The sequence below is a fragment of the Marmota monax genome, unplaced genomic scaffold (genome assembly GCF_021218885.2).
Source record: "Marmota monax isolate L192 unplaced genomic scaffold, Marmota_monax_Labrador192_F-V1.1 WCK01_AAM20220418_F8-fsc00160, whole genome shotgun sequence".
NCBI lineage: Eukaryota > Metazoa > Chordata > Mammalia > Rodentia > Sciuridae > Marmota > Marmota monax.
In genome coordinates this window covers 4,110,880-4,173,372 of record NW_026694183.1, presented here as the reverse complement: position 1 = coordinate 4,173,372, position 62,493 = coordinate 4,110,880, and the positions used below count along the sequence as shown (strand labels likewise).

The 62,493-nt window shown below is 41.7% G+C and overlaps 1 non-coding gene and 1 pseudogene across 1 annotated transcript; both read right to left on the bottom strand.

Annotated features, from left to right (window-relative positions):
• Positions 1–28,602: 28,602 nt before the first annotated feature.
• Positions 28,603–28,705, bottom strand: LOC124108007 (U6 spliceosomal RNA). The gene has a single exon (XR_006856584.1). It is a non-coding gene; the product is annotated as a U6 spliceosomal RNA (small nuclear RNA).
• A 5,604-nt stretch (positions 28,706–34,309) lies between these two features.
• Positions 34,310–45,462, bottom strand: LOC124107986 (sulfotransferase 2A1-like; annotated as a pseudogene).
• Between the last annotated feature and the right edge of the window lie 17,031 nt (positions 45,463–62,493).

Here is a 62,493-nt window from a genome sequence, read left to right as displayed (position 1 = left end):
GGCCTTCCTGATACCCTTTGAACTCAGGCCTTCCTGATACCCCAAACCATGTAGCACACTGTTCCCAACACCCCTTGTGTGCTGGCACTAAGCTGTCCCACCTTAGGAAACTCACCAGTCGCTGTGCAGTATCGCCACCTTCCTTGGAAGTCGTGATCAAGGGAGCACCAATCCAAGTCACTGTGGACCGCGGTGCAGCTGTGGTAGACGACGTCACTATAGATAAATGGAATGGCGCACTCATGCAGAATAATTTCTGGCAAGAGAACACGTGTGGAGTGCAGGACAGCCCCGGGGGAATGGACCTCAACATGCATCTGGTCATCTGCACTTGGCTGGCTCTCCCTTGCCCCGCCACCTGTTGGCCCCACTAAGTGCCTTTCCTGTGTGGTGAAAATCCGAGGGGACTGTCGAAGGAGACCTTCTTGTGCACAGAGCGGGTGCAGGGGGGCTGCTGGCTTTCTGAGGATGCCCGTCCTCCAGCGACCACACCGACTCCCTTGGCCTGACCCTGAGTCCTCCTGTCTCTGCTCTCCCCTCCCTCTCTCCTAGACAGGCGTGTCTCCTAGGCTGCCAGAGTGAGCCCCCGCACCTCCACACTCTCCGTTTCCCCCACCGGCTTCCTACCCCAGCATTCTGCCCTGACCGCAGCAGTGACTTGGCCTGCAGCTCCCAGCCCACCTGCGCTGCAGGGGAGCCAGCTTCCTCAGTGACACCTGCTGCTGACCTGCTGAGGCCCCGGTTCTAAGTGCAAGAAATTGCATGCAATGGTTGATGTTCTCACCAGATTAAGAACCTGAGGCGTATGTGGGCTGAAGGATAGGAAAACTATCTTGATTCAATCATACCAAAATGTGAGCTGTATCAAAACATCACATGCTTCTCCATGAACATATAAACGTGTTACTTGCCCACTGAAAGGAAAGTAAAAAGAAAGAGCCCCTCCCCCATTCAGTTGCTGGTGTCACTTTCAATGGAGAAGAGAACATTTTTCTGGAAGCTTAGGAGAATAGATTTGGATGGGCAACTGACGGGCATGTTCAACCATCTGACGTGGCTGTTCTGTCCTGGGACAGACTTTCCTGTGAGGAAAATGACACAGGAAATGGTGAGGTCACAGCAAAGGGCAAGCTACTTTTGGGAATCTAATGATGTTAAAAGGATGGAAATAATATCTGAGGTACTGAAAAATAGAGGTGGTCTCCCTACCTTTAATTGGAAGATTTAAATGAGAAATCAAATCTGAAACAGAAAAAAAAGGTAAAATTCAGACCACATAACATTCTCCTTTCCCAGAATAACAGCTATTTAATGCAGCCTGATGTTCCCGTATCTGACTGTTCTCCCGAGGTAGGAGCATCTCAATACCCCATCGGGGATGACTGTAAGCATTTCCAACTGGGGATCCTGCTTCTCCCCAGGGAAGCCCCTTCATGCAGTTATGAGCTGGGTGTCTCCAGAGTCCTCCTTTGTGTAGGTGAGAGCAAATGTGGCTCATCCAATGTCTTGATTTCTACCCCTTTGCTGGAACCCAGTAGTTCTGCCACAATAAATACCAGTCAGCGAGACACTCTCCAAAGAATGGGTGACATCAGTGAGGAACCAGGAGAGCACTGCCACACATGTGCCATGGGGACCGGCGGGCATATGTGAAGATCTGGAGCCAGGGGCGGGTATTAGAGACAGTCAGGGGACGGCTGCAGCACGCGGTCTGGAGCAGGGCTCCTCAGCTGGACTCACAGAGCGTGGTGCTGGTGCAGGGTGGGCACACAGCGGCACTGGCAGCGGTGCTGTCTGAAGCCTGTTTTCCTGTGCGCTGGTGTGCAGTGACCTTTGTGAAGTTCATGCTTCTGGCAGATGCTTTCATTATGGTTGGTGTTACCAGGCAACCTGCCTTCACAGCATCCGGGGGTTGCTCACTTATTGTATTTCTGATTTTGTTGGAATTCACACGAGTGACTTTATTTTGATCCTGACAGCAAAATGAATCTTCTTTTATTTTTCCCCATTTTTTTGACTCATGATAATGATAAAGAATACTGGGGTTCACTGTGCCCATACACGACTTCATCAAGGTCATTCCCCAGTCCCCTTGCTTTCCCATCCTCTGGCCCCCTGGTCTGATTCCTTTACTTTTGGGTCTCCCTCTCATTTTCATGAGATTCCCCCATTTTATTCCCTTCTTTCTCTCCAGCTTTTGCATATGAGAGGAACATGTGACCTGCCTGTCTGAGACAGGCTTATTTTACTTAACATAATTGTCTCCAGTATCTTCAATCTTCCTTCAATGACGTAATTTTGCTCACCTTCATGGCTGAATAAAACTCCATGGTGTATATAGACTACATTTTCTCTCTACATCATCTGTTGACACACGCCTGGGCTGCTTCTCTAACTTGGGTATGGTGAATCTTGGTGCTATAAACATAGCTCTGCATACCTTGCTGTAGCATGCTGACTTCAGTTCTTTTGGATAAATACCAAGGAATGGGATAGCTGTGTCATGTGGCCATTCTGTTACCTTTCACCCTGTCATCCCCCCTCAATCAAGCCCTGTAATTCTTCTGAAAGCTACAGATTCAGCTAGTGAATTCACAAGCACATGTGTTAACAAGTTTTTACTCTATATCCTACATGAAGAATAGCTTATTCCACATACTGGACTGTATTTTTGAACTTGCTTCTTTACCAACATATCTAGGCGAACTTTCCAGAACAATACTAAATTGTTTCCCTAGAAGATTTTAGTACTATATAGATGAGAATTTTGAGGCTCAATTAAAGGCAAAGAAATGTGTTCTGAGATCATCCAACCAGGAAGTACCAGGAGCTGGAACAAGGCTCTTCAGAGCTTCCCTTGTCACCAGCTGCCACCCAGCATTGAAAGGTAAAGTTTCTGTGGACAATTGATTTTGCTCTTGCTCTTGACTGTCCCCTCACCCCTCACCAGCCTCTCCCCATCACCTGCATCCAGGCCACACATGCAGACAGCCAGCAGCACCCAGACCACCAGGTGCCTCATCGCCTCTGATAGCCCTCAGAGGACATGCACCTGGGCGAGCCTCACCTCCGAGTTTATACTCTGCCTTTCTGCTCCTCCTCCTCTGGTCACTCTCACCCCTACCCTGCCACATTTTCTTCCTTGTCCTGAATCTCAGGGTGCTTAAAAATCAGGAACCACCAATGTTAGGATATTCTAGAGCTGCATCCTGAAAGCTGATCCCTGGAGCAGAACTGTCACCCTTGCAGAGTGGGGGTAGGGGTGGGGGTATTGGGGGGTTGGGAAGTGGGGTGTTGTTGTGTGTGTGTGTGTGTGTGTGTATTTGTGTGAATTGGGGGGGTGTAATAAATGCAAAACCTCAGTCCCTCAGTGCACCTGCTGAAACTGTGGTGGTGCAGGTACCTGCCTTGTAGCAAGCCCTCCGGGGGTCACTGTGGTATAGTGTGCCCAGCACTCTCATATCCACTTCACATGATTTTATCCCTTGACTATTACTTTTGAAATGAGAGGAGAGAATGATAGAATGGGAAAGGCGAGTGAAGTCCCCTGAGCAGGTAAAGGTCAGAGAGCCAAGCACGTGGTCTGTTGCCACTCAGCACAAGGAGAGGACCATCTTAATCTCAGTTTCTGGTGTGTGCTTGGTGGACTTTGGAATTCGTTCCCCATGTCACCATCTCTGGAGCCATATGAGACAACAGAATAGGGAAGACCATGAGACAGAAGTTGGAGTGTTGAAGAGGGGAGAAAGAAAAGGAGAGAGAGTTGGAAAGGTAAGTCCCCATATTGAGGTGGGCATCTTGAGTGCAGTTGCCTGGTGCGACTCAAGACCATTCAACATGAAGAACAGATAGTCTCTGAGGCCAAGCTTTCTGTCCATTCAAGGGGGGAGGCAGCTATCAGTCATTTTCCCACTGATACTGAGATCTTCTCAGACATTTTTCCAGTAATGCTTCATATCCCACCATGTTTAGAGCAGAAATGGAGAACTTTGATAAAGGCAAGGAAACTGGAGAACCCACGACTTCCAACCCTCAGGCTCTTACCATTTTGCTGAACTGATGATCTTTACAAGCCTTGAGGGTCTCAGTGGGTAAGGGGGATTCCCGTCAGTCATGAGTGAGCCCCAGTGGTGGGATCCATGCTCTGCACACATGGGCTCCTAAAAATCTCAGCATGATATCCTCCCATGTGAATTGCACCCCTATTTCCTCTGTGGAAAATGAGGCTCAGAATGGCAGCATCATTTGTGAGCCTAAGGGTCTATTCTGGAGGTGGAGAGCAAGGAGGCATGCAGAACTCCGAGTTCAGTCCCTGGTGTCCTCTACCACATGGTGAGCAAGGCCCTGCAGCCTGAGCATTCCTAGGAAGCCTGGTTTCTTTAGGGTCACGGGGACTATGCCTTCATCCAATTGAAAATATTGATTCAGTGTTTACTGTGGACCAAGTCAGTCTACATAAGTAGAAGACAAGGAATACCCATCCCAAAGACAGAAATCACTCAATTTCTTTTACTCACTAAATGAGTGACTTTGGAGTTATTTTTGCTGCCTGAGCCAAAAATATTTGGGCTAGAAAAATCCAGCTGAGAGCCCAGTGGATGATGCATGCTTTTCTTCTTTCAGTTAATTCCGAGTTACTATTTTCCATCACAAAACAATACGGGATCCAGAACAATTACAGTCCAAGATACACACATCCAGGGTCTTTGGGTGGAAGTGGTCTTTCAGTATCTCTCATTTCAAAGTAATACTTGTGGCAAGTAGTTGATCTCCTGTTATTTATTAAGTGAGATAGTCCATCTTTGACTTGTTTGCCTATTCTTCCTTCATTCCTGAATACTCTCTTAATGTTCTTAATTCTAGCCATGATGTCTCCCAAAGATAATGGGCAGTTATATCCTTGCATGTCCATGAGGTATGGAAGTTGTGATAAATATGTAAATGTTGGTTCTAGAGATTTGCCCATGCTGTACATTAGTGGCAGGTCCAGGACACTGTGAGCAGAGGCCAGGACACCCTACCTTCTGGATGCACTGGGGTAGACATAAGAGAGAACCCATTATTCCTTTAGTGCTCAACTTAACAGTTATCATGTACGAAAGTGCTTGGCCATCCATGAAAAACATGATTTTCAAAACCATAACTGGATTGTAGCCAACAGTCCTGGGTGGGAAAGATTGAAAGTAAAGTCCCAAGTTCATCAACCTGCCAAGTGACCGAGCAGCACTTGCAGTTCAAAGCTTCCACATGAAAGCACCGCTCATAGGCCAGTGAAAACTGCCATTGATTCTGACAGAGAGGAATCCTGCAGGGCTCACTAATTTTTTATCATCTGAGAAACTGAATAGACTTGCATTGGGTTTCCATTTAGAATACCAACTTGCAATGCCAGCTCTGGACATGCAGAACATGTGAGCATTATCATCAGATGGATTCTCCTTCAAATCCTTGACTTTGCCCTTTCTAGTGGGCACATTAGGTAATGGACTCCCTAACACAGGGGTTATTTGATATCTTTGCTCATAGGCTTATGGCAGAGGAAAAAACAGGTGTTTAACCTTCATGGGAGTTTGCGATTTTATTTTATTTTTTTCATTACTGGTGATTAATCCCAGGGTCTTGTACCTTGTACCGGCAGAATGTAACTACGAGAGTTACATTCTCAGCATTATTTGTATTTTTTTTTTTTTTGAGACAGTGTCTCATTACATTGCCCAGGCCTGCCTCAAACACTGGCCTTCCTATAGTACCTGAGATATAAAGCAGCCTGTGCTACCACCATCTGGCTAAGTTTTGTCACATATAAAAGTTGAATAATGTAGGTAAGACAGAATATTCTGGAAACTGTATTAGTTAGCTAAGGCTGCCAATACAAAATCCCCCTAGAGCTGAGCAGCCGACCAGGCAGCCTTCCTGTCAACCCACACACATACCAAACCCATCAGACCTCAGGCTATTTACATTTGGGCTCTGCCAGGAAGCACTGCTGAAAGACGGGGTGCAGAACTCCCTCCCTTCCAACCTTCCTCAGGTCTCTGGGAAGCCACATGACTGGCTCAGAAGGGCCCTTCTCATCACTCTAACCTGGCAACTCTGACAACTCCATCTCCCCGCCTTACCATGGTTTAATAGTCTACAGTAATTATCTCTGCCTGACTTGTTACTCCATATTCACATCCTCACCTACATTTATATACACATCTGTGAATGTGTGAGTTTATACCTTTCTCCTCAACTACACTGCATATTCTGGGATGGAGGGAACTTTGCTTCATATAACACTTTATCCCCAGTAAGGTAAAACATTGCTTGAAAAATAGCACAACTCAACCACCATTTGTTGACTGGAAGAAGACCAGGCCTTCCTTGTAGGTTTGGTATAAAGAATTTGAGATGTAATGTGGAGAGAGCATTTAGGCAAAAAAAAAAAAAAAAAAAGCAGCTACTGGGCTATCAAGAAGAATGATTGTTGCCCTCTTTGAGTTTAAGTGGAAAAGCTTTGTCCATGGGGTGCTGGCATAATTGTTGCCAATGTGTTCACGTTCATTGCAGGTGTGGGACATTATCAGTTGCTCATGGAGAAACATAAATAAAATATTGATACTTTGGGGCAGAGTAGGTTTAGTTGGATGACTCCTCAGGTCGGATACATCAGAATTTGATTCTCTTTTCTGCCACTGAACAAAATCATCATCCTAAGTCATTAGTAATGTTAGAAATGCTGTCCTTGTTGTAGAACTAATCATGATAATAAAGATTATTCAAAAGTGATTATTCTACCATATAAGAAAACACCCAAAGACCATAAGTTATGGAAAGGTAGAAATTCAGTTTATATAGAGAAATCAAGCCTTACAAAGTTAAGCAAACTTGCCAAGATGTTACAACTGGTCATATGTGAGGTGGGGATTCAAATCTCATGGCATCTGATTCCAGCATGCTCTAAGTCACCATATCATTTTCACCTCTTCAGACACTCCAATCATGAGGCCTTTATATCCACCCAGGTAGAACTGTATTATCCACATGGAGAGTGAAAGTGCTTGTCTGTCCCCTAGTGGATTTATCCAGAACAGCAAGTGAGAGCCTTCAATTCTCTCTGTTCATAATTCTCTCTGGAGAATTGATGGAAAGCTTGGCTTACATGTATTTTTATGAGTAATTTTATAACATTTCATTTACTCTTTACTGTCATTGAATTTCCTGAGACATGTGGTTCAGTCTGCTTTCTCTGGTAACTGAATGTTTATCAACTGATGAATGCGGAAAAAAGTGGGGTACAGAAAAAAAAAAGCATCTATTCAGTCATAATAAAGTATTCATTCTGTCATTGATGGACATATGGACAGACTTATGTCATAAGTCTAGTTAACATATGGCATTATAAGTGAATTAAACCAGGCACAAAGACCCATACCATATCTTTAACTCATAAGGAGAATCTAGAAAAGTCAATCTCAATGACAAGAGATCAGAACAGTGTTCACCCTCAGGAGGGTAGGGAAGAGTGGAAAGAGGCTGGCTTACAGAAATAATATGAGTTAGATAGGCAGAATAAGTTCTGGTGTTCTATGGTACAGTGTATTACTATCACTAACTGTAATGCATCATGTGTCTTGAATTAGAGGCAACTATTTTAAACAAATGTTTTGTCACTGTTCAAGCAATCTGGTTGCTTCAAATTACAAAGTTTCCCTTGGATATGAATCATCACTGACTATTTGGGGGTCATATTGCCACTTACACAGAATACCTTGTACATGTGTCAATTGAAGCCTTCCATTATTAGAATGTAGTTTTCTTGTTCAGTATCACTGGATCCTTCCCTTGAAACTATGATTATTCCTGTGTCTGATTTTTGCCTGTCTTCTTTATTTAACCCTTTTCTGAAATTATTTTTATCTCTTCAACATTGTTGTTTCATTTTTTTTCTCCATTAGCTTTGTATTCTTTCTTGCATTTGGTGATTGTGATTTTCGTGGTATTTTCTCTGGCTCTGCTTTTAATTTCATCTTCATTTATGTTTATTTTTCTTGGCTTCTAACTTTGGTTGTGTAGGCTTCTAACTCCTATTCTGCTGTTGGAAGGTCCAAAATTTGTGAGGTAATTAGGAATGTTTGTTGCTTTTCTCAAACCTGAGCTGCTAATTGTTAAGATAGGAGATGTGGACACACACACACACACACACACACACACACAGATGATGTGTGAACTGGTGTATCATCCCTTGTTTTAAGCAGCCATAATCACTGCATGATCTGTATTGTCAAGAAAAAAGTCTTTATATGTCTTTTTTAATTTATCTAAAATGACTTCCATGAGTGACACTTTGGGAAAACTGCATAAAAGAAGACATTCTGCATGGAGCCAGCTCTTACTTCTCAGAACTGGAAACCTGGATGGAACACATGGGGGGCAAAAGGAGCTTGGAATATCCTGGAAGGCTGCAATGAGAACCTCTGCTCACATCCTCAACAACACATGTGCAAGATCACCACAAAAGCACTCAAACTCCAGGGTCGTGGGCGACTAACAACTGAGAATGGTAGAAAGTTCTTAAAGAGGGAATGTCTTCACTAATTGACAGCAGAACTAGCTCTGATCCAAGTTCATTTACTTCTCACTTGAAATGTCAAGGTTTTGAGGCCAAGCTCTTGGGGCAAGGAGAAAGATTTATTTGGAAAGGTAGCAAACCTAAAGGATGGAGGCCATCCTAGGGAGCTCCATTATGCTAAATGGTTAGACAGAGAGGGAAAGAAGGAGCAGAGGGAGAATGGGCAGGAAAGAATCGATGACTGGAGACTTCTAGGTGCCACCCCCATGGCCCAGAACAGGACACTGTCTTAATTACTCTCATCTTGGTGTATTCAGCCTTCATGAGGAGGAGGTATATTACATAAGTTTAGTTCAAATTAATGTTGCAGAACAACTCTGGATGAACCATTTGATAAATGATTATTGTCTACATAGAGAGGTGATCAGAAATTGGACCAAAGGTTTCAGGTAGGAAAGGAGACAGTAACACTCTGAAGGGAAGAGATGGTAAAGTTTTCAATTCTGTTGGTCACCCATCAACAATTTGCAGGCCAAAGTAGATTTAGTGCTTTCAGCAACTGTATCAATGTACACAAGTTGCTTGTCACCCCCCGGTTATTTTGCTGCAGCTGAACTGCAGCATATGTCCAAAATGAAAGAGGACAAAACTAAGGAGGTAAAGAAGTTGAGAATGTCTATGTAAGTTGTAGAAGCTTTGTGGAAGGTAAATCTCAAAAAGGTTGTGTTTGTGGGCTGGGGTTGTGGCTCAGTGGTATAGCGCTTGCCTCACATGTGTGAGGCACTGGTTCAATTCTCAAACTACATAAAAATAAATGAATAAGGGAGATCCAACATGGCGGCGGACGCGGAGAGATCAAGTCTCTGACCTCTTCAGCTGTGTGGGCATAGGGAGTCGTAAATTATCTAAATGCTGTTTGCTCAGGATCACTAGGCAATGCTGAGCTGACGTGGATCTGGGGCGAACAGTCTGGGCCCCTCAGAACACACACACCGAGCCCGGATCGGCTACATTCAAGCTCCGTTTCGCCTGCTTCTCGTGACTCAGCACTAACGATCCCACTGAAATAACTGGTTGGCCCTTATGAACTTACAGAGGTAAAAGCCAACCGAGCCTTCATAGGCAGTGGCCACAGGATTGAAATGGGGCTTGGGAGAGACAGTCAGGACCCACCCGTTGCATTGGTCACCCGGGAAACGGAATGAACGGTCACCATTTGCATGGGACACCACCATGGCAGAGAAGTGATGTCACGGGCAGAGGAGATAACTTCATTGAAACCAGCGTGACAGGTGTGTAATCCCCTAGCCATCTCTCTCCACACAGTGGGGAAACCTTAAGGGCCCCTCCCAGCTCTCCTGTAAGGGCCCCTCCCAGCTCTCCTATGAGCGCGATAGCCAGACCAAGGGAATCAGGAGTGGCGCGGGACTCACGGCGCAGAACTCCCGGCTACCGCTCCCACCAGTGCTGACAACTGAGGTCTCCTGCACCAGCTACCAGGGGCGTGGCTACCGGAGGGCAAGCAAATTCGCTGGGGGTTCTCAGCCCCAAGCTCTACAAACTTAGGGTCTGAGGGAGGCAAACAGGGAGAGTGTGCCCAGGCGTTCATGAAAACAGGGCTCCCAGGAGCAGCAGACCTGGCGTGTAGCCAGTATTGTGGTGAGCATCACAGGTGAGCGGGGCCTGGCTTGAGGAAACACAAGAGAAGGCACTAGGCACTCAGGATTGGAGACCTGCCCAGTCTGGGAGGAAGAGCTGCTGCACAGTGATTGGTTCCCACCTACTGAGAGGAGAAGCTTGGCCCAGTGGGCACAGCTCCACCTACTGGAAGAGAAGTTAATCGAACTCTATGACTGCATTTATTATTATTATTATTATTATTATTATTATTATTTTGTTTTTTTTTCTTTTTCTTTCATTTTCATTTTTTTGTTGTTGTTTAAGTTTTTTAAAAAATGTTTTTAATTTTTAAAATTTTTTTTTATTTTATTGTTATTATTATTTTTTAAATTTAAATTTTCATTTTTTTATTATCATTATTATTTTTAAAAATTTTTTTTTCTTTCTTTATTTTCTATTTTTTTATTTTGTCTTTTCAATTTTCTTAATTCCCCCTTCCTTGAATTCTACCTGCCTACTCTCATTCTCTTTAGTGACTTCTTCCCTTCCCTTCTAATATCTTTCCTCCCAAGCATCAAATAAATTTATAAGAGTAAACAGTAACTCAGCAGTCAAACAGAACAAGAAGTAAAATGAGCAGCATAAAAAAGCAAGGAAGAAAAGGAGTACAAACAATGAAGGACAGCCTAAATATTCAGGAGGACCTGGAGTCATCAGAAAAATGGACATATAAAGAACTCAAGGAATACCTTAGACAGATGGAATGGAATCTTAAAGAGGATACGAGACAGCAAATCCAAACAGTGAAAGAACACATTGAAAATGAATTACATAAACAGATAAAAGAAGAAGTTAAGCATCTTTATCAGGAGATAGAGATTATAAAAAAAATCAAACAATAATTCTAGAAATGAAGGAAATGATAAACCAAATTAAAAACTCAATTGAGAGTATCACTAATAGAGTGGAGCAAGTAGAAGCCAGAACGTCAGATAATGAAGACAAAATATATCATCTTGAAAAGAGTCCAGCCAACTCAGAATGGCTGGTAAAAAAATCACGAGAAAAACATCCAAGAGATATGGGATAACATGAAAAAACCAAACTTACAAGTCATCGGGATAGAGGAAGGTACAGAGATTCAAACCAAGGGAATGAGTAACCTACTGAATGAAATAATTACAGAAAACTTTCCAGAAATAAAAAAGGAAACGGATATACAAATTGTAGATGCATACAGGACACTGAGTACACAAAATCACAGTAGACCAACACCAAAACACATTGTTATGAAGATATCCAATATACAGAACAAAGAGAAAATATTAAAAGCTACAAGAGAAAGGAGGCAGATTACATTCGGGGGTAAACCAATAAGGTTAACAACGGATTTTTCATCACAAACGCTGAAAGCGAGAAGATCCTGGAACAAAGTATTTCAAACACTGAAAGACAATGGATGCCAACCAAGAATTCTGTATCCAGCAAAATTAAGCTTCAGGTACGACAACGAAATAAAAATCTTTCATGATAAACAAAAGTTAAAAGAATTTGCAGCCAGAAAACCAGCATTGCAAAGCATCTTGAGCAAAACACTACACGAGGAAGAAATGAAAAACAATAACCAAAACCATCAGTGGGAAGTGCCTCTGTAAAGACAGAGGGCGGGGGGAAAGCTAATCATGGAGAAACAAACTAAATTAAAAAAAAAAGAAGATAAATAATCAAACATGGATGGAAGTACAAACCATATATCAATAGTAACTCTAAATGTTAATGGCTTAAACTCGCCAATAAAGCGACATAGGCTGGTAACATGGATTAAAAAAACAAATCCAACAATATGTTGCCTCCAGGAGACACATCTGATTGGAAAAGACATACACAGGCTGAAGGTGAAAGGCTGGGAAAAAAATATATCACGCACACGGTCCTTGTAAGCAAGCAGGGGTGGCCATCCTCATATCGAATAAAATCGACTTCAAGACTAAGTTAATCAAAAGGGATAAGGAAGGACATTATATACTGTTAAAAGGAACCATTCACCAACAAGACATAACAATTATCAATATTTATGCACCAAATAATGGTGCTGCGACGTTCATAAAACAAATTCTCCTCAAGTTCAAGAATCAAATAGACCACAACACAATAATTATGGGTGACTTCAACACACCTCTCTCACCATGGGACAGATCCTCCAAACAAAAGTTGAATAAAGAAACTATAGTACTCAATATCACAATCAACAACCTAGACTTAACTGACACATATAGAATATATCAACCATCATCAAGTGGATATACTTTTTTTCTCAGCAGCACATGGATCCTTCTCAAAAATAGACCATATATTATGCCATAGGGCAACCCTCAGTAAATATAAAGGGGTGGAGATAATACCATGCATTTTATCTGATCATAATGGAATGAAACTGGAAATCAATGATAAAAGAAGGAAGGAAAAATCCTACATCACATGGAAAATGAACAATATGTTACTGAATGATCAATGGGTTACAGAAGACATAAAGGAGGAAATCAAAAAATTCTTAGAGATAAATGAAAATACAGACACAACATATCGGAATCTATGGGACACAATGAAAGCAGTTTTAAGAGGGAAATTCATCACCTGGAGGTCATTCCTCAAAAAAAGGAAAAACCAACAAATAAATGAGCTCACACTTCATCTCAAAGCCCTAGAAAAGGAAAAGCAAAACAACAGCAAATGTAGCAGAAGGCAAGAAATAATTAAAATCAGAGCGGAAATCAACGAAATTGAAACAAAAGAAACTATTGAAAAAATTAACAAAACTAAAAGTTGGTTCTTTGAAAAAATAAATAAGATCAACAGACCCTTAGCCATACTAACAAAGAGAAGAAGAGAGAGAACTCAAATTACTAACATATGGGATGAAAAAGGCAATATCATAACAGATGCTACAGAAATATAGAAGACAATTAGAAATTATTTTGAAAACCTATATTACAATAAAATAGAAGATAGTGAAGACATCGATAAATTTCTTAAGTCATATGATTTGCCCAAACTGAGTCAGGAGGATACTCACAACTTAAACAGACCAATATCAATGGAGGAAATAGAAGAAGCCATCAAAAGACTACCAACCAAGAAAAGCCCAGGACTGGATGGGTATACAGAGGAGTTTTACAAAACCTTTAAAGAAGAATTAATACCAATACTTTTCAAGTTATTTCAGGAAATAAAAAAATAGGGAGCTCTGCCAAATTCATTCTATGAGGCCAACATCACCCTGATTCCGAAACCAGACAAAGACACCTCAAAGAAAGAAAACTACAGACCAATATCTCTGATGAACCTAAATGCAAAAATCCTCAATAAAACTCTGGCAAATCGGATACAAATGCACATCAAAAAAATTGTGCACCATGGTCAAGTAGGATTCATCCCTGGGATGCAAGGATGGTTCAATATACAGAAATCAATAAATGTTATTCACTACATCAATAGACTTAAAGATAAGAACCATATGATCATCTTGATAGATGCAGAAAAAGCATTCGACAAAGTACAGCATCCCTTTATGTTCAAAACATTAGAAAAACTAGGGATAACAGGAACTTACCTCGACATTGTAAAAGCTATCTATGCTAAGCCTCAGGCTAGCATCATTCTGAATGGAGAAAAATTGAAGGCATTCCCTCTAAAATCTGGAACAAGACAGGGATGCCCTCTATCACCACTTCTATTCAATATAGTTCTCGATACACTGGCCAGAGCAATTAGACGAAAGAAATTAAAGGCATAAAAATAGGAAAAGAAGAACTTAAATTATCACTATTTTCGGTTGACATGATTCTATACCTAGAAGACCCCAAAGAGTCTACAAAAAACTACTAGAACTAATAAATGAATTCAGCAAAGTGGCAGGATATAAAATCAACACGCATAAATCAAAGCCATTTCTGTATATTAGCGACAAAACTTCTGAAACGGAAATGAGGAAAAACACTCCATTCACAATATCCTCAAAAAAAAATAAAATACTTGGGACTCAACCTAACAAAAGAGGTGAAAGATTTATACAATGAAAACTACAGAACCCTAAAAAGAGAAGTAGAAGAAGATCTTAGAAGATGGAAAAATATAACCTGTTCATGGATAGGCAGAACTAACATCATCAAAATGGCGATATTACCCAAAGTTCTCTACAGGTTTAATGCAATGCCAATCAAAATCCCAATGGCATTTCTTGTAGAAATAGATAAAGCAATCATGAAATTCATATGGAAAAACAAAAGACCCAGAATAGCAAAAGCAATTCTAAGCAGGAAGTGTGATTCTGGAGGTATAGCGATACCAGATTTCAAACTGTACTACAGAGCAATAGTAACAAAAACAGCATGGTACTGGTACCAAAACAGGTGGGTGGACCAATGGTATAGAATAGAGGACACAGAGACAAATCCACAAAATTACAACTTTCTTATATTCGATAAAGGGGCTAAAAGCATGTAATGGAGGAAGGATAGCATCTTCAACAAATGGTGCTGGGAAAACTGGAAGTCCATATGCAACAAAATGAAGCTAAACCCCTTTCTCTCACCATGCACAAAAGTTAACTCAAAATGGATCAAGGACCTTGATATCAAATCAGAGACTCTGTGCCAGATAAAAGAAAAAGTTGGCTCTGATCTACATATTGTGGTGTTGGGCTCCAAATTCCTTAATAGGACGCCCATAGCCCAAGAGTTAATAACAAGAATAAACAAATGGGACTTACTTAAACTAAAAAGTTTTTTCTCAGCAAGAGAAACAATAAGAGAGGTAAATAGAGAGCCTACATCCTGGGAACAAATTTTTACCCCTCACACTTCAGATAGAGCCCTAATATCCAGAATATACAAAGAACTCAAAAAATTAAACAATAAGAAAACAAATAACCCAATCAACAAATGGGCCAAGGACCTGAACAGACACTTCTCAGAGGAGGACATACAATCAATCAACAAGTACATGAAAAAATGCTCACCATCTCTAGCAGTCAGAGAAATGCAAATCAAAACCACCCTAAGATACCATCTCACTCCAGTAAGATTGGCAGCCATTCTGAAGTCAAACAACAAGTGCTGGCGAGGATGTGGGGAAAAGGGTACTCTTGTACATTGCTGGTGGGACTGCAAATTGGTGCAGCCAATTTGGAAAGCAGTATGGAGATTCCTGGGAAAGCTGGGAATGGAACCACCATTTGACCCAGCTATTGCCCTTCTCGGACTATTCCCTGAAGACCTTAAAAGAGCATACTACAGGGATACTGCCACATCGATGTTCATAGCAGCACAATTCACAATTGCTAGACTGTGGAACCAACCCAGATGCCCTTCAATAGATGAATGGATAAAAAAAATGTGGCATTTATACACCATGGAGTATTATGCAGCACTAAAAAATGACAAAATCATGGAATTTGCAGGGAAATGGATGGCACTAGAGCAGATTATGCTTAGTGAAGCTAGCCAATCCCTAAAAAACAAATACCAAATGTCTTCTTTGATATAATGAGAGCAACTAAGAACAGAGCAGGGAGGAAGAGCAGGAAGAAAAGATTAACATTAAACAGAGACATGAGGTGGGAGGGAAAGGGAGAGAAAAGGGAAATTGCATGGTAATGGAGGGAGACCCTCATTGTTATACAAAATTACATATAAGAGGTTGTGAGGGGAATGGGAAAATAAACAAGGAGAGAAATGAATTACAGTAGATGGGGTAGAGAGAGAAGATGGGAGGGGAGGGGAGGGTGATAGTAGAGGATAGGAAAGGTAGCAGAATACAACAGTTACTAATAGGGCATTATGTAAAAATGTGGGTGTGTAACCAATGTGATTCTGCAATCTGTATTTGGGGTAAAATTGGGAGTTCATAACCAACTTGAATCCAATGTATGAAATATGATATGTCAAGAGCTTTGTAATGTTTTGAACAACCAAAAAAAATGAATAAAATAAAGGTCCATCAACAACTAAAAAAATCACAAAAAATTTGTGTTTTTGATTAAATTGCTATAATTAGCAGAGCTAGTCAAAATTATTTCAACTTTAATGTTACTGATATGAAGCCAAGTCTGAAACACTGATCTGCTTATAGATCAAGATAATTTTCTTATTGTTAGATTCTAAGTCTATAGATATTGGTTTTAATTATTACTTAAGAATATATTCATTAGTTTCATAAAAGGCATACCATATCTGGTGGCATATAGAAAACTTAATTTCAGATGAAGGATGTTATACTTAGAGGGAAAGGAGTGAGGGTATGAGGTTAAACTAACTTAGCACCTTTGGAGAACTCTAACCAATAGACTGGTAATTTATGGAAGAATATATAGACTGAACCTCCTATCTGTATTTAGGTAGTTACCCTATGTATAGATAGCAAAAGTTAGGAGATTGAAAGTGGGATAGAGAGAATACGAATGAAAAAAAAAAGAAAAAATAATAACAAGGAAGAAAAGAGAAATAAGAGAGAAGGAAAAGGAAAGTAAGATAGAAATAAAGAAAAAAATGGGGGGAAGCTGGGCTATATGCAATTCCTCTATATTATATTACTTTGGTAATTCGATTGTTCATGCACAGTTCTTGGTTTCACATATGTTGAAGTTGTGGAAGAGAGAGAAGAAAAGAGAGAAAGAAAGAGAAAAAAAGTCTCTCAGAACACTGTTTTCCTTGCTTCCAGTAGGTGGTGTTGTCTATTCCTAGCTTGAGCCTCTGTGTTCAGGGTGGTGGGTACAGCCAGTGTGAAAGGAAATGAGCTTCCACCTGTATCTTCCCTACTCTAATCTCTGAGTAGAAACCAGGTGCCTGTACAGTTGTTGTTTTGCATTGATAGCTACAACCCCCAAAAGCTTGTGGGAAATATTTTGAGTTATGGCAGCTAAGGGTGGGGGAGTTGGAAACTGGGTACCTGGATCAGCCGCAGAACCGTGCTGGTAGCCACACCCCCTTTGATGGGTTTTAAGGGTTGATGGGCTTCCTCTGGACTAGCACATGGGGCAGGGCTGAGCTTCCTCCTCCGGTCTGGCTTGGCGCTGGGCTTCCTCCTCCGGTCTGGCTTGGCTGGCGCCGGGCTGCTTCCTCCTCCCAAGATAATTTTCTTGTATCTTTTAGGTTTCATTACTTGGAAAAACTAAGTCTTAAAGGATTTAGGATTTGAACCTGTTTTAAAGACTTAAATGATTACTTGGTAACTTGTTAAACAAATGTTATTTAGGTTATAACAATATAGTTGACACTGTAAATACATGTGACTAAGTATATGTATGCCTCTTGGACTGTATCTGTGTAAGCCTTGTCTAAGTGTTATGTAAAAATTGATAAAATGAAAGCTTATGTAAATTTATCACCTATAAGTGCTTTTATACATTATATTTGACATAGAAGGGCTACACTGTTATTTGAGGACCTGTCCTATATCTGTTTGCTTTGACTAAGTCCATTTCTGATCATTAACACTGTTTCCTGATAGTATAAGGAAGGCTAGAAGGCTATCCTTTGATTTTTGCTAATCCATACAGACCTGTGACTATTGTTACCATACACTCTGGATTCTGAATTGTACTTCAAAAGTTCACTTAGTTAAATGTAAATATTAGAAGGGCTTTGCCAAGTTGGTGTTCTCCCAACTAAAATTATCTGTTTCAATATTCTTGGATTTTTATAGAAATAACAAATTTGGTTTGTATTTATTTATGTCATTTTGTTGGCAGCAGGTCCACCTTGGCCCCTGGAGCCCCTACCTCCACTAGTTTGTTCTGCATGCCAGTGTGGCCAGCTCACAAGGCCATGGCGAACTTGCGGTTTTTCTGTTCCTGCTTATCCGTCTGAGACATATGTATCCCACGGGAATGCCTTGACCTTTTCTGGTCTGATGGACTTATTGTTAAGGGAGGTTTCGGTACCTGACAATAATAGATGTTAAAACTAAATTTCTCCCCCCTCCCTCCTGCTTTTGGGTAGTTTTCCACTTCTGCTGCTTGGGGTATAAAAAAAGGTGTGTTAGCAATAAAGATTATTGACTCCTGGATGAAGAACCTTGGTGTCCTGTGTGTCTTTTAACCTCGCCGTCCCTCGCTGGACTCGGCTCCCTTGGCCGGACGCGGCAATTGGAGGTTCCCACCGAGATCCGGAAAGCAGGGGTAAGCGGACGGGGCTCACCTTCTAAGAAAGAAGGGGGAGGATTGGTTTAAAGATATTTTAAAGAGACAGGGTACGTACCATGGGTAACTCAACAGCGAAGGTTCGTCTGGCCAACGAACTGAAAGAGCTGTTAAATACACAAGGAACAGGAATAAAAACTAAGACTGCAACTGAATTCATTGAAATTATTGCCCAGGCTTGTCCTTGGTTTCTGACAGGAGGATTTCTTAATAATAGTGACTGGGACCTGGTGAGGCATGACCTTCAGAAATTATTGAGGGACCGGGGCTCGGACAGTGTCCCAGTTGCCACCTTTTCCTTATGGAGGTTGGTAAAGGATGCTTTATTAACAGATAAAGTAAAGATCAAGGATCAGCTTGCTGAATGTGAACAGGCCCTTAATCAGGTGCAGGAAGAGCAAATGGCAGAATCCTTAAAGGATGAGGGTCCCCTTGAGGACTCGGGCTCGGAGGGTAGGAAACGCCTCCAGATTTCTAAGCCCAAAAATGATCCTGAGGACCTCAGTTCTCTCTCTGAGGAAGAGGAGGGATTAGAAAGGGAGATAGAGGAATTAGAACATCGCCTTAAAAGGGCAAATGTGAGGGTGCCTAGGGCCCCCTCAATTGCTGTACCTCCTCCCTATAATCCTGATTGGAATGAGGACGCCCCTACTAGATGGGCGGGGGTCCACTGGGGTTCTAGAGCGGCTCAGGTTTTTCCAATGATTGAAAACGCCGATGCTGATGGACAGCCGGCCAGAGCCCATGTCCCCCTAGCCTTCAAGGACATAAAACAGCTTAAGGAGGCGGTCATTAATTATGGACCTCATGCCCCTTTCACATTGACCCTCTTCGAGTCTTTCTCAGCCAGTCAACTGATACCTAATGATTGGCAGCAACTTTGCAGGGCTGTGTTATCTGGAGGGGATTTCTTATTGTGGAAAAGTGAATATCATGAAAGGTGCCGCGAGCTGGCTCAGATTAACCTGAATGAGGGCCATCAACAGCGAAATGCCGAAATGTTGACAGGAACTGGGCAGTATGCCACCATAGGCCAACAAATTAATTACGACCCAGGTGTTTATGCTCAAATAGCCTCAGCTGCAGTTCATGCCTGGAAAGCCCTGCCCGTTTCTAAGACTGAAGCAAAAATTTCCAAGATCTCTCAAGGACCCTCTGAACCTTATTCGGACTTTATAGCCCGCCTAATGCAGGCTGCAGGAAAAATATTCCCTAATCTAGAACAGGCTATGCCACTTATTAGACAACTGGCATATGAAAACGCTAACACTTACTGCCAAAATGCTATTAAGTCCTCCCGGGCCAAAAGTATAGATGACATGATTCGAGCATGCAAAGATATAGATGGGCCTCATATTACTGGTCAGGTTTTGGCTGCTGCCCTTAAGACTGGAATGCAAAAATCTGATAACAGGGGAACCCGCTCTAAGGGGTGTTTTAAGTGTGGGAAAGAGGGACATATAAGGAGAAACTGCCCGGAAAGGAGCGAGGGTGCTGGCAGAGGGATGCCTAGAATTTGTCCTAGATGTCATAAAGGAAATCATTGGAGTAGTGAGTGCAGGTCAAAATTTGACATCCAGGGTAACCCAATACCGTCGGGAAACGGGAGCAGGGGCCCGCCCCGGGCCCCGGAAGCCAAAGTGTACGGGGCAGTGCAGGGACAAAACAGTGCCCCAGGGAGTGGGCGTCTCCGCCGCCTCCCACTGACCAACCCCTTTCTATCCGGGAACTCCCCAGGGGAACACCAGGAAGCGCAGGACTGGACCTCAGTTCCACATCCCGAGCGGTATTAACTCCCCAAATGGGACCTCAAATGCTGCCTACTGGGGTTTTTGGACCCCTGCCAGAGAGGACGGTGGGACTAGTGTTGGGACGAGGTAGCGCAACTCAGTGGGGCTTGAAGATTCTTACGGGGGTTGTTGATGCTGATTATCAGGGAGAAATAAAAATAGTAGTAGAAGCTACCCAAGGAATTGTTATTCTTCCCCCCGGGGAGCGTATAGCTCAATTGCTGCTGCTACCCTTAGCTTCCATTCCTGGGCACACCCTCCGTGGGTCCCGGGGCGACGGCAGCTTTGGCTCCACTGGAACTCCCCAGGCCTTTTGGGTAGCTCATTTGGATTTGCGTCCCAACCTGACCATTGAGATACAGGACAAGGCTTTCAAGGGAATACTAGATACGGGGGCGGATGTCTCTGTCATTTCTAAAAAACAATGGCCACCTGCCTGGCCCCTCCAGAGTCCCTCGGCCATATTACAGGGGATAGGACAGACCCGACCAAAAAAAAAGTGCCTCCTTTTTAAAATGGAGAGATGGCGAAGGACATAGTGGCCATTTCCAGCCTTATGTGGTGACTGGACTCCCCACGAATCTTTGGGGGAGGGACTTGCTTCATCAAATGGGGGCTATTCTCACTACCCAGACTTTGAAAGGAAATAATGACTTTGTTAATGATGCAATGCTAGACATGGGATGGATCCCTGGAAGGGGACTAGGAAAGAGACACGAGGGCAGAATATCACCCGTGGATCCAGCAGAACAGGTTACCCGGCGGGGAAGAGACCGGAGAGGACTGGGAAATTTATCCTAGGGGCCACTGAAGTGCGGCCACCTCCACTGTCCATTACTTGGTTATCAGATGACCCTGTGTGGGTAGAACAGTGGCCCCTAACTAAGGACAAATTACAGGCCGCTTCCCTATTAGTTCAAGACCAGCTTGAGTTAGGACACGTGGTGCCCTCTACCTCCCCTTGGAATACCCCTATTTTTGTTATACAAAAGGGGTCTGGGAAGTGGAGACTTCTTCAGGACCTACGAGCTATTAATAAAACTATGCAACCCATGGGACCCTTACAACCAGGGCTACCCTTTCCTACTGTGATCCCAAAGGATTGGCATCTTATTGTCATAGATTTAAAAGATTGTTTCTTCTCTATCCCCTTAGACCCACGAGACCAAAAGCGTTTCGCTTTCTCCTTGCCTTCAACAAACTTTAGGGAACCTTACCAACGGTATGAATGGACCGTCCTACCTCAAGGGATGACTAATAGTCCTACAATGTGCCAATATTTTGTAGTTGAGGTTTTACGACCCTTTCGACAGCAGTTCCCACAGCTCTACCTCATTCATTATATGGATGACATCTTACTGGCAGGGCCCAAGAAAGAAAGGCTTCTTCAATCTTATGAAGTCCTCCAATCCCTTCTAAAAGGGGCAGGGCTGGTCATAGCACCCGAAAAGGTGCAGTTTCAACACCCTTACAATTATTTGGGATACATCATTAATAACATAGGAATCTTTCCCCAGAGACCCCAGTTCCAGATAAATCAGCTCAAAACTTTACATCAGTGGCAGACATTCCTCCGAGAAATACAGTGGCTGCACCCGTCCTTTCATATTCCAACTGGAGAGCTCAAACCCCTGTATGACCTCTTGCGAGGAGATCCTTCTCCTACGTCGTATAGAGTACCTACACCAGAAGCCTTACGAGCACTGAGGCTAATAGAAGAGGCTCTGCAGGACATGCAGATTACGCAGATAGATTATTCTCTGCCCTTGTCATTTATAGTTCTACCTTCTAAAATTACTCCCACAGGAGTGTTCTGGCAAACGGGTCCCATTTATTGGGTCCACTTGCTGGCTTCTAACCCCCGGGTATTGACTCCCTTTTATGAGCTAGTTATTAACTTAATTTGGAAGGCTAAATATTTGGGTGATGCATTGTTTGGAAAAACCTTTGACATACTTATTCAACCTTACACTCAAGATATGATACATAAGTTACAACAAGAACATGACCTTTGGTGTCTTTTCCTGTGCAGCTTCAAGGGTCAGATTGATAATCACTTCCCTAAACATAGACTTTTGGAGGGCTTTAAAAGGTGTCCCATTATCTTCCCAAAGATTATGAAAAGGGAACCTATTCCAAAGGCCCAAACTGTATATACAGATGGGGCCAAAAATGGATTTGCCGTCGTTTTTGATGGATCTCAAATTCTCCGACAACCTGTGTCAGGTCAGTCGGCCCAAAAGGCGGAAGTTGAAGCTTTAATCATAGCTCTCAAAGTCTATAGTTCTATTCCTCTTAATGTATATACTGACAGCTTGTATGTAGCCAATCTGGCTCTAGTCATAGAAACAGCATCATATATTGGAAAACAATCCACCATCACAGAACAACTACAGGTAGTACAGCTTCTCATTTGGGCTAGACGAGATCCTCTATACATTGGCCACATCCGAAGCCATTCAGGGCTCCCTGGACCTTTGTCAGAGGGCAACGCAAAAGCAGACGCTGCTACTCATGCTGTCGGCCTTTCCTGTGTGACGACCAAATATGATAAGGCCTTACAATTCCATAACAAATTTCATTTAAATGCACAGTCTTTACGCTTCCACACAGGATGTTCACGAGACCAAGCTTTACAGATTGTCTCATTATGTCCAACCTGTGCACCATTTATTCATTCTCCTTCCCTTGGAGTTAATCCAAGAGGACTACAACCTAATGATGTCTGGCAAACTGATGTTACACACTTCCCTAGCTTTGGTAAGCTCTCCTTTATACATGTTTCCACTGACACATATTCTGGCTTCATTTTTGCCACCTTACATACTGGAGAGAAGGCTAAGGATGTAATCAGTCATCTTCTAAAAGCCTTTTCCTCCATGGGCACCCCACGATGCCTCAAAACCGATAATGGTCCCGCATATGTAAGCCAGGCGGTTCAACGGTTTTGCACCCAATGGGAAATTAATCATAAGACTGGAATCCCTTATAATCCACAGGGACAAGCTATCGTGGAACGAGCCCATCAACATTTAAAAACTTATTTACAAAAAACAAAAGAGGGGGAGATATACCGGAATTGTCAGGGACCACAAGCACTTCTAAGCATAACCTTATTTACTTTAAATTTTTTACTCACTGACACTGGAGGGCGCACGGCTGCACAACGCCACTTTTCCCCTCCCACTGTACAAGATGCTCAAATAAGGTGGAAAGATTTATCCACTGGAAAGTGGCAACCCCTGGCTCCACTCTTAGCTAGAGTGAGGGGAGCTGTATGTGTTTTTCCCCCAGGAACTGAGAAGCCCATTTGGATCCCGGAGCGCTGCACCAGACCGGTGAATGAAAATTCAAGACAAAATGAAGTTCCCAAGATGGCTGATCCTGCCGCTGTTGTTCTCACCCCTTCAAGTGAGTGCCGAGACACACCTCATGAGCTGGACCCCGCTTGTGACATTCATTCTGGACAGGTTTGCTGAAGGAGGGCTTGACCCCCCACCTGGGAATATTCATGAATATCTTTTTGGAGCCCCTTGCGAGTGTAAGGGAGGGCCCCGGCACTCGGCCCCCTCTGGTTATATCCAGAGCATTGATTGTGGGACTAAAGTAGCCTACATGGCGGCTGAACTCAATGAAAACATCGGAGGATTTAAGCAACCAAAATGGGTATGTGTTAATAAGCCCGGACTTGTTGTCCCTAATCCGACCGAGACTCTTGAAAGCTGTCCCGCCACTTGTCATTACACCCCGGCAATGCACATCTCCTGTTATACATCGGCCTCAATTTGTGTTAATAATCAAGGAAAACAGTATTTTGAGGCCATCCTAACTAACACCCGTGGAGAATGGGGGACCACTTATAATTATATTCCTTTTCTTGGTGACCGGGGAGGGGAAGACATCACGACTCGGTTAACGGAGGCGGGATGTGAGGGCGTCGTGGGTAAACCTTCCTGCTGGCCCATGCAGGCCCCCATCGGAGTCTCTGATGGAGGGGGACCCACTGATGCTATCAAACACCTTCAGGTGATTAAGCTTTTAAAGCCGGAGATCCCTAAGCCTACATACCACCCCTTGATATTGCCCAAATCCCAGTTTCCTGATTTAGATGCCAATACATTAGATATCCTAGAAACTACCTTTTCTTTACTTAACAGTTCCAATCCTACATCATCCTAGATGATGTGCAAACCCTGTCGGGAACCATTAAAGACTTACAAGACCAGATAGACTCTATAGCAGAAGTAGTTCTTCAGAACAGGCGGGGTTTAGACTTGCTTACTGCCAATCAAGGGGGAATTTGTTTAGCCCTTGGGGAGAGGTGCTGTTTTTATGCTAACAAATCTGGCATAGTTCGCACAAAAATTAAACAACTCCAAGAAGACCTAGAAAAAAGGAGGAGGGAATTATTTGAGAACCCTCTCTGGACTGGACTTAATGGATTTTTGCCTTATCTTCTTCCCTTATTGGGACCATTGTTAGGCCTCCTTCTAGTAGTGGCAATAGGACCCTGGATTGTAAATAAGATAGTACAATTCATTAAGGATCAAATTAATATCTTAGCCTCTAAGCCGATACAGGTTCACTATCAACGTTTGAAGATGGATGATCGCCTCTCTGAGATATACTTCAGACCTATCCGAAGATGAGTGTCCTCCTTAAAAGAAGAACTCCTGCCATATCTTTTCTCTATGCATACCTCTCCCTCTTGCCTTCCTGTACTAGGATCTTTGCTGTCTAATCTCTCGGTCCAATCACATCTGCCATTCGGCGGTGACGGTCATGGGTCCCGTAGGTGGAGACGGTTAAGCATTTACCGCAATAATGTCTTGATAGGTCATAACACCTTGAGCTGATCTTGTAGTACCCAGTGACGGGCAACTTTCACGCTTGCTGTGCGACCTAAGACAGGGAATCGGGGCCTTCCCAGAGACGGGTAAGCATCGCAAGGGCTGTGAACGACCTAAGACAGGGGCTACTTGATTCCCACTGGCATGCAAAAAACAAAAGAGGGGGACTTGTTGGCAGCAGGTCCACCTTGGCCCCTGGAGCCCCTACCTCCACTAGTTTGTTCTGCATGCCAGTGTGGCCAGCTCACAAGGCCATGGCGAACTTGCGGTTTTTCTGTTCCTGCTTATCCGTCTGAGACATATGTATCCCACGGGAATGCCTTGACCTTTTCTGGTCTGATGGACTTATTGTTAAGGGAGGTTTCGGTACCTGACAATAATAGATGTTAAAACTAAATTTCTCCCCCCTCCCTCCTGCTTTTGGGTAGTTTTCCACTTCTGCTGCTTGGGGTATAAAAAAAGGTGTGTTAGCAATAAAGATTATTGACTCCTGGATGAAGAACCTTGGTGTCCTGTGTGTCTTTTAACCTCGCCGTCCCTCGCCGGACTCGGCTCCCTTGGCCGGACGCGGCATCATTTGATGTTTTATCTGGATAAAGTAGCCTGTTGTCAAGAAGTTATATATAGGGCTGGGGATGTGGCTCAAGTGGTAGCGTGCTCACCTGGCATGCATGCGGCCCAGGTTTGATCCTCAGCACCACATAAAAACAAAGATGTTGTATCCGCCGAAAAACTAAAAAATAAATATTAAAAAATTCTCTTCTCTCTCTCTCTCTCTCTCTCTCTCTCTCTCTCTCTCTCTCTCTTTTAAAAAAAGAAGTTATATATACAATTTTGTGTTACTCTTCACAGTGAAATTGTGATTTTGGTAGGGAATAAGGGAGGCAGAAGTATTGGAACCCACACACACATACACATATATACACAGATAGAAACAGGAGAGTGGGTTTATTAGGGGAATTTGCTCATATATTTCTGAAGAATTACCACAGTAGACCTTCTGCAAACTGGTGATCTGGGATGCTGCAGAGCAGCGCAGCCCAAGTCCAGGCACCTCAGAACTATGGAAGCCAATGGCACAGCTCTTAGCCCAAGGCCAGAGGCTAGAGAATCAGGGGAGGGGACAATGCAAATTTACTGTTCAATGGCCAGAGAACCTGGAGTTCTGACATCCAGAGCAGAAGAAGGGTACACAGCTCCATGAGGGAGAGCAATAAGCCACCTTCCTCTGTGGGTTGTTTTCTGTGGCCTTAGATGACCAGCTGGTGCACACCCACACCTAGGGCAGGTCTTCCTCACTCAGTCCACTGCTCAAATGCCAGGCTTTCAAAAAACACCACCCAATATTCCCAGAAATAATGCTTGCAGCTAATCTGTGTGCCCTTAGCCATGATCTTAATATTTGTGCCCCTTCTGTGTGGGTCAGCAGAACTTCATGAAAGAAATTCCCTGAATTTCACTTTTAATAAGGGTAGAGAGTCGCCCAACACCATCCTTGCTAATCAATATGCTGACTGTGCATCTAAAACAAAGCCCAATTTTGCAATCAAAACAGATTTTTACCCTTGGAACTGTTTGAATTGGCCAGGACTCAGACATCAAGGTAAATATCCTCCCCAAAGAAAAAAAGTTTAAAAAAATAACTCCTGAATTTAATGAGAGGAAGAAATATATATATATAGTGGGAATTGCTGAAGGGATAGATGCTGAAAGAACAGTCTGGCAAGTATGAGAAGATCCACGTCTCACCCCTGTGTGCCACCTACAGTGTGGGAGGCTTCAGCAAGTTGCTGTGTCTTGCTTCAGTTCTCCATCTGAGCTCCCTTGGCTGATATAACAAAATACCAGCTGGTGGCTCATAAACAGCAAGGTCTCATTTTTAACAGCCCTGGGGGCTGGGAAGTCCAGGATCCAGGCAGACTTGGCATCTGGACAGGGTCAGCTTTGTAGCTCACTGACAGTGCCTTCAAGACATGTCCCGACGTGGTGGGAAAGAGGAGGGTTCTTTCTGGGTTTCCTTCATCAGTGCACCAACCCCGTTCACAGAGACCCCATGTTTATGATCTAATCATCTCCTAAAGATAACCCTAACCTCTCATAATGCCATCACCTCAGGATTCAGGATTTTGACATGAATGTGGAGGAATGGACACAAGCATTAAGATCACAGCACTCACATGCATCAGGTAGCAAGAGGCCAAAGTGAAGGGCTGTGGATTTAATGAAATTTAGTAGGTCCCATTGACCTTAGTGGGTTCTCACTGGGTAGGTGTTGAGCCTAAATAAAAAATGGGTTTTCATGTGACAACAGTTTCCTGTAGCCTCTCTCTTCCTCCATCCAAGGACATCTGCTTCCTGATGTGCAGGGTTGTTTATCTGGAAGGTTGTGTGAAGACTGAGAATAATATTTCTTGAGTCAAACTCACAGGATTATCTTAAGCAAAAAGAGAGAGATAATAGGCTAAATAATTGATTTTCTGAATTAAAAACTACCCTCTTTGTCCTTTCCAACTCCTGTGGGCCACACTGTAACAAGAAGGCATAAATCTCTGTTTTGACCTGTCATCAGTTCAGCTAACAGAGAAGAGTCAGAATTGTGACTCTGGTTGGCTCATGGTCACTGGGACAAATGTAAACCTGAGTCATCTCCCAGTTCCATGGATCTGAGGGTTTGGCAGTAACTATTAGAGCAGAATATACTTGTACTCTGACCCAGCAATTCCTTCCTCACTGTGCACATTCACCAAAGACTTGCAAGAAAATGTTCATAGCAATGCTTCATCATGGACTCTTGATGAAGACCACCCAAGTGTACATCAAGAGAAACACAAATGAACCACCACGGCACATTCACACAGCAGAAAGGCCACATGACCGAGGATGCAGGGTCTGCATCTGCATAGCCAAGGTGTGGACCTCCCACACAGCACTCTGCAGGAGGAGCCAGATGGAGGGGCAGGATTCAATGTGTATGAATACAGAAGTCAATACTGTCAGAGTCCAGAGAGTGGTTACCTTTGTTGGAAGGGGCATAAATGGGGGCAGATAGGTTCTGTTTCTCTTATTAGTCTCTGTGGTTCTGGGGATTGAACCCAGGGCCATGTTGTAAGCGTGTGGTCCACCACTGTGTTACCTCTTTAGCACCTTCTGTGTCTTCATATATCCACCAGTTAAAGTACATCAGTTAATTGTAATTTAAATACATGCATACTTAAAGCGTAAGTGCTAAGCACACACAGGGAAATATTACTCAGTCACAAAATCTAACAAAGTATTGACACAGGCTGTCATGTGGATGGATCTCAAAGCCATTAGATGGAGTTAAACATGCCAGATGCCAGTCACTAAAGGTCACATATTGGATGATTCCATTTAGAGGAGATATCCCAAGTGTGCAAGGCAGGCCTGCGGCTGCCCAGGGCTGGAGGGAGGAGATGATGGGCAGAGACTGCTTAAGGGGAACAGGGTCTCCTTCTGGCTGATGAAAATGTTTTCTAACTTGACAGAAGTTACAGTTATACAATACCACAATTATACTTACATCATTGAATTGTTCGATTTTTAAATGGTTAATCATATATATATATATATTTAAATATGGCACACTTCATGAGTCTGCCTGTCATCCTGGGGCAGGGGCCATGCTAATCTTCTCTGCGTTGTTCCAATTTTAGTCTATGTGCTGCCAAAGCAAAAACTGTCAGGTAAATTTCATCCCCCAAATTTAAGGAACTATTTTCTATTTCAAATGAAAAAGTTTTAAATTGGATGAGGGAAGCTTGATGTTCTCTGAGTGTTTAACTTTACAAAGACTATAGAGTTGGTGATTCATCAGGGTCTTGGCTTGAATGCAGTCTGTTGCCACATGCCACAGCCTGTATTGGTCACCACTGGGCTTTGGCTGGAGCCTTTATTAGGAAAATGAGTCATCCATTGACAAGTGATCAAGTTTTTATTGACCAGCATGATCAGGACTAAAAAGAACAGGATTTTATTTTGAGATGCAATTGATGAATCTGTAACTTCTGTCTCTGTGAAAACATCAAGAACTATCTTCAAGCTGCAGAGACATGAACAAGGGAGAGTTAGGTCCCAGTCTATCTCACCCTCCAAGGATCAATATCACACTCACTTCTCTCCCTGAATCCTCTTTTCTCCTCTCGGATGGGAGATCTGGTCTACCCCAAGAACTAATTCACATGAGTCCAGGGAGCAGGGAAAGCTGAGTCACCTTTGAGTTCAGTGGCATAAGAAGGGTGTAAGTATTTTGCTTTTATGATCAACTTGAATGTAACAATACTGATTATTTTCATGGACACATAAATAATGCAGTCCCTTTTTTGAATACAGTTTACTATACTGAAATTTTTGAGTGTTTTCCAAGCAGTTAAAGTGACAGTCCCATATGTTCATGGAGCATGATTTGGAATGAATGTTTCTTATGCTTTAGCATGTAACTGAAAAAGTCTTCCCGACCCTCTATGAGGCAGATCCAGGACACAAATCCATTTTTTTTTCTTTATTTTTTTCTTTTTAGATGTCCATGACAGTAGAATGTATTTGACATACCGCACAGACATAGAGTTTAAGTTCCCATTCATGTGGTTGTACATGATGTGGAGTTACACTGATTGTGTAACATAGGACACATATGAACATAGGAAAGTTATGTGTGATCCATTCTACTGTCTTTCCTATTTCTACTCCCCCTCTCTTCCCTTCATTCCCCTTGTCTAATCCAATGAACTTTTATTTTTCCTTCCTCCTCCCTATTTTGTGTTAGCATCCATGTATCAGAGAGAACCTTCAGCCTTCGTTTTTCTTGTGATTGACTTATTTTTGCTTAGCATGATAGTCTCCAGTTCTGCCCATTTACTGTCAAATGCCATAATTTCATTCTTCTTCATGGCTGACTAATGTTCCATCGTGTATATATACCACACATGTCCATTTTATAGATAAGAAAGCAGGCTGGCAGAGGTGATGTTGATGGTGAGTACAATTAACACTTTAGCTCCATGAATTATCTTTTTTAGCCAGTGCATGATGAATATATATATATATATATATATATATATATATATATATATATATTTTTTTTTTTTTTCCTAGCATATTTTTTTAAAAATTTTATTTATTTATTTAATCTAATTAGGTATATTTGACAGCAGAATGCATTTTGATTCATCATACACAATTATAGCACAACTGTTCATTTCTCTGGTTGTACACAATGTAGCTTCATACCATATGTGCAGTCATACCTGTACCTAGAGTAATGAGGTCCATCTCATTCCACCATCTTTCTAGCCCCCATGGAATATATATATTTCATCACATAAAATTGAATATCTCTTGTTAAGGGGAGTTATAATCCCCCTGGAATGTCTCTCGATGTGAGGGTTGTCACATTATGGGTGACACAGTGGATGGAACCAAGCGTGGATTCCTTTCACGGGGCCAGTAAGAAGCTCAGCTCCACACACAGCCTCAGTAGGGGCTGGGACAGTGCCAACTCTCCCCATCACCCCAAAGATACCTTGATTTCTGAATCTATTAATTTTACGGTTGCACAGCTAATTATTTTCATTAGCATTTTCAAATCTTTTTGGATTGAGGCAGTCAGAAAGAAAGGAGGGACCCAGGAAAGAAAGCAGACATGACCCACAGGCCTCCGAGAATCGATCCATGATGTTTAGTACCAGGAGCTGGATCATCTGACCCTGTGATGGCAACAGGGACCCCATCACTGGTGGGGGACAGACAGCCCCCTCCCAGGTGTTGTTCTGTTAAAATTCTCTCTGGAGTGGCACTGGGAGGGGTCCTGGGGCAGGGCCGGCACTGGCTCCTGCAGTGCTTCAGGGACAGGAGAAGCCCCCAGCAAACAGCAGTCCAATGGGACTGGGTGGCTTCTGCTCAGCACCACTGACTCCTATTTCCAGGAATAAGTACCTGGGTGGATGAGGGGCCTGAGGCTGAGTGTGACAACCAGAGGGGCTTGGGCGTCTCTCCCAGAAGCCAAGTTCCCGAGCAGCCCAGGAAGAACTAGCACTGGCTGGAGCCCAGGAGTAAGTCCCCAGGAAGCCAGTTTGAGGAACAGGGACCCTCTGCATGTACAAACAGCACAAGCACTGACGCTGTGTCCCAGGGAGCCCTGGGACGTCTCTGGAGACCCAACAGGAAGGGGGGCCACATCACTCCCCAGAGTCCCCGTGAGTGCAGGGCTGTGACTGAGCCTAGAGTGGAATGACCACCCCGCAGGACCCCTCGTGTCTTCACCAGTGTTGTGATGATGTGTGCAGGGACCTTTCCAAAGAGTGGCAGCAGGAGTTTCCCGTGTGCACAGAGCCGGGAGGTGGCGGGGAAGACTGACCTCAGCCACACCCAGCCTGTGTTAGGTGAGGGCCTCGTCTCTGAGCTCTGACAGGCTAAGGTGCTCAGGCTCTGCCTCTGTCTTGGGTCCCTAGGATTGGCAGTTCCATGGGCAGAGAGGGCGGAGGGGATGTTCATGAGAGCCTCGAGGAGGGGCGCATTTGATGCTGCCTGTTGCTAAGTGGCCTCTGGTGATGCCTCAATGAGGTGATGGGCTGTGACACTTGGGTTTGGCTGTGACCCAAATTTCCTAAGCCTCACTTCCCTTGTTCCTTAATAGCTTAATGTTGCCTAATGCCACCTCCTCAGTCATTGCGAGATGCTGTGTGTGAAGTACATGGCATGGTGTCCAGTGCAAATTGAGCACCCACTGAAACCCTCCGTATTTACAGGCATCACTTCTTTTAGTGCACTTTGCTTTATTGAGGTCAGATTTTCTACTTTTTACAAATTGGAGGTTTGTGGTGCTCCCAGGTTGAGCAAGTTTGTGAGTGCTGGGTACCCAACAGCCAACGTGAATGTTAGCATTGTTTTTTTGCAATAAAGTACATTTTAGTTAAGATTTGTACATCTTTTAGACAAAATTCTTAGTAGAACATGTAGTCTACTTAATGTTTTTTATGTATTGGGCAACCAGTAAGTTCTTGTGATCCCCTTTACTGTTGTGTTTGCTCTGTGGCAGGGTCAGACATCCACCTGCAGAAAGTTCTAGGTAAGTTGTGATCCCAGAGCATGGTCTCTGACCTTTCTTTCTTATCTTTTCCATGGTATTAACCTTATTTAATCATTAGCCTGTGGTCAAGGACAGATAATACAAGCCAGGTACAGTCTGAAAGTGCACAGAGTCCAAACCCAATCTTCTACCTGTCTCTTTAAGACCCATGAGCTAATGGTTTTCTTATTTTAAAAGTTTGACTCCCCTCCTTGAAAAATAATCAATAGGTGACTAACATTTTGTGGCCCCTGAAAGTTATATGAGAATCAAATTTCAGGACACATGAATATAATTGTATCAGAACTCAGCCACATCATTCATTCTTGTGTTATTGGTGGCTGATTTGGATCCACAATGGCAAAGTTGAATATTTGCATCAGAGACCACATGATCTGAAATGTTTAAGACCAGGCCCCTCCTAGCCTTTGCTGAGCCCTGATCTAAGTTATTACAAGACAATGCATGCTTCAAACTTTCCCCTCCATTGGTCCAAAGGGTTCCCACATTATGAATTTGAGAATACCCCAATTCCATTTTCTCCCCAACCATCTTGCTGCAGAAGGGAACATTGCTTCCATGTTCTATCTGGTTATTTCAGTTTTGCCCCATATCCCACCATGTGTGGAACAGAAGTGGAGAACTTTGACAAAGGCAAGAAGCCCAGAGAACCAAGACTTCCATCCCACAGGCTCTTACCATTTTGCTGAACTGATGGTCTTCACCAAACCTCCAGGATCTCAGTGAAAGGGAGATGCCTGTCAGTCATGCGTGAGCCCCACACATGTGCTCCTAAAAATCTCAGCATGATATCCTCCCATGTGAATTGCACTCCCAGTTCCTCTGGGGAAACCGAGGCTCAGAATGACAAAATCACTTGTCAAGTCTAAGTGGGTGTTACAGAGGTGGGGGGTGCAGAATCCACACAGACATCCCAAGTCCAGTTCCTCACATCCTTCAGCACATCATGGTTAGCAAGCTCTCTCAGATTGTGTTCCTAGGAAGTGTCTTCTTCAGAGCCACAGGGAGCATGCCTTCATCCATTTGAAAACATTGGCTTAGAGTCTGTTTAGGATCAAATCAGTCTCCGTGAGTCAGAATAAAGGGAAAGATAGAACTTACTCAGTTCCTTTCATTAGCTAACTGAGCAACTTTGCAGAGTTCTTTTGATTTCTGAGCCGAAAATATTTGTTCTAAAGAAATCCAGTCAAGAGCCCAATGGATACCCTACATTTTTCTTCTTCGAGTTAATTTGACACCATAACGTCAAATCCAGGATACACACATCAAAGGGAACAGAAGTCTGTACGTGTGGCAGGTAGTGGAACTCTTGTTATTTATTAAGCTAGTCCATCTTTGATTTGATTTCTTTATTTTCTGCTTTTTGGTGACTACTCTTAATGTTTTTAATTCTAGTCACAACATCTCCCAAGGAAAATGGGCAGTTATATCCCTGAATATCTATGAAGTTGTGATAAATATGTGAACATTGGTTCTAGAGATTTGCATATGCTGTACCCTGAGGGCAGGTCGAAGACACTGTGAGTGGGATCCAGGACACCCTACCCTCTGTGTGTGCTGGGTGGACACCAGAGAGAACCCATGATTCCTTTGTTGTTCAACTTAATAGTCCTTGTGTACAAGAGCACTTGACCATCTGCAAAAAAGTATTTTTCAGAACCACAGTTGGTATGTACCCAACTGCAAGGATGGTAGGAATTGGGTTAAAAGCAGGGTTCTGTGCCAAGATGGAGTCTTCCCTGGGGTAGTCTCTGAGAATGGTATGATGGATGCTGCTGAACTTGATTCCCCTTGGTCTTGACAGTTCCAAAAAGAAAAGAATCCAATGTTCACGGGCAAGCAGAATTTGTCATAATGTCATGAAATGGCCATAGTATCAAAAGAAATCTACAGATACTATGATCCAAAGTTTTAGGGAGGCAAAAAAGAGAGAAACAATAAGAAGGCAAACTTCTGAGTTCTGTTTTTTAGTTACCCATTGGACATCTGCAGGATCGAGGGAACAGTCAGTCAGGGCTTTTACCAAAATGGTCTTCAAAACCCTTTAAAGAATCCTAAGTAACTTTTATCATCATATCCTCGTGTAAGAGGTGTTTTCTACAGCAAGGTAGAGAAAGACACTAATACTATATAGCGCAACTACTTGTTCTCCAAAATTCGTAAATTTTAAAGTCAACTAAAAGTAGGCAGAGGTAGAGGTAGAGGAGTTTATTTAGATTTTAACTTCATTACAAGATTATTGGGGGAACATTTAGTAACACCTACAACAGGCCAATGAGAGAACAGTCAACTTCAGTCAAGTACGACCTCGGAAAACTCCTACCTGTGTTTTTGTCATTCTTGCCAAATAGTGATTTAAATATGGGAAAATTGGTGAGGGGGAAACCCAGAGTCATCTACAAGAAAACAGGTAACTCAACTGTGTTCCAAGTCTCAATTCAACTCTGAATTACTTTGAACATGTCAGCTCGGACAAAACCATGTTAAATGCTGGGTAGAAATGAAAGTCTATGAACATATCATACCATCCACCATTCATGTGAGGTTTAAAAGTTCCATCCATATCACTTGTTAGTTATGCTTTACACAGTACTGGGAATGAAAATAACACTGGGTTGGAAATCATACTCCTGCAGATCATCATCATCATAAATTCTACAGATACATGTAATAGAAAAGGAACATTAATGGCTTGCAAATTATATTTCTTGATTTAAATACTAGACACAATTGTGGGTGATATTCTTATTATGTTCGTAGGTTTCTATGTATTTAAAATATTGCAAAGATTTTTTCTTTGGGTCCCGGGGAATTGAATTCAGGGGCACTCAACCACTGAGCCACATCCCCAGCCCTATTTTGTATTTTACTTAGATACAGAATCTCACTGAATTGCTTTAGAGTCTTGTCATTGCTGAGGCTGGCTTTGAATTTGTAATCCTCCTTTCACTGCCACCCCCGCTGCTGGAATTACAGGCATGCATCACTGTACCTGGCTTGAAGTATTACAAAGATTTTATTAAAGCTAGGATATGATGAAGTGAAAAGGGAAATCCCAGTAATTTTTAACAAGCAAGTGATTAGAGAAGCAAAATGTATATTTCAAGGTCCCAGAATGAAGAAACCGGTTTTTAATTTTTTCTCAGAGCTTTATAGTTATCATAGTGATTGGGTTCATCCAGAAAAACTCATCAATACATGGAAATCAACTTTAGTTCATGATCCCCCTTTCCCTGTGTTACCCCTCTCCTCTCCCATTTTCCTTTCCCTACTCAACTAGACTTCCTTTTGTTCGTCTGATAATTAATATTTCGTTGGTTCTTTATGTTATTTTCATTCACTTCCTCTTTTCTGTAGAAATGGATTTTATGCTAAGAACGCCCAGTCGTGTACACATCCCAGGACATTAAAAACAATGACCATATCCAGAATTTTTAGACGTTACTCCCATGGGAACAGCTCTTTGGGGAAACCCGCCATCTTCTCCTGGTAAACTTTATCCAAGGCTTCAGCTTGGGCCACTGTGAGGTGATTCTTCCAGTCCCCACAGATGCCTGGAAAAGATGAAGTAGACGCAGATCAGATCTAGGGAGAGGTCTTAAGACGGCGACCTCCTCCCTGCTCTGTCAAGACAGCAGAGTGACCCCTGGGTCATTGGTGAGGCCTTCTCCTGCCTGGCCACCACACCTATTTACAAGTCTACCTGCTGGGAAAGTGTGTCCTGACTTCCCTCCCTTTTCAAAGCAACCTGTACCGAATCCATAAGCAGCAATGCTGGGTATAAATCAGAAGATCTGGATCATAACTAATTCTGACCACTTCTTTTTTGAGAACTTTGGCTCAATCTAACAATTTATAACTTGGGTGATCAGAGTAGGTCAAACTAGTCCCTCTGCTTTTGGCCATTCTCTGTGAGAAGTTCTTCTGCACATGGCACCATGTTGACCCCTTGCCAGATCCAGTGGCTCCAGTCCCTTGGGGCTCAGAGTCTCCCAGGACGTCCACTCTCCTTCAGCCAAGTTCCCCGGTGCTTTGAGGCTCTAGGTGTAGGGTCCTTGTTGGTTGGGACTCCATCCCTGGGACTGCCCATTTGCTCTCTCGGCTCCATGACACAGTCTTCTGATTCAGCTTCAGACTTGCCAGGCTGCCCCCTCCTCAGGGTGTTTACCTTTCCTGCTCCTGACCCCAGAGTGCTGTCCAATGCAGTGACTCAGTGGGGCTCTCAGTTCAGAACCATACATGTCCATCTTCGTTCACTTCATAGCAATGATCAAACATGAGATGTTCTGTGTACTTCCTTTTTGAATGTGCATAAGGTATGCACTTCTAACATTAAAAAATCAAAACTTTGTAAATTGCCTAAGATTTAGAGCTTTAGAGAATCACATCATATATGCTCAATAAATAATTGTTGAAAGGTTTAACAAAGAATTAGTAATATACTAGCATAATATCCCATTTTATAGGCAAGGATTTTTAAAAAGCCCTGGAGGCGTTACCACGTGAGAAAGTGGCAGAGGAAAAAGAAGCTAAAGATATACACATAAGTATTACATTTTGCCTATGTGGTTACAGTATTGTGGATAATAAATCAATTTTCACATAGTAGGCCAATCTAATTAGTTAACATATTAATTAAATTATATATTAAATATAGAATAATAGTTACACTTATATATGTATGCATTTGAACAATTCACTCATATGAATGTAAAGTAGCAGAATGTCTAATATGTAACTGTTATCCTATAACCATTCATCCTTCCTCCCATGTTCACTGATATCTTCCTTATCTGAACAATCTTCATGTGGTTCCTTCTGCTGGGCAGGTGCTCTCTCTCTCAGCCCCATACCCAGCCCAGTGCTGATTTCTCTCTCTGTGCTCCAGAAGCACTGGTTGGCAGGAATTCTGACCTTCTGAATATCTTTTGAAGAAAGATGTGACTAAGGAATTTTGGTAAAACAGGTTCTGCGTGTACTCGAAGTAGACATTTTCAATAGACCTGAATCCAAGGGTGTAGTTACGATTCATCTCTCCTCACAGAAAGGAGGACTTACAGTGTCTCATAGCAAATAACCCACTCCCTAATTTCTCCAATTTGGTCTTTCTTTGTGTATCTCTCTCTTTAGGGCAGTTCTCTATGGTAAGTCACCAGTGGAGTAGCCTAGGTATGACCATCTCCAAAACCCACCCTTCTCTCCAAGACTGAATCAACTTTCTCTGGTACCTGCAGTCCATCCCATGCCCATGAAAACATTTTTTCCATTAGAGCACACAAGAAGCTTTCTTGGTTATGAATGATTCAAATTGATACCTTTCAACACTGTCACTCTTGTTGTTGGGTGGTAAACACAGAATGCTCTCCAAGCATTCTCACACATTCTGGAAACTGAGCAGTTACCTTTTCTTGTAATTTTGAAATGCCTAGAAGAGAATTCTTCAGACAATATTTCAAGATTGGACATCTTGTTTTGTTTCATGACATGGAAGGAGCTATTCTTGAGGACTGAGTCCAGTTCTTCTGGATTTAACTTCTTTCCCAGGAAATCACAGATCTTCTCTATGGTGCTTCTTGGGTCCTAAAATGTGAACAATAAAGAGTGATGCTCTGAACAGGAAGGACAGCAGACATGGGAAATTAGAATGGAAGTGTTAGGAGGGGTGCAGGGGAGAAAGGAAAAGAATGACATCTCAAAATGAGAAAGGACTGAAATGGATGCCAGAAGGAGGGAGAAAGAAAGACAGGCAAATAGAAGGGGTATAAAGGATGTGCATGATGTGAATGAAGGTCAACATGGGTTTCCCAGTGTGGTTGAGTTTAGGACACACCAAAGGCAGGTGTTGGGATTTCTAAAGAGACTCTTAAGAATGAGAATTGTAATGTAATAATAATAATAATAATAATAATAATAATAATAATAATAATAATAAGGCTCATGTATAATGGCATAATTTGGTGTGAACATACTTTATATACAGAGTTAGGAAAAATTGTGCTGTGAATGGATAATTATTATTGTAATTCATTCCACTATTGTCATGCATGTAAGAAAAAAAAGAAACCCTAAAAAAAAAGAATGCAAGATAAGGCAAGGATACCAATCCCCTAAAGACTAATCCTTACACCAAGTGCTACTGTGTCCCTTAACTGACACTTGAATAACAAACACATAGTGGTTTATCATATCTTCATAAACTTGAGCCCCAGGATTATTGATGTATATTCCTGGGAGATCACATCAAGGAAACTGATCCGTATAAGAACTGAAAATTTGCTTGTAATCCTAGACCTTCCTTTTAAGATGAAAGTACTTTATTATTAGTTTTTTTTCATGAGCCCCAGTCAATCCATAACAAGAAGACACACAACTGTGGCAATGATTTAAACAAACGTGTTGTGTGATTTGAGAGTTGAATTGAGAGGTCGTGTGGGAGCTTGCTGCTGAGGTGGCTGAAGGTGACATCAAGGTCCTTGGCGAGAACTGAGTTCATGCTGAGGACACAGTAGGACAGGAAGCAGCTGCAGGAAGGGGACCAGTCTTTTCTCCAGGGGAAGCAGATGCCTGAGCCTGTGGCATCTTCTCTGTCCCCAAGACCCACTCATAGGACAAGTGTTCTCTATAGGTTTGTTCCCTCTCTTACTTTTTTTTACATTGTTTAATAATTCTGAAAACAAATTTCAAAAAATTCTAAAGTTTTCCATTGTGTCTGGACTTATTAAACTCATATGGAGAACTATGCATCTTTGTGTAGTTCATTGTGTATTTTTTCTGCTCTAAAAGAAAAATAAAGGTAGAATAAGTACCTTTTCAGTGTGTGATGATCTGATCTAAAAATTCAGACACACATCATTTATATAGTTGGGAACACTCAAAATCCTCTCCATTTGCCATTTTGAAATGTACAATTAATTATTGATATCTGTAGTCTCCACACTGTGCTAGAGATCATGGGGAGTCATTCCTGTGTCACAGCTCTACCCTGGACCCACCTCACATGAGCTGAGCATCATTTGCAGGCTTCTCCTGTACTTCAGCCCCTGACCCCTCAGAATAGTTACACAAAGTGGCTTCACATATTCGAATCCCCCGTCAGTGAGGGAGAGATGCCAGAGAGGTGGATGCAACTCTCAGATTAATGCTTTCTACCCAGTCTCTTCTGATGAGTAGGTTTCTGTCAGCATTATAGGTCCTGCCCACAAAATCCTGACAGCCACAGGTGCTAGCATAAGGCATGGCTTTGATGTTGCCAGATGCAATAAATTGGAAGACATGGAGAAAGAACTTGGAACTTGGGGAGAGTCACAGAAGTAGAGCTCTAGAGACCAAGGTTTCATCCACTGTTAGTGACCTCCAAGAGGCTGAGCTTTGACAGGGGAGGTGGAGTGGAGTCACTGATGACCAGGGGCATGGAAGGGAGCAAGAATGGTGGGGAGTGGTGGACACTGACTATGAGAGGGTGCTCACCTTCTGCAGGTCTTCATAACTTAGCAGTAGGACATTCTTCCTGTGTCTCATGGACATCCAGCCACGAATGTGCTCAAACCATGATCCATAGGGCACTGTGGGGCAGGCACAGGTGTGCAGGTTACACACTATCAAAACAGGTGCTGTGCCATCCCTGTCACTCTAACATCCTGACAGCTCTATTCATGTATAGTTGATAAGTGCTCCTCAAACTAGGTACTGAAGTCAAGAGGGGGATCATTCCTGAACTCATTCTATGAAACCAGTATCATACTGATACCCAACACACACAAAGACATATTAAGTAAGAAAACCACAGACCAATATTCCTGATGAACATAGATACAGAGAACCTTATTAAAATGTCAGCAAATCCTATTTAATATTAAAATTATACACAGGACATGCTGTGTTAATCTTAAAACTTTAAGATTGTACATTACAACATGTTGATTTCAATCCAGGGATGTAAGGTTGGGTCAACACATGCAAATCCACAAATGTATTTCCCTACATCAGTGGAATTTGCCTTGACAGAGGAACTTGACTGAGCATCATGAGGGCTTGTGTGTGACAAACCCAAGCCAACATCATGCTAACCTGGGGAAATCTGGAAGCATTCCTTCTAAAATCAGGAACAAGGCAAGGATGTCCACTCTCAGTATACCCATTCAATAGAGTTCTTGAAACTTTAGCCAGAGAAATCTGGCAAGAGAAGGAAATTTTAAAAATCAGAAGTAAGAAAAAAAGAAGCCTAATATCACTGTTCACAGATAATATGATGCTATGCTTTGAAGACCCAAAAAGCTCTGTCCCCCAAACAGTTTTAGAACTGATAAATAAATTTGGCAAAAGTAGCAGGATACAAAATCAACATACAAAATTTAAGCACTTTTCTTCATAACTATAATTAATCTGTTGAGGAAGAAATCAGCAATACAATTTCTTCCACAATTGTCTAAAAAATACCTAGGTAGCTTAGTGTGGTGGTTCACTCCTGTAATCCCAGCCAGCTCAGGGATCTGAGGCAGGATGATTGTGAGTTCAAAGCCAGACTCAAAAACTTGATGTGTCCCTAAGTAACTCAGTGAGACCCTGTCTCTAAATAAAATACAAAAAGATGGGCTGGGGATGTGCCTAGTGGTTAAGTGCCCCTGGGTCCAATCATGGGCAACACACAAACAAACAAAAAGACAACAACAGAAACAACAAAATCCTAGGCATGATCTCCTCAAAGAGGTGAAAGACCTCTCACATTTAAAATCACAGACCACTGAAGAAAGAAATTGAAGAAGAAGACAGTACAAGTAAAAAGCCCTCCCATGTTCTTGGATAGGCAGAATTAAAATCTACAGGTTTGTTGCAATCCCCATCAAATACCAATGTCATTCTCCACAGAAATAGAAACAGTTCCAAAACTTAAATGACAGATAAAAGACCAAGCTTAGCTGAAGCAATTCAGAGCAATGACAAAGGGCTGGGGATGTGGCCTCAGAGCTCTTGATTAGCAATTGCAAGGCCCTGAGTCTAATACCCAGTGTAAAATAATAATAATAATAATAAAACTGAAGTTACCACATTCCCCCATCTCAAACCAGACTACAGATGTGTAATAACAAAAAATGTGCTAATATCAAAACAGACACATAGATCAATTGATGAGAATAGAAGATACAGAAATAATCCACACATAGAGTCATTGGACCTTTAACAAAGACACCGAAAGCAAATATTGGAGAAAACACAGCATGTTTAATAAATGGTACTTAGAAAACTGAATATCTACATTAGAAGAATAAAGCTAAATCCAGCACAAAAATTAACTCAAAGTGGCTCAAAACCATAGGAATTAGACTATAAACACTGTAACTACTAGTAGAAAATCTGACACCTACACTTTAATGTATAGGTTCAGGCATGACTTCCTCAGTAAGACTTCTGTTAGGGAACAAAACCAAGAATTGATAAATGGAATGGTTTCAAGTTATAAAACCTCTGTACAGCAAAGGAAATGAGACAGAGAAGAGAGGGCTTAGAGAAAATCTTTGCCAGCTACTCTTCTCATAGAGCATTAACATCAAGAATATATAAAGAACTCAAAAATCTTAACCCCAATAACCAAATAACCCAATGAGGAAATGGGTAAATGACAATCATCTCTCAAAAGGAGAAATACAATGGCCAACGCATTCATGAAAAGAATTTCAACATATTTAACAAGCTGAGAAAAGCAATTCCAAGTACACGAGATTATATCTCACCCCAGTTAGAATGGCAAACATGAAGAACACAAATAATAATAAATGCTGGTAGAAATGTGGTAAAAAGGAACACTTATATACACTTAGAACAACCACCATGGAAATCAATATGAAGTTTCCCCAAAAGACTAGGAATAGAACCACCATATGACCCAGACTTTGGTATTTATCCAAAAGAATTAAAGTCGGCATACTATAGCTATAGATGCACACCCATGTTGATAGCAGTTCAATTCACAGCAGCTGAGTAATGGAACCAGCCTAGGTGTCCCCTGACGGATGAATGGATAAAGAACATGTGGTACATATACATGATGGATTTTACTCAGTCATAAAGAAGAGCTAAATTATGCCATCTGCAGGAAAATGGGTGGAACTGGAGACCAGCAGGGTAATTGAAACAAGCCAGACTCACAAAGTCAAGCGTTGTCTGTTTTCTCTTGTATGTGAATCTATACAGATAAACAATTCAAAAGGGATCCCAGAAAATTAGGAGAAAGACCAATAGTGTAAAGGAAGCAGATCTATATGTCACAGAACACTCACCGTAGCCTTGGAGGAACCATTTAAAATACTGTTCCAGTGACTCTGGTTTCTTAGAAAAGTTTGTTATAGTCCAATAATAGTAACCTGACACAAGAACATCTTTGGGATTTCTCATGATATATATCACCTTAAATTAAGGAAAAATGAGAGAAAGAAAAATCAGTCTCAATCAGTCATTTCCACCCTGATTTTGATCTTTACCCAGGCAGTTCTTACTTAATCTCTACTAAACATCAATGGATTCCTTTAATGAATTAGTTATAGCATTCATTCATCAAATACACATTTTAAAGTTCCTATTACATATTCATGTGCTAGGAATAGAAGAGTAAGACCTTGTCTCTTCTTCCTGGGATATTAGTCTACTCCACATGGGAAGCTACTGGAAAGTTTTAAATGGTAAGTGGTAAGGGGTATGTGTGTGCTTTCCCATCATGATCACTAACAGCAGAATGGATTAATCAATTCTGGTATATTCAGATTCATAGCAACATATAGTCATTCTCACACTCAAGACCATTGAGGAATCTCCCAGATATGGCATCATACAGCATGAATGCTTTTATACAAAACTCAAGAATAAACAAAAGTAGTCATTAGCTGAAGTGCAGGGAGTGTTCCCCTCAGGTGGTGGGCACTGATTGGTAGAAGGAGCCTGGGGGGAACTTTCTGAATGGTAGAAGTGTTCTATTCTTGTCTGGATGATAATTGCCTGACTGTGTACACATTTGCACATTAAGGAGCTGGTGTTCAAGACAGTGAACACACAAACACGCACACAAAATTTGGTCCTTGAATATCCAAAATTGACTTTATTTTTGCCCAACTCTCTTGGTGTTGTTATTGGAGGTCTTGTGTCTCCTAGGTCTCCGTTTAATCAGGCAGAGGTTTTATGAAACCCAAGAGGAGACATGGGAATGAGTCTATTGGGGCAGGCTCACTGTTGGGTACTTTGTGACATTTTCAAGGTAGGAGATTATTATTCTAGGTTTCCTGGGGTTGTTTAAACAAAAACATGAAAAAATTCGGAAGTAAACAAACATTTTAAGAAGGTATGTTTCTAAAAATAGTCTGTGGCTTGTTATTTCTTGGATATCTATGGTCTGTGCTGATCATTCATCAGGCAGGGTCAAGGGGGGAGGCTGGAGTGGCTGCTGATCACAGAGCCCAGTGACATGCAGAGGGCTGCTGTGGTCACCTAGCTAGCCACAGCTCCATAGAAATTTCCTAAATTTAGGCATTTATCTATTCATGCAGGGTCTGCTCCCCATATGGTCAATACTGACTTGGGTTCTTCCACCTACCTGGCAAGAGGTTTTTACTGAATTAATATTGACTGATATCTTTAAGAGCAATAAAGGTGAGATGCTCTAGTCCAAATGCAGTTACAGATTCTGGTTGCTTATAAGATGTGGTTTTCTAAGATTCTGGCTGTAGCCAGTCACTCTGCCCCAGAATTCAGGCTAGGTTAATCTGTGGAATGGCCCACATCCTTGTACTCAAATGCAGTCTAGGTTGTGGCCACATCAATCTTACCTAATGTCTGAGAATCTGAGGTCTCACACAACCTACCCAACGAGCAGATACCCAGCAAGATCTGCGGGGGTTATCTGGGCACATGCAAGAGCAAAAATACTGATCAAACATTAGGCACTGACCTTGGCCTTGGAAGTGAAAAAAGATTTAGGGAAGAGATGGAAGGGGAGGTGAGAGGCCAGGAGCCATGGGCCCTCTCTCTCCTTTAACAATTTGTATCCCCCATCTGACTCTAACCAGGGTGCCCGTTCCCAGATGGGCACAGATCGAATCCACTTGGTATCACCTTTGGAGTGAATCAGGCAGAGAATTTCAATCAACCAGTGGGATCCTAGATAAGGAAGAAAAATTGATGGTCACTCATTTTATTCTGACTTGTGAACTAAGAGTTATGATAAAATACATAACATAAACTTTACCATCACACCCATTTTGCATGCAGCCGAGTGGTGCTGAGCCATGTTAAGCATGTTTCTACTGTCGCTCAGCCAATGACCAGAACCATTTTATCTTGATAAACTGAAAAATCTCTGCTTATTAACAACATTTCCCTATTAGTTCATCTTTCAGACCCTGGAACACACCATGGGGCTCTCTGTTTCTATGAACTTGACTACACTAGGTATTTTGTTCCACTGGAATCCTATACTATTTGTTCTTTTGTGCCCAACCTACTGCATTTAGCAGGATGCCCTCAAGACTGATCTGTGTTGCAGAAGGTGTCAGATTATGCTTCCTTGTTAAGGCTGAATCATATCCAATGGTATCAACATGCCACATTCTGTTTGTGCATTCATCTGTCAATGGATTTTAAGTTGCTTCCACCTCTTGGCTTTTTCCTGGGATCCTTTCAGTGTGTTGCCACTTCCTCTGACTCTCCAGCACCAGGCCCCTTCAACTTCAGTGGCTTCAATCTTCACCCAATTTGCAATGCTCCTTCCCCCAGTCCCGCTCTCGTAGATAGATGCATGATGGATTCCCTTTCAGTCCCTTGAATTTTCCAGGCTCTTCTCATTCCCAGCCATTGTCCATGCTGACTCTCCTGCTCTACAGTACCCCTCTTCACCGCATGACCTCCATTCAGTCTTTTCATTTCTATGGAGCTGCGATTTTGCTATTAGGTCTTCACTGGTCACCCTCTTGCACCCCCTTCTCCCATGCAACCATACAAATGCCTAAATCTGCTTAAGAGTCACTCCTATATCTTTCTCCAATACCTTAGATGATCCCTGATGACTTATGTCACTCTACACGAGTACAAATGGAGGTGTATTGAGGCAGTGCCCCTCCTGCCCCAGAGCAGGTCTCGCTGGCCTGGAGAGCCCATTCCATCCTCTGCTGAGTGGGTGAGGAACGCAGCCCTCACCTTTCTCCTGGGGGGTTCCTGTTCTGTTTTCTTACCTGACTTTGGGTAAGACACCATTACTGTATCTTCATCCTTTATCACAAACTGAGCGCATACTTCTTTTATAACTTCATAGCTGTAACCAAGAACCAGGAAAGGTAACCCTTCAAACCAAGGTAGTCATCTGTCATGATGATTTGCGTGGTGCTGGGGTTCCAGCTGTAGCCACAATTGGGTGATGTGGGAGACACTGGGAGACTAGACTTCAAAGTCAAAAGAATCATTAACTTTTTCTCATGGTCAAATTAACTGGTTGGTTAAAAACAACTTGTGATGGTGATCAATTTCTTTGTATTGAGCAATTTTGGCCTCATTTAGGGCATGTGAGGATCATGATGTCTGAGCTTGAGTTTATGGACAGGACCCCATAGCAAGTGCTGCCAAATAACCCCACTGATGTATCCATGGGAATTGAAGAAAGTATTTTTTTTCCATTTATTTGCATTTAGAAGAGTTTTCAACATAGAGGTTTTACATAAAACCAGTGTAAAAATAGCCTGGAAGGAAATGTGCACTGAAGACACTTTTAATCTAAAGACAAGAACCTGAATAGAGTCAGCAGATATGGGGGTGGACTGTAACTGGACTTCCAGGTCCAGTCCTCCCTTACCTTTTGATTAACGTATGGGAATGGGTTTTATTCTTTCAGTATTTATGGACTGAGGTAAGAGAATTTTCCTATCTGTCACATTGGTATCCATCAAAGCTCTGTTTCATACTTGTCTAGCCTCTCAGTTCCCAGCGGACTTGGGGCCAACATCTTCACATGTTAAAGCAACCTGCCCACTCCTGGGAGCCCATAAATAGTGCTCTACTGAATCCAGGAATGCTCAAAGAAACACCTACTTTCAAAAATCAGTTCCCCATGGGTTTCTGTCAGCTAAAATGAAAACCATCTGATGATTGATGTAAACCCCATGTTGAAGGTAATGGGGTTTCATGTAGAACATTTGATAATCAGGAGCAAAAACATTTTCTCCTTTTCCTATTAATTCCTGGGTGCATTAATAGACTGAGCACTTGTGTATGAAACTAGGAGCTGTTGATGCAGAATGCAAGTATGATGTGGCCACAGACTGTTGTGTGCATCTTGGGGAGAATAACCAACAGTGGGGGCGTGAGTATTATTCTGAATGAAAGAAAAGTGGAATTGAATCAGGCAAAGTTGCAGGGGATACATATGCTCTGGACAAACAGAATACTATGCACATCAAGTTTAAAGAGCTACCTTTTGTAAAAAGGAAAACTCTTTCATAAATTTTATTTTATTGTTAGTTTTGCCAGGTCATTCTAGAGAGATATGACAATCGCAGTGACACTGTGAATGTCCAATAAACATGTGCTGCTGATACCTCTCTATAACATCAGAACAATTAATACATGTCATCTGTTACATTATCCCACCAATCCCATGAGTTGAATGACAAAGTCATGAATCCCATCCACTTGACAGTGTAAAACGGTTAACTTTTTAATGGTTTTATTAGGGTATTATTATTATAAACAATAGTTGGCTCCTTGTGACATAATCATACATGCATGGAATGTAATTTGCTGAACTTCAGTTCCAAGTGACTGTGATTTCCCTCCCTCACTCTTCCCTCCTCTACCTAGACTAGTATTTATTTATTGATGCTTTAAAGAGATGCATTAAGGTAGAATCCACTGTGGGGTATTTATACATGCACATAGCATAAATTTGTCAATTTAATTCTGCATTTCCTCACCTTTCCCACCCGTCCTCGTACCCCCTCAGTCTCCTTCTTTTACTCCACTAATCTTTCCTTTATGTTTATGATATCAGAGCCCCTGAATTTCCCCCCATTACTCTGCTCTACCTTCTGATTATGAGCAAAAACTTATAACCCTTCATTTCTGGGTCTGGCTTTTTTCAATCAGCTGGTGTTCTCCATTTGATCCATTAGATGACAAATGCCATATTTTCATTATTTGTTATGACTTAGTAATACTTCACTGTGTATATGTATCACATATTCTTAATCCATTTACCTGGGCTAGTTCCAAAACTTTTCTTTTGTGAGTTATGTTGAAAAGCACAACTTTATACATATATATATATATATATATAGATAGATAGATAGATAGATAGATAGATAGATGCATCTGTGTCATTGTAGTATTCTGATTTTACAGATGGGTAAAAGCCAAGGAGTGGGATATCTGGGTCACATTAGGTTGCGTTTCTAGTCTTTGGAGTAATCTTCATACTATTTTCCAGAGTAGTTGCATTACTTTGCAGTTCCACCCATAACGTGTGAGTGTATCCTTTCCTCCACTTCAGCATTTATTATTTGTGTTCTTGATGATTGTCATTCTGACAGGAGTGAAAGGAAATCTCAATGTATTTTTCATTTGCATTTCTGTGATAACTAGAGATGTTGAACATTTTTTTTCATATATTTGTTCTTTTGAGAAGTGTCCTATCAGGTCTCCTTGGCTCTTTATTGGAATGAGTCCATGTGTTAGGAGTGAGGTGACATGTAAATATAGTTTCTCTGTAGCACACTTTGGCCTACAGTTGTGGCCAGGGGTCACTCTCTGCCAGGTCACACAGTGTTGCCAGAGTCCATGCTCAATATTGAACTTCAGTCCATGTTGTGTTCTGGATTACCCTTATGTCTGAGGGACAGCAGAATCCAGGATCCACTGGCCTACGGTGATCTCTGGGTGACCCTAAGTCCAGCTCTGTGCTGCAGCACACTTGTTCCCCGTGATAACCAAGTTCACACTCTGTAAATGGAAACTCTGGGTGACTCCTGAGTCAGTGCTCCGCTGGCCACAGTTATCCCCAGTGCCCTCGAGTGCCTGCTGTGCAATGGTCTGCAGTTATCCTGGGTAGCACAGGAGGCTCTGACTGTCCCATTTACAATTTGTTCTTCCTGTCTAGTCCATCCATGAGGCTGTCCAAACATGTCAACCAGGGAGATTACAGAAGAAAGTGATGAAGTAGATCCCTGTAATTCATCTTTATATAAAAGTCAACACAAAGTGGGTCAAAGGCCAAGAATCAGATCAGAAACTTTTACAGCTGTTAGAAGAAGACATAGGATCAACTCTTCAACACATAGTTACAGGCACTGACTTCCTCAATATGACTCCTAAAATTTAGGAAATAAAATAATGAATTAATGAATAGAAGAAGAGCACGGACTTAAAAAAGTTCTGCACAGCAATGGAAGGGACTATGCAAAGAAAGACACCAAACAACAGGAGGAAATCTTTGTCAGCTACTTTTTTGACACAATATAAAAAGAATAGAAAAAAATTATCACGAGATCCAAGATGGTGGGCTAGAGGGAGGCAGCTTTGTGTCATTATGTGACTTTGGATTCAAGTAGTGGGAATACTGCTTCTCTGTGAGTGACATAGTCACCCCCACAGCTGCTCCCACGCAGGAATCATAACCGCTGTGCCTGCGCAGGGGTCTAGGTCTCAATGTCAGAGTAGAACTCCTGACTACTTGCCCACATAGGATTCCTGGGTGCCTGAGCAGGTCCCCTGGCATTAGCACCCACACAGGACACCTGTCTACTACTTACACACAGGAACTCCACCCACAACTCCCATGGTGGCTCCCCCAGTCACATCCATCTTGGTACTCTGTAGCCACTGCCATAATCCCATATGCAAAGTAGCCTTCCTGCACCTGAGGACATTGCACACACTCTGAAGACAGCAGACAGCCACAACAATGCACTCACTCCACATAGCTGCATCTATGAACACATCGCCCGACACCATACCTGGCCCCCCAACCAACCTGACTCTCCATCACTGAAATTGCCACCTCCATCTTGGGTCACCTTTGTCACCATCTTTAGTTGGGAAAACTCCCAATTTGGACACCAACTGGGCAGTATTGACAACTCCCAATTCTCCCCTCCCCCAGGCAGCCACTAATCCCACACAGTGACTGCCCAATACAGAACAGCTTTCTAAGACAGGTGCACAGACCCCAAAGTGCAACCCACAAGACCTCTGGAGAGAAAGGTCCCCAATTAGGAGGTAGAAAGGGAGAGAGTGAGATCCAGTTTAGAGGCTAATTTAGAGATCATGAACTGTGAGGTCAACAGGTAAGATAAGGAGATAAAACCAGGTGCCCACATCACACAAGGGGGTCCCAAAGGAGATCCTTGGGGTGCAGTCTCCCGCTGGGGACTGGCAGGGGCCATATCCCACTTCCAGGTACCCTGCACCAAAGACCAACCCTCCCAACCTGGTGACCTTCACCATGCTGAGGGTGGAGATATCTTCAAACAACAGACAACCACATTTATTGGATGAGAAGGGAAGCAGGAAAGATACTGATCTCCAACCAAAACAATCCTTGTTTCTTCCCTTGAGATTTTTTTCTTCTTTTTTCTCCCTCTCTATTCTCCTGCCCTCACATCCCCACCATTTGTGAAATCAAGTACTTTGCATAAATTAGGATACTGAGGACTGGGATGTCTGAATAGTGTATTACAGTTATGTTGTGTATTCTTTTATCTCCTATTTTTGCATTTTAAATTTTTCTTAATATATTTATGTGTTTTTTCTATGTACTCTATCACTTACTTGTCTCCCTCAAATCACTTCTTCTCTTTTCTCCTGCTACTAATCATCTTCATTAGATTCCTCTTTCACACTTCCTTAGACCTAATAACTCTATATCCTCACCTCCCAACCACTCACCCTCTCATTCTACACCTCACCCCCAGTACTTTGTTCACCATTGGAAACTATAAATCATTTTGCAAACCTACTGTTTATATTGTAGATAATAATTGAACTAACCATTATTTCTGTATATTATGACCATACTGTAAATGTCTTAATAGCAACTATTTGGTTTAAGGTTGTAAATTGTTTGTATTGGGATCTGTTATCATTGACCTTTCTGTCAAAGGAGAGGTATTAGAACCCTGCAGAAGCAGTATAAGCCTATAGGATAAAAACGGTAGCACTTTGGATCCACATGACCAACAGGAAAAAACAAGGGAAGAAAGGGCCCCCAACAAATCAAGATACGACGTTATCAGAATCCATGGACAGCAGAACAGAATAAATGAGAGAAGGAGTTCAGGATGTACATAATTAAAATGTTCTGTGAATTAAAGGATGATATAAGAGAGCAAATACAGGCAGAAAAAGATCATATTGATAAAGAGATACATAAGCAAATACAGGAAGCAAAAGATTAATAAGGAATGGAGGTTCTGAAACAAAACAAAACAAACAGAAATCCTCGAAGTGAAAGAAACAATAAATCAAATTAAACGTTCAATTGAAAGCATCACTAACAGATTAGACCACTTGGAAGACAGGACCTCAGACAATGAAGACAAAATATATAATCTTGAAAAAAATATAGACCACAGAGTAAGAAACCATCAGCAGAATATTCAAGAAATGTGGAATAGCATAAAAAGACCAAATTTAAGAGTTGTTGGGATAGAGGTCCAAACCAAAGGAATGCACAATCCATTCAATGAAATAATATCAGGAAATTTTGAAACATGAAGAATGAATTGGAAAACCAAATACAAGAGGCCAAATTTGCAAATGTACAAATCACAACAGATCTACACCAAGGCACATCATAATAAAAATGCCTAGCATACAGAATAAGGAGAGAACTTTAAAAGCCACAAGAGAAAGGAATCAGATTACATACAGGGGAAACCAATTAGGGTATCTGAAGATTTTTCAACCCAGACCCTGAAAGCTAGAAGATGCTGGAACAACATATACCAAGCTCTGAAAGAAAATGGATGACAACCAAGAATCTTATATCCAGCAAAATTAAGCTTTAGATTTGATGATGAAATGAAAACCTTCCATGATAAACAAAAGAATTTACAACTAGAAAGTCTGCACTATAGAACATCCTTGGCAAAATTTTCCATGAGGAGGAAATAAAATACAACAATGAAAGTCAGTAGAGAGAAGTATTACACTAAAGGAAAAGCTAATCAAAGTAGAAACCAAGTCAAATTAAATACCAAAAATAAACAAAAATGACTGGGAATAAAAATCATGTCTCAATAATAATTCTGAATGTTAATGGCCTAAACTCAGCAATCAAAAGGCATAGACTAGTTGATTGGATTAAAAAATACTCCAAAATATGCTGCCTCCAAGAGACTTATCTTATAGGAAAAGACATACACAGACTGAAGGTGAAACGTTGGGAAAAAACATACCACTCACTGGACTGCAGAAAAAAAGTAGGGGTCTCCAAACTCATATCAAATAAGGTAGACTTCAAGCCAAAGTTAATAAAAAGGGATAAAGAAGGACATTTCATACTGCTCAAGGGAACCATACACCAATGAGACAAAACAATTATAAATATATATGCCCCAACAACGAAGCAGCTATGTTCATCAAACTCTTCTCAAGGTCAAGAATCAAATAGACTACAACACAATAATTCTGGGTGACTTTAACATATCTCTTTCACCACTGGATAGATCTTCCAAACAAAAGCTGAACAAAGAAACTATTGAACTCAATAATACAATCAATAACATAGACTTAATTGACATACCTAGACTATTTCATCTATCAACAAGTGAATACACTTTGTTCTCATCAGCACATAGATTCTTCTCTAAAATAGACCATACATTATGCCACGAAGCAATTCTTAGCAAATACCAAAAAAAAATAGATAGTACCCTTCATTCTATCAGATCATAATAGAATAAAATTAGAAATTAATGATAAAATAAAAAAATAAAAGCAACTCTAACACCTGGAGACTAAATAATATGCTATTGAATGAACAATGGGTTGCAAAAGACATCAAAGAGGAGTTTAAAAAATTCTTAGAGGTGAATGAGAACACTGATACAACATATTGAAATCTCTTGTGTGGGGACCCACACTGAATGACCACACCTTTCAGTCCTGATGCCTCAGATTCTGACAACCACTGCATTCACTGTGGCTTGGGCAGGGTCTAGCTCAGATAGCAAGAAGGTATTCTTTGTGGGATGTGCCCCTAGGGTTGAGTTACATTCACCTGTCCATTGTAGTCCTGATCTTCTGCTCTTTTTTGGATAGAGCTTTCTAAGAACAAGAGTCCCCCCAATAAAATTTCACTTCCTAACGTGTTCCCACTCTCTCTCTCTCTCTCTCTCTCTCGCCAGCCTCTTGTGACTTTATCTTGCTCTCCCTTTTGGGGAGACTGAGGATGAGAGCCAGGGAAGCTGTCCTGAAGCTTGTGTAAAGATAAATTGTATCTGTGTTTTATTTGGAGTCCCTGCACACTTACACAATCTTAGTTCAGCTGCTCGCCCTGGTCGGAGGTGGCAGGTGGTTCCCAGAACCAGGGATCGCTTGGGGTGAATTTCCAGGTAGATTTGGGTGAGTGCACTTTAGAAATTCAGTACACCATGTTTGGGGGTTGTAGAAGAAGCAATCAGTCTGAGAGCCCAGGACATTAAAGAAATATCATGGGCAATTCCACATCTTCAGAAAAAGAAATTTACCTAACGATCCTGGAGTCCCTAATCAACTGGAAAGGAAAACAGGTCAGGAGGGCCCAGCTGGCTCAGTTCCTGAAAACAGTGATGTATGCTGGTGCTTTTTGAGGAAGATTCACCAGATTTATGTACTTGGGAGAGGCTAGGTGGAAAATTGTCTAAAGGCTGCCTCTCTGCCAAGCTAAGAGTACAATAGAAAATATCAAAAAATCTGGACTGCTTTAGAAATGTATCTTTTTGAAGATCGAGAGGAGGGCCAATGGTCTTCTGAAGACTTGTTGAAAGGGCTCCAGAAAGTAATGAGAAGTTTGGAGCAAGAGAAGCCACAAGAGGCTGCTCCAGGTGGTTTCTTTATCTGTAGCGGGACTGAGGGCTGAGTCTGTAGCTCACAAACTGCAGACAGCTGGCCTCAGAGAAAGACCTAAAACCAAACGTTCTGTCACAGCTGAACCAGACAGAACAGTGATCTAGAAGCACGCCAACCAAACTCGATGTGCTAGAGAGGAAGCCAGGCCCATTGGGTCTCTGTGATTCAAGATGAAGGGGAGGAAAATGGATGTGAAGGTACCAACAAAGCCGAGCCATAGTCAGACAGAGAGAATGATCTAGAGGAAGGTTTTGGTAGATTATGTCTGCCCTGCACCTGCCATTGGGATCCGGCCAGTCTCCTATGGGAGAATGAGGTTCAATAACTACTGTGAATTGGAGGTAGCCATGTTTACACCCCTCCAAAATGGCCCTAGAACAGTGCAGGAAGTGGGGGAGGACATTAATGGTTTTCAGTCTCGGAGACGCCATTCTCATGGGCAGCACATGGCGTGTGAAAATTTGGATAGATATGGTGGCAATGGCTTGCTGCCATTTCTGACCTCACTTCAGTGCCGGGAAGCCGGGACAGGGCCTGCCCCAGGCCCACCAAACAGGAGGGGCACTGCAGTGTGTGCCAAAAGAGGAGTCACAGACTGCAACCTCATCAGGGCCGGCCATGCCAGCTTGTCACCATTACCAGCTGGCTCTGCTGAGACCGATACACTTATGGCCAACCTTGGCAGTAACTCTAAGACCTGAAATGGGGCCACAGCGAGTTCCTACTGGAGTCTGTGGGCCATTGCTGCCAAATACCATAGGCCTAATTTTGAGGCAAAAGAGTTGAAAAAAAGGGAATTTGAGTGCTCCCAGGAGTGATTGGTTCAAATTTTAGAGATGAAATTGAAATTATTGTATAGTCAGACTGTGCTACTCAGCTCTCTTCAAGAGATGTATTGGCACAGCTAATATTCCTGCCTTGCCATTCCACCAATGGCCCAGAAGAGACCTCAACTTCCCGATCCCTAGACCAAGTGAACTGGGCTCAATTAGTTTGGCAAGACCACCCTCTACCGGATCTTAAAATCAATCATAAAAAAATTCTGGGTATTGTAGATACTCGGGCTGATAGATCTGTTCTATCCAGTAGATTCTGGCCTAAGAGCCGGCCTTTGCATATTGCATCCACCAACTTGGAGGGGATAGGTCAGATCTCTCATCCTGAACAAAATGCTCAGAATCTTTGCTGGGAAGATAAAGATGGTAACTCTGGGATTTTCAAGCCTTATGTCTTAGACATCTTGCCAGTAAATTTGTGGGGCCGTGATAATCTAAGGAGCCTAGGTTTGTTATTAGTAACTCCAAATTCTATCATGTTATCTGAGGGACTTAATAAAAAAATCTCTTCCTAGAGAAATTGAGGGAAATTTACAAGAAGGGTATTTGCCTATAACTCAATCTTCCTAACAGAGACTAATTAATACACCCAGCCAAAATTTTTGGTAGGGGCCCTGACTTTATCCCCGACCCAGAGAAGAGCAGAAAAAATTAACTGGCTCACAGAAGAGCCAATCTGGGTTAGTCAGCAGCCCCTAACAGGGGAAAACTTAAAATAGCCCACATGCTAGTTCAGGAACAACTTCCAGCTGGCCATATACAACCTATGCTCAGTCCTTGGAACACACCCATCTTTGTAATAAGAAAAAATCTGGCAAGTGGAGATTACTACAAGATCTCAGGGCAATTAATCATGTTACTGAGCCTATGGGAGCTATACAACCAGGGCTTCCTTCCCCTACAGCCATCCCTTTGGATTATCATTTAATAGTAATAAATTTAAAAGATTGTTTCTTTTCTATACCTTTGCACCCAGGTGACTGTAAAAGGTTTGCCTTTAGTGTTCTGGCAATAAAATCTAAAGAACCAGTTAAAAGATACAGCTGGAAATTTTTGCCTCAGGGAATGTGTAACAGCCTTACTCTGTGTCAAAAGTTTGTGGCACAGACCATCACGCCTGCGAGGGGGAAATTCCCTGATGCATATATTTTTCACTTTATGGATGATATACTTTTAGCTCATGCTAATCCAGGTGTACTTTTAAAAAATCTTGGCCCAATTAGAAACTTCATTCACAGCAATGAGTTTGTACAATTGCACCTGAAAAGGTACAGAGGACATCTCCTTGTCAATATTTAGGTCATGTGATTGAAGGACACACAATCCATCCTCAAAACTTATTAAATAAGAGTCAAGGAGCTGCACACCCTTCAAGATTTTCAGAAACTATTAGGTGATATTAATTGGCTGAGGCCATCTTTAAAGCTAACTACTTCAGATTTGAGTCCTTTATTCCAGATATTACAGGGAGATCCTTCTCCAACTTCTTCTCATCTACTCACAGCAGAAGTGAGAATGGCTTTGAGGAACATTAAAATTGCTATTAAAAATGCTCAGCTTTACTAGAATTAATACACAAGAGCCTATATACTTACTAATATTCCCAACTGCTCACGCTCCTACAGGGGCAATATGGCAACCATTGGGAGTTATTTAATGGATCCATTTAGCTCATTCTCCTCAAAAGTCATTAACTCCTTTTCATGATTTTGTTGCTCAATTTGTTATCAAGGGCAGAACATGAGTTTTACAGCTAATATTATAATTATTCCATTTTCTGCTCAACAGAATGATTGGCTTTTCCAAACTTCTAATACTTGGCAAGTAGCTTTTTTCTAATTTCCTGGTCAAATAGAAAGCCATTATACTCGTGATAAAATTAGTCAATTTGCCTTGGTAATTGCATTTATTTTTCCAAAGACTGTACATGCACAGCCAATAAGTGGAGCACTAATGGTACTCACTGATAGCTTAAGCTCAGGTAAAGCAGATTTTTATAGTCACACTCCTACAGAAGTGATACAAACCTCATATACTTCTGCCCAATGAGCAGAAGTTCAAGCTCTCATTTGTGCTCTAAGTCATTTTTGCAAATGAGCTCATAAATATTTATTCTGACAGCTTATATACAGTTGGAGTTACTAAAAATATCGAAACTTCAACTTTTGGGCTTACATTATCACAAGAGTTTTTCAATTTGTTTCATACCCTACAAAGGATGGTGCAAATGGGACAACACCTTAACAGGACTCCTATAAGATACCTATAAGACTCCTATGGTGCAAGAATTAAAACCAAGAATGAATAAAGGGGATGGATTCAAATTAAAGTGCTTCTTCTCAGCAAAAGAAACAATCGGTGAGGTGAACAGAGAGCCTACAGAATGGGAGCAAATCTTTACCACACACACACATCAGAGAGAGCAATAATCTCTAGGATACATAAAAAACTCGGAAAACTCAACACCAAAAAACAAATAACCCCATCAATAAATGGGACAGGGAACTGAACACTTCTCAGAAGATGATATCCAATTAATCAACAAATATATGAATTAGAGAATGCAAATCAAAACTAAGATTTCATCTCACTCCAGTCAGAATGGCAGCTATTACGAAGACAAACAACAATAAGTGTTGTTGAGGATGTCAGGGGGAAGGTACACTCATACATTGCTGGTGGGACTGCAAATTGGTGCAGCCAATATGGAAAGCAGTATGAAGATTTCTTGTAAAACCGGGAATGAAACCACCATTTGGCCCAGCTATCCCATTCCTCAGTTTATATCCAAAGGACTTAAAAACAGCATACTACAGGGACACAGCCACATCAATGTTTATAGCAGTACAATTCATAATAGTTAAATTGTGGAACCAAACCAGATGCCCTCCAGTAGTAGATGAATGGATAAAGAAAACGTAGTATAGGTACACAATGGAATATTACTCAGCATTGAAAGAGAATAAAATCATGACATTTGCAGGTAAATGGATGGAGTTGAAGCATATAATGCTAAGAGAAGTTAGCCAGTCCCAGAAAACCAAATGCTTAATGTTTTCACTGATATAAATATTCTGATTCATAATGGGTTGAGATGGGAGCATGGGAGGAAAAGATGAACTCTAGATAGGATAAAGGGGAGGGAGGTGAAGTAAGGGGTAGGAAAGACAGTGGAATGAGATGGATATCATTATCTTAAGTATATGTATGAAGACACAAATAGTGTGAATATACTTTGTATATAGCATGAGATATGAAAATTGTTCTGTATATGTGGAATATGAATTGTAATGCATTCTTATGTCATATACAACAAATTAAAATTTAAAAATACCAGGCTGCAGAAATGGGACATGTGGCTCAAACTACATGACAGGACAGAGTGGTGGGATATGTAATAGACAATATTGCTATAAAGACCATTAATGTAGGGTAGATGTCATGCTTGTGTTTTCCCAGAAGGTGCATTTCGTCCTGCCTGGGTACCTGAACATGCCATTAGACTTGGAGGATCTAGAGCCAAGTTTCAAATGGCTAAATATCGAGCAAGAGATGTCAGCCCTGACTCCCAGCAATAAGAGAAAGCAATAAGGGATGAAGAAGGCCCAGAAAAACCATCATTGTAATGGCTGAAAAACCTAATGCTACAGGCTGAACAGATGGTTCAGCACCAAGGAAGAATGAAATCTCAGCTCTGATGTTTGTAGCCATGCTGGCTCTGCTAAGACGTCAGGTAAATGGGTCCAGGGAGAAAATATTGGATATATTTTCCAGATCCACTTTTAGTATACCCAGTGGTGTGGAATATAGAATCCATCCCAGTATTTACAAATAATACATCTATGATAGGCGGTTTTACATATACCCGTATTCCCATCCATGGGACTGGACTTAATTATACTGGCTATAGTGGTTAGCTACCTATGTGTTGGTCCCATGATAAACATGCTGCCTATCTTTTGAGGAAAAGACAGCATTTGGAGGACCTAGGCCAGTCAACCATATTGGTCCCTGGGACTGAAAGCCATATGTTAGAACAGTCACTAAAATGGGACTTTCTCACAACGAGCCGGTCATTTCTGCAGAACATCCACCAATACCTCACTGTCCTAATTGTTATTTTTGGCACCTTTCCTAAATGGATGGATTGTGCAAATACCTTGCCAGTACAACATAAAGTGTCTAGAAATGGTGGATATATTTTAGACTGGTTCCCTAGAATTGACAGAAGACAATTACGCAAGGATGCCATGACCCCTGGAGGCTCTCTTGGTAATATCTTGACCTTCAGTGAAGGTGGTATCCAGAAAGATGTTTGGTGCTTGATTGCTGCCTCAGAATTTTTGCATTATACTGACGGACCTGTACCTGATTTTGTAGGCAGGGATTGTAAAGAGGGTTCCTGCTATGGCCTGCAGGCCTGTGTCCAATCTCCTTATGCTTTGATTGTGAGATTTAAGGGAAAGGATAATAAATATCTTGTAGCCTGTAAAAAATTTAATTTAACTAATTGTATCACTGGATATAGTAGAGTGAAGGGAACAATGATACTTCACCAGCCCTCTTCTTATTGCCAGCTAACATTTCAGAACTGTGGTATGCTGATGTTGGCATTCAGGTCTTGCAACAGATGCATGCCCAGGAGACCAAACCTAAGTGAGCTCTTGGTCTCATAATACTTGGAGTGGCTGCTTTGGTTTCATCGCTTGCTTCCATGGTCACATATTGGTGTCTATATCTCAAAAATTTTAGCATGTGAATTTTCTTAATAATTTGGATCAAAATACTTCCAAAGCACTCCATAATCAGATAAACATTGATGAAAAGATTGAAACTACGTTGAATGCCTTAGAAGTCACTGTCATAAATATCAGTAATGAGATTTCTGCCCTAAACTTTAAGGAAAGGCTGAAATGCCATGCTGATTATAAATATGTGTATGTTACTGCAGCCAAACACAATGCTTCCCTATTGGGATTGGGAAAAAGTTAAGAACCATCTATTGGGTATTTGGCAGAACAATAATAGTAGCCTGGATCTTTTGGAGTTACATCATCATATACAGGATATTCAAAAAAGTAAAATTGACCTTTTGGATCCTACCTCTTTAGCTGATCAAATGCTTGAAGAATTAAATGGCTTTATTCCTGGAAACATGCTTAAACATTCTGCATGGTATATAACTGGGAAGCTGTCTATGCCATTCATTCTCTTTTGTATTGTGATGATAGGATGTTGTGCTCTCAGAACAAGAATCTGGGAACTCAAGATAATGGCTCATCATTTAATCTTCCAAAGCAAAAAGGGGGAATATGTCAGGGGCTGCCTTGCTCAAGAGATAGGCACCCCTGCCAGCTTTGAGTAATGAGGGCATTGGACTGGCATCACATGCCACATGCTGTGAAAGCAAGTGTCCTTTACCTTCGCTTGGCAGGGAAGTGCCTCAGCTCTGGGCTTGGCCATTACCCAGTGGGATTGGGCTACCTGCTTTCTGGTAATACTATCCCTTGCCCTATTTGGGTGGAATAGACTATTGAATGTCTTTTCCATAATAAATAGAAGAGCTCTGGGTGCACTTGCTCTCTTGCTTTATTGCCTTCTGGCATGGAAGAGGGCCCCTGAGTTCGCAGATCCATCCCTGACCCCTGCTTAGTGAAACAAGTACGTCTGTGTCAGTGTGGTCTTTTCAACACCAGCCCAAACCATGCACAGTGATCCTGATTTCATCGCTTGTGCAAGGCATGGGTGATAGATCATCTTTGCCTGTTTTTTTGCTAACCATTTTCTTTTTTTTATTGGTTGTTCAAAACATTACAAAGCTCATGACATATCATCTTTCATACACTTGACTCAAGTGGGTTATGAACTCCCATTTTTACCCCAAATACAAATTGCAGAATCACATCGGTTACACATTCATATTTTTACAAAATGGCATATTAGTAACTGTTGTATTCTGCTACCTTTCCTATCCCCTAGTATCCCCCCTCCCCTCACCTCCCATCTTCCCTCTCTACCTCATCTGCTGTTGTTCAATTCTCTCCCTTGTTTCCTCCCCCTTTCCCCTCAAAACCTCTTACATGTAATTTTGTGTAACATTGAGCGTCTCCTACCATTTCCATACGATTTCCCTTCTCTCTCCCTTTCTCTCCCCCCACTCGTCTCTGTTTAATGTTAATCTTTTCCTCATGCTCTTCCTCCCTGTTCTGTTCTTAGTTGCTCTCTTTATATCAAGGAAGACATTTGGCATTTGTTTTTTAAGGATTGCCTAGCTTCGCTTAGCATAATCTGCTCTAATGCCATCCATTTCCCTGTAAATTCCATGATTTTGTCATTTTTTAGTGCTGCATAATACTCCATTGTGTATAAATGCCACATTTTTTGTATCCATTCATCTATTGAAGGGCATCTAGGTTGGTTCCACAGTCTAGCTATTGTGAATTGTGCTGCTATGATCATTGATGTGGCAGTATCCCTATAGTATGCTCTTTTAAGTTCCTCAGGGAATAGTCCGAGAAGGGCGATAGCTGGGTCAAATGGTGGATCCATTCCCAGCTTTCCCAGGAATCTCCACACTGCTTTCCAAATTGGCCGCACCAATTTGCAGTCCCACCAGCAATGTACAAGAGTACCCTTTTCCCCACATCCTCGCCAGCACTTATTGTTGTTTGACTTCAGAATGGCTGCCAATCTTACTGGAGTGAGATGGTATCTTAGGGTGGTTTTGATTTGCATTTCTCTGACTGCTAGAGATGGTGAGCATTTTTTCAGGTACTTGTTGATTGATTGTATGTCCTCCTCTGAGAAGTGTCTGTTCAGGTCCTTGGCCCATTTGTTGATTGGGTTATTTGTTTTCTTATTGTTTAATTTTTTGAGTTCTTTGTATATTCTGGATATTAGGGCTCTATCTGAAGTGTGAGGGGTAAAAATTTGTTCCCAGGATGTAGGCTCTCTATTTACCTCTCTTATTGTTTCTCTTGCTGAGAAAAAACTTTTTAGTTTAAGTAAGTCCCATTTGTTTACTCTTGTTATTAACTCTTGGGCTATGGGCGTCCTATTAAGGAATTTGGAGCCCGACACCACAATATGTAGATCGGAGCCAACCTTTTCTTCTATCAGACACATAGTCTCTGATTTGATATCAAGGTCCTTGATCCATTTTGAGTTAACTTTTGTGCATGGTGAGAGAAGGGGATTCAGTTTCATTTTGTTGCATATGGATTTCCAGTTTTCCCAGCACCATTTGTTGAAGATGCTATCCTTCCTCCATTGCATGCTTTTAGCCCCTTTATAAAATATAAGGTAGTTGTAGTTTTGTGGATTGGTTTCTGTGTCCTCTATTCTATACCCGCCTGTTTTGGTACCAGTACCATGCTGTTTTTGTTACTATTGCTCTGTAGTACAGTTTGAAATCTGGTATCGCTATACCTCCTGATTCACACTTCCTGCTTAGAATTGCTTTTGCTATTCTGGGTCTTTTATTTTTCCATATGAATTTCATGATTGCTTTATCTATTTCTACAAGAAATGCCGTTGGGATTTTGATTGGCATTGCATTGAACCTATAGAGAACTTTTGGTAATATCGCCATTTTGATGATGTTAGTTCTGCCTATCCATGAACAGGGTATATTTTTCCATCTTCTAAGATCTTCTTCTATTTCTCTCTTTAGGGTTCTGTAGTTTTCATTGTATAAATCTTTCACCTCTTTTGTTAGGTTGGTTCCCAAGTATTTTATTTTTTTGAGGATATTGTGAATGGGGTGGTTTTCCTCATTTCCAGTTCAGAAGATTTGTCGCTGATATACAGGAATGCCTTTGATTTATGCGTGTTGATTTTATATCCTGCCACTTTGCTGAATTCATTTATTAGCTCTAGTAGTTTCTTTGTAGACCCTTTTGTGTCTTCTAGGTATAGGATCATATCAGCCGCTAATAGTGATAATTTAAGTTCTTCGTTTCCTATCTTAATGCCTTTAATTCCTTTTGTCTGTCTAATTGCTCTGGCCAGTATTTCGAGAACTATATTGAATAGAAGTGGTGAGAGTGGGCATCCCTGTCTTGTTCCAGATTTTAGAGGGAATGCCTTCAGTTTTTCTCCATTTAGGATGATGCTAGCCTGAGGCTTAGCATATATATCTTTTACAATGTTGAGGTAAGTTCCTGTTATCCCTAGTTTTTCTAGTGTTTTGAACATAAAGCGATGCTGTACTTCGTCGAATGCTTTTTCTGCATCTATCGAGATGATCATATGGTTCTTATCTTTAAGTCTATTGATGTGGTGAATAGCATTTATTGATTTCCATATATTGAACCAACCTTGCATCCCAGGGATGAATCCTACTTGGTCATGGTGCACAATTTTTTTGATATGCTTTTGTATTCGATTTGCCAGGATTTTATTGAGAATTTTTGCATCCAAGTTCATTAGAGATATTGGTCTGTAGTTTTCTTTCTTTGAAGTGTC